The following is a 60,948-nucleotide window of genomic DNA, read 5'->3' as shown; positions in this document are numbered from 1 at the left end:
TTGCTAGAAAATGCCTGTAGGTTTAGAAGGCACTAACTGCAAAAAAAAAAAAAACAAAACAAAAAAAAACCCACCTAAAAAAATAAAATCCATTCTTCATTCAGAGTAATGATCTAATAAAATGATCTTTTCTCTCCTCACTCCTCTCTGGGAAGCAGGGTTCATGCTGAATAAATCTAACTCTCCCACTCAAGATTTTCTAATCAGCATTCCATTATAGCTGAATCCAGGCGTTAACACTTTTGTCTTTCACACTGAATTGAATGTCAGTCACTATGTTGTTCAGTATGAACAGTATGGAAAGGCAAAAAGATAGGACACTGAAAGATGAACTCCCAGGTCAGTAGGTGCCCAATATGCTACTAGAGATAGTGGAGAAATAACTCCAGAAAGAATGAAGAGATGAAGCCAAAGTACAAACAACACCCAGCTGTGGATGTGACTGGTCATGGAAGCAGAGTCCAAAGCTGTAAGGAGCATTATTGCATAGGAACCTGGAATGTTAGGTCCATGAATGAAGGCAAATTGGAAGCGGTCAAACAGGAGATGGCAAATAGTGAACGTCGACATTTTAGGAATCAGTGAACAAAAATGGACTGGAATGGGTGACTTTAACTCAGATGACCATTACATCTACTACTGTGGGCACGAATCCCTTAGAAGAAATAGAGTAGCCATCACAGTCAACAAAAGAGTCCTGAAATGCAGTACTTGGATGCAATCTCAAAAATGGCAGAATGATCTTTGTCATTTCCAAGGCAAACCATCCAATATCATGGTAATCCAAGTCTGTGCCATGACCAGTAATGCTGAAGAAACTGAAGGTGAATGGTTCTATGAAGACCTACAAGACCTTCTAGAACTAACACCCAAAAAAGATGTCCTTTTCATTACAGGGGACTGGAATGCAAAAGTAGCAAGTCAGGAAATACCTGGAGTAACAGGCAGATTTGGCCTTGGAATACAGAATGAAGCAGGCACAGAATGAAGCAGGCAAAGGCTAAGTTTTGCCAAGAGAATGCACTGGTCACAGCAAACACCCTCTTCACAAGAGAAGACTCTACACATAGACATCACCAGATGGTCAATACTGAATTCAGATTGATTATATTCTTTGTAGCCAAAGATAAGCTATATACAGTTAGAAAAACAAAAACAAAAAAAAAAAAAAACAAAAAACAAAACTGGGAGCTGACTGTGACTCAGATCATGAACTCCTTATTGCCAAATTCAGACTTAAATTGAAGAAAGTAGGGAAAACCACTAGACCATTCAGGAATGACCTAAATCATATACCTTATGATTATACAGTGGAAGTGACAAATAGATTTAAGGGACTAGATCTGATAGAGTGCCTGAAGACCTATGGACAGAGGTTTGTGACACTGTACAGGAGACAGGGGTCAAGACCATCCCCATGGAAAAGAAATGCAAAAAAACAAAATGGCTGTCTGCGGAGGCCTTACAAATAGCTGGGAAAAGAAGAGAAGTGAAAAGCAAAGGAGAAAAGGAAAGATATATCCATTTGAATGCAGAGTTCCAAAGAATAGCAAGGAGAGATAAGAAAGCCTTCCTCAGTGATCAGTGCAAAGAAATAGAGGAAAACAACAGAATGGGAAAGACTAGAGATCTCTTCAAGAAAATTAGAGATACCAAGGGAACATTTCATGCAAAGATGGGCTTGATAAAGGACAGAAATGGTATGGACCTAACAGAAGCAGAAGATATTAAGAAGAGGTGGCAAGAATACACAGAAGAACTGTACAAAAAAGATCTTCAAGACCAAGATAATCACGATGGTGTGATCACTCACCTAGAGCCAGACATCCTGGAATGTGAAGTCAACTGGACCTTAGGAAGCTTCACTACAAACAAAGCTAGTGGAGGTGATGGAATTCCAGTTGATCTATTTCAAACCCTAAAAGATGATGCTTTGAAAGTGCTGCAGTCAATATGCCAGCAAATTTGGAAAACTCAGCAGTGGCCATAGGACTGGAAAAGATCAGTTTCATTCCAATCCCAAAGAAAGGCAATGCCAAAGAATGGCAAACTACCACACAATTGCACTTATCTTACAAGCTAGCAAAGTAATGCTCAAATTTCTCCAAGCCAGGCTTCAACAGTACATGAACTGTAAACTTCCAGATTTTCAAGCTGGATTAGAAAAGACAGAGGAACCAGAGATCAAATCACCAACATCTGCTGGATCATCGAAAAAGTGAGAGAGTTCCAGAAAAACATCTATTTCTGCTTTACTGACTACGCCAAAGCCTTTGACTTTGGATCATAACAAACTGCAGGAAATTCTTTAAGAGATGGGAATACCAGACCACCTGACCTGCCTCCTGAGAAATCTGCATGCAGGTGAAGAACCAACAGTTAGAACTGTACATGGAACAACAGACTGGTTCCACATCGGGAAAGAAGCTCATCAAGATTGTATATTGTCATCCTGATTATTTAACTTATATGGAAAGTACATCAAGCGAAATGCTGGGCTGGATGAAACACAAGCCAGAATCAACACTGCCGGGAGAAATATCAATCACCTCAGATATGCAGATGACACTACCCTTATGGCAGAAAGTGAAGAAGAACTAAAGAGCCTCTTGATGAAAGTGAAAGAGGAGAGTGAAAAAGTTGGCTTAAAGCTCAACATTCAGAAAACGAAGATCATGGCATCCAGTCCCATCACTTCATGGCAAATAGTTGGGGAAACAGTGGAAACAGTGGCTGACTTTATTTTTTCTGGGCTCCAAAATCACTGCAGATGTGATTACAGCCATGAAATTAAAAGACGCTTACTGTTTGGAAGCAAAGTTATGACCAACCCAGATAGCATATTGAAAAGCAGAGACATTACTTTGTCAACAAAGGTCCATCTAGTCAAGGCTTTGGTTTTTCAAGTGGTCATGTATGGATGTGAGAGTTGGACTGTAAAGAAAGCTGAGTGCCAAAAAATTGATGCTTTTGAACTGTGGTGTTGGAGAAGGCTCTTGAGAGTCCTTTGGACTGCAAGGAGATCCAACCAGTCCATCCTAAAGGAGATCAGTCCTAGGTGTTCATTGGAAGGACTGATGTTGAAGCTGAAACTCCAATACTTTGGCCACCTGATGAGAAGAGCTGACTCATTTGAAAAGACCCTGTTGCTAGGAAAGATTGAGGGCAGGAGGAGAAGGGGATGATAGAGGATGAGATGGTAGGATGCTATCACCAACTCAATGGACATGGGTTTGGGTGGACTCCAGGAGCTGGTGATGGACAGGGAGGCCTGGTGTGCTGTGGTTCATGGGGTCACAAAGAGTTGGACACAACTGAGTGACTGAACTTAACTGATAGACAGATAACTGATATGTATTAATATTATATATATTTATGTAGGTAACTGAATCACTTTGCTCTGCACTTGAAACTAATGCATTTTAAATTACCTATACTGGAATAAAAATTGGTTAAAAACTTAAATAATAAAAAATAAAGCAAATCTGCTGCTGCTGCTAAGTCGCTTTAGTCGTGTCCGACTCTGTGAGACCCCATAGACGGAAGCCCACCAGGCTCCCCCGTCCCTGGGATTCTCCAGGCAAGAACACTGGAGTGGGTTGCCATTTCCTTCTCCAATGCAGGAAAGTGAAAAGTGAAAGTGAAGTTGCTCAGTCGTGTTCGACTCTTAGCGACCCCATGGACTACAGCCTACCAGGCTCCTCTGTCCATGGGATTTTCCAGGCAAGAGTACTGGAGTGGGGTGCCATTGCCTTCTCCAAAAGCAAATGTAAAAATAGTGAAATCAGAGTATATTTTCTAATCATAATAAAAATAATCAGTAATAATTAACTATCTAAGAAAACTCAAAATTGGAAAATTAAGCAACACAATAAGTCACAGAGCAAAAAGAAATCAAGAAAAAATCAGAAAATATTTTAAACTAAGTGATAATAAATATATACATGTATAAAATTGTGAAATGCAAGGAAAGTAGTGCTTAGGGAAGTATCAATAGATTTAAATCTTTACATTATGAGATTTCACTTTGAGGTGAGGTGAAGTCGCTCAGTCGTGTCAGACTCTTTGCGACCCCGTGGACTGTAACCTACTAGGCTTCTCTGTCCATGGGATTCTCCAGGCAAGAATACTGGAGTGGGTTGCCATTTCCTTCTCCAGGGGATCTTCCCGACCCAGGGATCGAACCCAGGTCTCCCGCATTGGAGGCAGATGCTTTAACCTCTGAGCCACCAGGGAAGCCCAAGATTTCATTTTAAGAAATTGCAAATAAAAGTGCAAATTATGAATGAAATTAGTATAAGAAAGAACATACTCAAGATAAGAGCAAAGATGAAAGAAATAAGAGATGACAGAAACAATTAGTAATGTTAGAGTCTCTTTTTTTGACAAGATCAACAAAATTAACAAACCCCAACCCAGAATGATCACAAATAAGAGAACATAAATCATTAGTCTCAAAAATGTAAAAATAGTTATTCCATTGGTACCCCAGACAGTAACATAATATCATGAATGAGCAACTCTAGGCCAATAAATGTGACAAAATAAAATAGATGAATTTCATGAAAAAATTAACTTGCCAAAATCAGTACAAGAAAGAATTCAAAATATAAAAATAACTGTATATGTTTAAGAAACTTAATTCATTTCAAAATCCTTCCCTAAAAGGAAATCTCAGATACAGGTGGTTTTGTTTGTGAATTTCATCAAATATTCAAGGAATAAGAAATAACAATTTTACCCAAATTTTTCAGCTACACAAAGAGCAATAATTCACATAATTTTATGAGTGGTATAAGCTTATTTTTTAAAAAATCCTGGAAAGTCACTGCTGCTGCTACTGCTGCTGCTGCTAAGTCGCTTCAGTTGTGTCCGACTCTGTGTGATCCCAGAGACAGCAGCCAACAGAAACTTATAGACACGTATACTTAATGAATATAGCAAAAAACAAAAAACACCTTAATAACTATTAACAAATTAAATCCTCCAACATAAAAATGGGTATTTACCTTTCAAAAATCAATCAATATGATTAACAATATTAAAAATGATTACAAGAGGAAAAGTATAGGACCATCTCAAAAGACAGAAAATTACTTCATGAAAATTCATCAAACATTCATAGTAACACTCTTATAAAGCTAGGAATAGTAAACACTATCTCAGTGTGATAACAGACATCTGAGAAGAACCTACAACTAACACCTTTATTGGACTGCATCCTGCACGCCTGCAAGTCCTGTACCTGCCCAGCTGCAAGACTGAAGAGCCCAGAGTCAGCAACGGAGACATCCATGGCTTAATGGATGAAGGGATGGGGAGCTTCAAGTCTGAAGCTAGATCCTGGAACAAAACCCCACCCCTTGGCTGCAGGACTTTGACTGGATAGCATCACTGACTCAATGGACATGAACTTGAGTAAGCTCCAGGAGTTGGTGATAGACCGGGAAGCCTGGCGTGCTGCAGTCCATGGGGTCACAAACAGTCAGACATGACTGGGTGACTGAACTGAAACACTGCTAGAGTTCAGATACCGTGGATCTATATCATGCGTTTATACCAAAGTTGACATTAGGACTTTGGAACTAAAAAGGAGAAAGATTTCAAAGGATTAATTATAATAAACACTGGTTAATAAAGCTCTACGCCTGCACTAGGCAAGCTGTGTTTTGTTTTAAATCAGGCAACATTAGATAGTTTTCAAAATGGTCATGTACTTCTAGCCCTAATGCAGGTCATAGTGCCTGGTGTCTAAATAGTAAGTTACTATACCTGATAAACAAAACGCTATTTGGAAGTTCTGGTCTCTCACCAAAGAAAAGAGGAGGTTTATTGGTCAGTTACAAACCACATAGCTTTTTACAGTCTAAAATACAATCATGCTATCAATACTTGATATCAAGTTATGGCTGACTCTATGCTTAAATGGGTTGGAACTTTCCTTAATTCATTTTTAATTGTAAAGCTGTCATGCTGTTCTTCTGCTTTGGTCTCTAAGTCATGCCCAACTCTTTGCAGACCCCATGGACTCTAGCCCACCAGGTTCGTCTGTCCATGGAATTCTAGAGGCAAGAATAGTGGAGTGGGTTGTCATTTTCTTCTCCAGGGGATCTTCCCAATGCAGGGACTGAACCTGTGTCTCCTGCTTGGCAGGCAGATTCTTTAGCACTGACCCACCTGGGAAGCCTCATATAAAATGTCTCAGTTAAAAGCTTTAAAATTGCATTTTAAATACCTTTTAAAAATACTGTAAAACTGATATGCTGATTTTAATATTTAATAGAATAAATAAAACACTGATGGTTTCTTTGTTGAGTTCAAATGTAGACTTGAAGGAGTCTTTTATCTTTATAAATATTAGAACTTCAGCTATGTTTAACATATATTTTGGCCAAGTGATGGAAATTTATATTAAAAGAATACCGGTTTATTTGTATAACCATGGAGATAGTGGAACAATACTGATAAAACAACTATTTTACATTCTATGTTAAGATGTGAAAGCGTCAGTCACTCAGTTGTGTCCAACTCTGACCCCATGGGCTGAGCCCACCAGGCTCCTCTATCCATGGGATTCTCCAGGCAAGAATACTGGAGTGGGTTGCCATTCCCTTCTCCCAGGGGATCTTCTCAACCCAGGGACTGAACCCAGGTCTCCTGCACTGCAGGTGAATCCTTTACCATCTGAGCCACCAGGGAAACCCTATGTTAAGACATGGTACTATGTTTAAAGTTTTAACAGAATTTAAATACATATGTGTGTGGTGGCGGGGGGTGGGGTGGGGTGGGGGTGGAGGGAGTGGCTGTATGTGTGTAACTTTGCTTTTCCGATATTTACCGCGCATACTCATGTTTATTTATCACTGAGACAGGTTCCGATTCCATTTTTACCTTTATAAGTTTTCCTAGCTCTTTAAAACATATCTTACAATGGAAAAATCTCTTCTTTAAGCTTTTGCAAACATTTGCAACAGTATTATGAAGAAGGCAATGGCACCCCAGTCCAGTACTCTTGCCTGGAAAATCCCATGGACAGAGGAGCCTGGTGGGCTGCAGTCCATGGGGTCGTGAAGAGTCGGACACAACTGAGCGGCTTCACTTTTAGTTTTCACTTTCCTGCATTGGAGAAGGAAATGGCAACCCACTCCAGTGTTCTTGCCTGGAGAATCCCAGTGACGGCAGAGCCTGGTGGGCTGCAGTCTATGGGGTCGCACAGAGTCAGACACTGAAGCGACTTAGCAGCAGCAGCAGCCACAGTATTAATCTCTCAAATGCCTCAACTTTACTAGACTTGGAAACTCATGGGAGAGTCTCCTTGTAATAAGCAGCACCATTATCAAAAGCACATGGTGAAACAACGCAGCTTTTCTTCATGACTTCACTGTGAGTTGGCATCATGACCTCTTTGTTCGAGAGCCTGTGTACTACCACAGGCTTCTCTCCCTCTGGAGCATGGCACCGAGATGAACTGTCAGAGATGGTGTGGTATACTGCATAACGGAAAAAATCAGAGTCCCCTGACATAGGTTTGAAGGCCATAAAATATGAATTTTGTGATTGCCTCTGCATTCAAACTCAGGGACTGATGGAGGGAATATTATTTCCAAATGCCAAGCTAACTAAAATTGTGCAGATTTGCAGAAGGTGCTCCTCTTATTAGTATTTGAAGCAATTACTGAGAGAATGGGTCAGTGCAGATTTCCTCTAGCACTGACAAAACCTTTCCTTGCTACTGCATTTTAGCTATTCAAATTCAAATCAGGCTTCTCATCACTAACGCTGTTCCTGAGAGACATTGCAAATAAGTAGCAATCCAATCAGGCTGCCTTTCCACTGAGAAGGTCACTGTACGTCAGTGCAAATAATATCATGTTAAATCAACAGGTAGAATCAACTTGCCTTCTGCTTTATGACAACTGTTTAACTTGCTGGCACCCTACATATGACAAAGATTCATTTTATTTCCCTCTGCTAATGATATAATCTCTTATTGCATTATGGAAAATCTGATATAAAATGAATATGAAAACTTTATATATGTTAACTCTGAATAAACAGATTTTCAATGAATTCAGAAACATCACATTAGAATTATTATGTTCAGCAAAATGAGGTAAAACACAGTAAAAGAACTTGAACTAAGAGGAGAGGAGTTTGATTGCTCCAAGTTACTGGCTTGATTGAAAATTCTTTTTTAAAAAATCTTGTTGTCATGATAGCCACCAAGTTTGGTCTATAAATACTACCGGGAAAAAAAGATAATGAGACTGTATAATTCAAAATTGAAGAAAAGTCAACAGTAACTTTCTAGTGAGAAAAATTATATGCTGACTCTTTTTGTAAGAATTGTTAAGATTAGAAGTCTCCATTGACAGAGGAAAAAGAAAAAAAAAATGTTCCAATGCACTGTATTCTTATGACACAGGCAGGGTACACACCAGGTCACCCACTTCTCTGTATCTGTCTAGATAAAATTCCTCAACTCAAAGTCCAGAAAAAAAAAAAGCATGTATGTGTACAGAAGGATAAGTGAGTAGACTGATAGATAGAAAAAGAGTTATGGATATCTGTAATAAATTGACATCAAATTCCAAAGAACAATTTTCCAAAAGAGAATAATTAAATATAAATCATTTCTTTTCTTTATGAGAAAAAAATTCACAGCTACTTACCTAACCTCTCAATGGAATAGTAGCGCTGTTTACTGTCCACACGTACTGTCTCAGCATAAGGGCTCCCAACACCATATCCAATGATGTAACCTCGCACCACAATGTTTGGGTTTAAAGGAGGGGTCCAACTCATGATGATGCAGTTGGTCTGGGGCCTCACATGAAGAGAGCTTGGCTGGTCAGGAACTTGAGACTCTAGAATTCAAAAGGAGGACTATCAGCATCTTTCATATTAGAACACAGAGCACAGTAAAACGTACCACTTAAACAAGGCTTAACATCATGTTCCAGTTCAGTTCAGTTCAGTCGCTCAGTCGTGTCTGACTCTTTGTGACCCCATGAATCGCAGCACGCCAGGCCTCCCTGTCCGTCACCAACTCCCAGAGTTCACTCAGACTCACATCCATTGAGTCAGTGATGCCATCCAGCCATCTCATCCTCTCCTCCTTCGTCCCCTTCTCCTCCTGCCCCCAATCCCTCCCAGCATCAGAGTCTTTTCCAATGAGTCAGCTCTTCGCATGAGGTGGCCAAAGTACTGGAGTTTCAGCGTTAGCATCATTCCTTCCAAAGAAATCCCAGGGCTGATCTCCTTCAGAATGGACTGGTTGGATCTCCTTGCAGTCCAAGGGACTCTCAAAAGTCTTCTCCAACACCACACTTCAAAAGCATCAATTCTTCGGTGTTCAGCCCTCTTCACAGTCCAACTCTCACATCCATACATGACCACAGGAAAAACCATAGCCTTGACTAGATGGACCTTAGTTGGCAAAGTAATGTCTCTGCTTTTGAATATACTATCTAGGTTGGTCATAACTTTTCTTCCAAGGAGTAAGCATCTTTTAATTTCATGGCTGCAGTCACCATCTGCAGTGATTTTGGAGCCCCCCAAAATAAAGTCTGACACTGTTTCCACTGTTTCCCCATCTATTTCCCATGAAGTGATGGGACCAGATGCCATGATCTTCCTTTTCTGAATGTTGAGCTTTAGGCCAACTTTTTCATTCTCCACTTTCACTTTCATCAAGAGGCTTTTTAGTTCCTCTTCATTTTCTGCCATAAGGGTGGTGGCATCTGCATATCTGAGGTGATTGATATTTCTCCCAGCAATCTTGATTCCAGCTTGTGTTTCTTCCAGTCCAGGGTTTCTCATGATGCACTCTGCATGTAAGTTAAATAAGCAGGGTGACAATATACAGCCTTGACGTACTCCTTTTCCTATTTGGAACCAGTCTGTTGTTCTATGTCCAGTTCTAATTGCTGCTTCCTGACCTGCATACAGATTTCTCAAGAGGCAGGTTAGGTAGTCTGGTATTCCCATCTCTTTCAGAATTTTCCACAGTTTATTGTGATCCACACAGTCAAAGGCTTTGGTGTAGTCAATAAAGCAGAAATAGATGTTTTTCTGGAACTTTCTTGCTTTTTCCATGATCCAGTGGATGTTGGCAGTTTGATCTCTGGTTCCTCTGCTTTTTTCTAAAACCAGCTTGAACATCAGGAAGTTCATGGCTCACGTATTGCTGAAGCCTGGCTTGGAGAATTTTGAGCATTACTTTACTAGCATGTGAGATGAGTGCAATTGTGCGGTAGTTTGAGCATTCTTTGGCATTGCATTTTTTGGGATTGGAATGAAAACTGACCTTTTCCAGTCCTGTGGCCACTGCTGAGTTTTCCAAATTTGCTGGCATATTGAATGCAGCACTTTCACATCATCATCTTTCAGGATTTGAAACAGCTCAACTGGAATTTCATTACCTCCACTAGCTTTGTTCATAGCGATGCTTTCCAAGGCCCACTTGACTTATCACTTATTGCCCAAGTTCCTTCTGGTATCAGCCTCTGATGTGATTTCCATGTTTGATTTGACTTTCACAGAATTTAAGCACAAGAGGATACTGAATTCCCTCCAGAGGCATTGCAGCATCACATTATCTTTATTCTAACAGTTTTTTTTTTCTGTTAAGCTTCTTTTTTTCTCATATATTTCTCCTAAGTCATGTCTGACTGTTTGCAACCCCACGGTCTGCAGCACAACAGGCTCCTCTGTCCTTTAGTATTTCCCAGAGTTAAATCAAACTCATGTCCATTGAGTCGGTGATGCTCTCTAACCATCTCAGCCTCTGCCTCCCCCTTCTTTCTCCTTCAGTCTTTCCCAGCATCGGGGTCTTTTCCAACATGTTGGCTCTTCGCATCAGGTAGCCAAAGTATAGGAGCTTCAGCTTCAGCATCAGTCCTTCCAATGAATATTCAGGGTTCATTTCCTTTAGAACTGACTAGTTTGATCTCCTTGCAGTCCAATGGTCTCATGAGTCTTCTCCAGCACCATAATTTACAAGCATCAAATCTTCACTGCTAAACCTTCTTTATGGGCCAACTCTCACATCTGCACATGACTACTGAAAAAAACCATAGCTTTGACTATGCAGATCTTTGTTGGTAAAGTGATGTCTCTGCTTTTGAATATGCTGCCTAGGTTTGTCATAGCTTCCCTTCCAGGGAACAAGCATCTTTTAGTTTCATGTCTAAAATTAATTTCACTGGAGGAGGAAATGGCTAACCACTGCAGTATTCTTGCTGTGAGAATCCATGAACAGGATGATAAGGCAAAATATTTCTCATTCAGTTCAGTTCAGTTCAGTCGCTCAGTCGTGTCCAACTCTTTGCTTAGGTATCATTAATAAGGGGTAAAATCAAGGCAGATGTAAGAATAATAGAAAGGGATATGAAATGTTAAAAACTGTCTTGCCCAAGGATTATTTACTCTGATTTAACTAGAGATGAAAATAAGTGTAACAGTCCTTTCCTGAGAAATTGTCAGGATAAACAATTTAGGGCCATGATTTGCTCAGCATGAATGGGATTGTACTTGACCCATGGTTTATTGCATCTGTGAAAAGTGTATTTATTATTAAAGAAATGAGACAGCGGTTTGGATTAAAGCCACACAGACTCTGCAGTGTGCACGTCTGGTTTAATACTAGGCTCTGCCATTTACTAGCTGTATGTTCTTCTCAAATTATCTTCTCTGAGTTTACCTACGAATTAAACTGGCATTACAAATACTGATTGAATCAAAGCTTGAGCTCTGGAAGTAATCAAGAGAAGCATTCAAATTTGTATTGGATACTCATGAGATATGAAATCTTAAAACCTGATTGATCCTCTCTAAGTCAAAGTTTCCTCATGTGCAGAATGAAGGTAAAGATAGTAAGGGTCTCATATGCCGGGGAAAAGATTTAATGAAATAAAGTACTGCAACACTCCAGTCTTGAATAGAACCAACTGATGTTAGCTACTAGAGAGAAAATGCACTTGCTATCCTGATGTAAAATTTTTTAAAGAGACTGAGGGTTGCAATTAAGAAACTGACATTCTAGTTTTTATGTCACCATGCTCCCTATGATCCTATCTCTAAAGAAATGAGGTATTTTCTGGACACTAATCATAATTCTAATAAATACTACTAAATTGCTTCCCAGGTTTGAGGTATAAAGGTTAGGTACTCATGACGATCAGATTACAGGAGAATAAATATGGCAGACATAAAACCTGTACTCTCGGCATTTATATTAATAGTTTAATGGGAAAGACAGACAAGAGAAAAGGCAGTTACAATATACCGTGATACATATTTTGATAGGTTTAATACAGGTACCTGTAGCCTAGTCTTTGAAAATCAAACATGAACTCTAGGAAGAAATTTAAGAAAGAACATTCTCCATCTAAACTTTAATAGTTCATTTAGTGCTTTGCACAGTTCTTGACAATTGGTAAGTACTCAAAAATCTTAGTGATTTCAACTGTATTCTGTCTGTTTATTACTTCTTTCATAAGTGAAAAGCTCTGAAGGTAACACGTTAAATATGTAAGAGAATTTGATGATTAATGATAATATTACAGTTTATCTTTTTCATTGGTATAAAGCAAAAGGTGATGCAATCAGTTCAGTCAGTCAGTCAGTTCAGTCTCTCAGTCGTGTCCGACTCTTTGCGACCCCATGAATCGCAGCACGCCAGGCCTCCCTGTCCATCACCAACTCCCAGAGTTCACTCAGACTCCTGTCCATCGAGTCAGTGATGCCATCCAGCCATCTCATCCTCGGTCGTCCCCTTCTCCTCCTGTCCCCAATCCTTCTCAGCACCAGAGTCTTTTCCAATGAGTCAACTCTTCACATGAGGTGGCCAAAGTACTGGAGTTTCTGCTTTAGCATCATTCCCTCCAGAGAAATCCCAGGGTTGATCTCCTTCAGAATGGACTGGTTGGATCTCCTTGCAGTCCAAGGGACTCTCAAGAGTCTTCTCCAACACCACACTTCAAAAGCATCAATTCTTTGGTGCTCAGCCCTCTTCACAGTCCGACTCTCACATCCATACATGACTACTGGAAAAACCATAGCCTTAACTAGCTGGACCTTAGTCGGCAAAGTAATGTCTCTGCTTTTGAATATACTATCTAGGTTGGTCATAACTTTTCTTCCAAGGAGTAAGCATCTTTTAATACCCACCACCAATTTTATCCATTTTCAATAAAATCTCCTACTGGATTAAATGATATATGGGAATATGTCTTTCATTGAAGCTTTTAAAGTAGATATCATACTAACAGCTTTTCAAAAAATGATACATTCTAAAGATGCTACATCAACTCTATCTTCTAAGGAAATGGGTATCTTCTCCTTTGATGATACTCATTTGTGAACAAAAAGGATAAGGTACTATTGGTCTGCCTGGAAGTTGCCAAAGATATAATATACAAAGGTGTAAAAAAATCATCTCAAATTGCATATATAAACCTAACAACAGAACACAATGTTTGAGAAGAACTTCTCCCCGTAAACTCTAACTGAAAGCAATAAAAGAGATGAAGGGGTTAATTAATACTTTTTGATCCAGTTGCCATGGAGACTTTCCAGTGTCCTTGCAGTGTAATGGATTCTCCAATGAATTCTGTTTGGCATATCTGATTGCAATAATTTTTGAAACAACAAGATAATCTGTCTAATCTCATTTGAGGTTCATTTACGACATTTTCAAAATGATAGAAAAGCCTAATGATTTGAGTGACAACATTCAACATCTTTGAGAATTAAAAAAAAGTATTTTCAGAATAAATATTGATCTGTTTTTCTGAAAGCCTTAGAGCATCTCTCCTGAAAGTTAGTTAAATTAATACCCACAGAATTACATCTGTCAAAGCTTTAAGGATACCCTGGAAATGAGCGCACAAACGGGCTCTTGAAGAAGAGGGGCTGACAGTACATGACTCACCTTTAATCGTCACTTCATAAGAGGAGTTTCAATCCTAGATCCAAACCTCTAAATACTTTCTGACATGATAAAAAAAAAAAAAGTGTGTTGATACATAAGAGTATATACTACCTCTCATCTAAACTTTTAATGGACTCTTGGCACACAGTTAACATCACTGGGCCAGAAGGAATGGTGTCTGTCAAGTATTAGACTTATGTCATTGAAAATGTATGACCTTATAAAAATAACTGTGTTAGGAGATTGTTTATAATCTGGAATAACCCATTTGTACCTACCTACTCACTTTTCAAAATAAAGACAGAAAAATTTCCTTTTATGTCACCAGCATGAATTTTGTCTTACACAGCTGAGCTTACAGATTATGAAAGTGGTTACTACTGGGATGAACTATAAAACATTGATTTATAAAATTTGCTATGAAAGGTAAGTGATGTGAGTACTCTTTATTTGAATACCAAAACTAAAATTTGCTGTCTGCAAGTTCATGAAAGATTTTATAAATACCTCTAGGATAAAGACTGCATATTTAAAGCACAGAGAAGCAGTAAGGTAATTACTGAAATAATTTGAAACCAAAGAACATCCAAATTAACAAGGCTGCAAATTTCTACCAGAGTCAAGATAACTAGTTTAACTGCCATTCCTGATTGACTATGGAATTATGAATTCTGCCTTGTTTTTATTAATTTATAAAGAATAATTATTATTCTCTGAGTGATGACACAGATTTTCACTAATGAGTAATGTTCACATATAGCAATAGCAACCCATTCCAGTACTCTTGCCTGGAAAATCCCATGGGGAGAGGAGACTGGTAGGCTGCAGTCCATGGCGTTGCTAAGAGTCAGACATGACTAAGTGACTTCACTTTTAGTTTTCACTTTCATGCATTGGAGAAGGAAATGGCAACCCACTCCAGTGTTCTTGCCTGGAGAATCCCAGGGACGAGGGAGCCTGGTGGGCTGCCGTCTATGGGGTCACATCGAGTCGGACATGACTGAAGTGACATAGCAGCAGCAGGGAAATTTACCAGGCTAATGCCAGTGACATTTCAACAATTAATGTGTATTTTCAATGGGTCAGTCATAGTTTTATGTACTGGGAATAGAGTTTTGGGGAACATAAGGCCAAAAAATTTAAGAATAAAAAAAGAGACTTTGAGGTCTTAGAAAGCTAGGATACAGGATAAAACTGAATTTTATATATGACACACCAAGGAAGGTATCCATGGAAGAATCTAAGGAGAATGATCTGAAAGAGTCAGTCAAGTAAACCTCAGTGTGGAAAGCTTTACAGACAGAAAGAATAACTGCTACAAAACCTCCAGAATAAGAGTGAGCTTAGTACCTGAAGAAACTGAAGGTCATTGTGCTTAACCATAGAAGTTATATGAAGAAGATGAAGAAGCAGCCACCCAGTGAGAATATCAATGGTGCAGCTGCTATGGAAAACAATACGGCAGTCCTTCAAGATGTTACAAGTAAAATTACCATATGATCTAGCAATTCTACTCCCGGGTATATTCTTGAAGGAATTCAAGCAGAGATTCAAAAAAGATAATTATACCCTATGTTCAAAATGACCCAGACTTGCCTGTGAGTGTCCAGGAGTCTCCAGCAGAGGCATGGGTCAGCGGTGGCCTGCTGCAGGGCTGGGGGCACTGAGTGTAGCAGTACATGCATGGGATCTTTTGAAGGTCACTATTATCTTCATTACCTCCACCACAGTTTGGCCCAAGGTAAATTGTAGGGAGGGAACACAGCCCCACCCATCAAGAGAAAATTTCATTAAAGAATTACTGAGCATGGCCCTGCCCATCAGAACAAGACCCAGTTTACCTCTCAGTCAGTCTCTCCCATCAGGAAGCTTCCATAAGCCTCTTATACTTCCCCATCAGAGGGCAGACAGACTGAAAACCACAATCACAGGAAACTAACCAATCTAATCACATGGACCACAGCTTTGTCTAACTCAATGAAACTATGAGCCACGCCATGTAGGGCCACCCAAGACGGATGGGTCTTGGTGGAGAGTTCTGACAAAATGTGGTCCACTGGAGAAGGGAATGGCAAACCACTTCAGTATTCTTGCCTTGAGAACTTAATGAATGGTATGAAAAGGCAAAAAGATAGGACACTGAAAGATGAACTCCCCAGGTGGGTACATACCGAATATGTACTAGAGGTCAGTAGGAAAAAATAACTCCAGAAAGAAAGAAGAGATGGAGCCAAAGCAAAAACAACACCCAGTTGTGGATGTGACTGGTGATGGAAGCAATCCAATGCTATAAATAGCAATATTGCACATGAATCTGGAATGTTAGTTCCATGAATCAAGGTAAATTGAAAGTGGTCAAACAGGAGATGGCAAGAGCGAACATTGACATTTTAGGATTAAGCAAACAAAAAAGGACTGGAATGGGTGAATTTAACTCATATGACCATTATATCTACTACTGTGGGCAAGAATCCCTTAGAAGAAATGGAGTAGCTATCATGGTCAACAAAAGAGTCTGAAATGCAGTACTTTGATGCAATCTCAAAAACGACAGAATGATCTCTGTTCATTTCCAAGGCAAACTGTTCAATATCATGGTAATCCAAGTCTATGCCATGACCAGTAATGCTAAAGAAGCTGAAGTTGAACGGTTCTATGAAGACCTACAAGACTTTCTAGAACTAACACCCCCAAAAGATGTCCTTTTCATTATAGGGGACTGGAATGTAAAAGTAGGAAGTCAAGAAATACCTGGAGTAACAGGCAAATTTGGCCTTGGAATATGGAATGAAGCAGGGCAAAGGCTAATAGAGTTTTGCCAAGAGAATGCACTGGTCATAGCTAACACCCTCTTCCAACAACACAAGGTAAGATTCTACACATGGACATCACCAGATGGTCAACACTGAAATCAGATTGATTATATTCTTTGCAGCCCAAGACAGAGAAGCTCTATATAGTCACAAAAACAAGACCAGGAGCTGACTGTGGCTCAGATCATGAACTCCTTATTGCCAAATTCAGACTTAAATTGAAGAAAGTAAGGAAAACAACTAGACCATTCAGGTATGACCTAAATCAAATCCCTTATGATTATACAGGGGAAGTGAGAAATAGATTTAAGGGACTAGATCTGATAGATAGAGTGCCTGATGAACTATGGATGGAGGTTCATGACACTGTACAGGAGACAGGGGTCAAGACCATCCCCAAGAAAAAGAAATGCAAAAAAGCAAAATGGCCATCTGGGGAGGCCTTACAAATAGCTGGGAAAAGAAGAGAAGTGAAAAGCAAAGGAAAAAGGAAAGATATATCCATTTGAATGCAGAGTTCCAAAGAAGAGCAAGGAGAGATAAGAAAGCCTTCCTCAGTGATCAGTGCAAAGAAATAGAGGAAAACAATAGAATGGGAAAGACTAGAGATCTCTACAAGAAAATTAGAGATACCAAGGGAACATTTCATGCAAAGATGGGCTCGATAAAGGACAGAAATGGTATGGACCTAACAGAAGCAGAAGATATTAAGAAGAGGTGGCAAGAATACACGGAAGAACTGTATAAAAAAGATCTTCATGAACCAGATAATTATGATGTGTGTGTGATCACTCACCTAGAGCAAGACATCCTGGAATGTGAAGTCAAGTGGACCTTAGGAAGCATCACTATAAACAAAGCTAGTGGAGGTGATGGAATTCCAGTTGAGCTATTTCAAACTCTAAAAGATGATGCTGTGAAAGTGCTGCACTCAATATGCCAGCAAATTTGGAAAACTCACCAGTGGCCACAGAACTGGAAAAGGTCAGTTTTCATTCCTATCCCAAAAAAATGCAATGCCAAAGAATGCTCAAACTACCGCACAATTGCACTCATCTAACACGCTAATAAAGTAATGCTCAAAATTCTCCAAGCCAGGCTTCAGAAATACGTGAACCGTGAATTTCCTGATGTTCAAGCTGGTCTTAGAAAAGGCAGAGGAACCAGAGATCAAATTGCCAACATCCGCTGGATCATGGAAAAAGCAAGAGAGTTCCAGAAAAACATCTATTTCTGCTTTATTGAGTATGCTAAAACCTTTGACTGTGTGGATCACAATAAACTGTGGAAAATTCTGAAAGAGATTGGAATACCAGACCACCTGACCTGCCTCTTGAGAAACCTATATGCAGGTCAGGAAGCAACAGTTAGAACGGGACATGGAACAACAGACTGGTTCCAAATAGGAAAAGGAGTACATCAAGGCTGTATATTTTCACCCTGTTTATTTACCTTATATGCAGAGTACATCATGAGATATGCTGGGCTGGAAGAAGTACAAGCTGAATCAAGATTGCCGGGAGAAATATCAATAACCTCAGATATGCAGATGAGATACTTAAAGTTGTCAAATTAGTAAAAAACAAAGTAGAATGGTGATTGCAAGGAGCTGGGGAAGAGGGAAGAGTAATGAAGCATTGTTTTTCAAGATTAAAAGTGGTTTGGAAAAGCATGATAGTGATGTTATACAACAGTGTGTCTATACGTAATGCCAGTGAACTGTACACTTAAAAATGGCGAATGATATTTAATGTGTATTTTAAAACCATTTTTTTCAATTAAAAAAAATTAGCAGACCCTAAAAGTATGTTTACACTTGTCACTTTTCAGGTGGTGCTAGAGGTAAAGAGCCCGCCTGCCAATGGAGGAGATGCAAGAGATGAGGTTTCAAAACCTGGGTTAGGAATATCCTCTGGAGAAGGGCATGGCAACCCGCTCCAGTATTCTTGGTTGAAGAACCCCATGGACAGAGAAGCCTAGTGGCCTATAGTCCATAGAGTCACAAAGAATTAGACCCGACTGAAGCGACTTAGCATGGATGACCATGGTGGAGATGAAGTGTAAGTATTTGGACATTTGAGAGGCAGAATCAACAGGGCTGTGTAAGGAAGAGGTTCCATGATAACTCCCAGATCTTTAGCTTGGGCCACTGGTGAAGGATATAATGAACTGAGGAAAAACAGACAAATTCTTTGGTCATGTTAAATGCAAGGTGCCTATTAGTCACGTGCATAGACACCAGCCAAATAGGGTATATAAGTCTGAGGTTTTGGACAAAGACTGTGGAGAAATTTATATCGAGAGATGAGAAGCCACCAGTATTTAAAATAAACCTGCACAAAGACAGTGTGAACATGTGTGTAAACAAATAAAATACAAATAAGATGATGTCAAACAAGTAAGATGATGTGACGCAAATATCATTAAGTCTTCCCGCACCACACTGGAAGACCAGGTTCTTTACAATGGCCTAAAGGGTCACATGTGACCCACCCCTTTGTGCCCTTAGTTCTCTGTCCTCGTCTCCTACCGCTTTCCCCCTTGCTCACCTCGCCCCAGCCATTTACTCTGCATGGGACCCTGACTTTTCCCCAGACGTGACAGACATACTCTGGGCGCAGGGCATTGCACTTGGTATACCTCTGGGAAGCTCTCCCTCAGATATGCCTTCCTCCCTGCCCCTCTTCAGGTTTTGCTATCTAATTTTCAACTTCAGACTTCTTTGGCTATCATATTTTAAAATTGCAATCTTTACCTAAACTCTTCATCTCCTAATAATCTCATTTTTTTCCCCCATAGGGTTTAAGGTCACTTGCTTCGCTACCTATTTCATTATTCTTTGTCTCATCTCTTTCCATAAATTCTCTATAATGCCAATAATTAGAATAGTTCCTGGCACAAAGTGCTCAAAAATATAGAAACAAAGTCTACGTTTCCTATGAGGTTCAATACAATTATCATTATGTACAACTCATTACATATAAAATCACCACAATTTTATATAACTATATGAAAACTTTTTAGAAAAACATTTTTAAATTTTTGATGTTGAAACAACACAAAAGTACAGTTATTAATGTCATTTTGTCTTGGTGACCAGCAAGATTTGTCTCCTCTGGCTCCTGAAAATGAAAATGATTGCTACTGTGTACCAGGTTCTATGGACATGGCGTTGCCAAGTTGTTGGGACTTTGACATATCTGTTCTCTATTTAGTATGCTGCATATTATGGATCATTTTGTTAGAGTTTAGCTCCAGTCCTTAACAGCCTATATATACATACATATATATATATAAATATATATATAATGATTTTTTTTTTAACAGAGAATTAGAGAAAGCCAATGACATACGCACACTCTCTCTTTCCAGTTCTGATACATACTAATGTTTCATTTCTATTGGCAGTGCTTGTTCTCAGCAATGGATATCTTCTTCCTTGTCACACTTCTACAAACTGTGAATGTTGCTTGTTTATTGCAGTGGACAATCACTTCCAATCATCATTTAACTCTACCATAGGGAATTAAATGATATGTATTAGGATGTTTAGAGCAATAGTCTGATAATCTTTGGATGGTAAGGCCTGTGTTGCTCTGTGGTGTATAGTTTCCACCTGCAATACTACATATTTACTGCTTCTATAACAAAAGTATATTCAAATGTTACAGTGGCTTTCTAAATTTGTCCATAAAGATCCATCAAGATTTGTTTAAACAGTATAAATGTATGTTATATAAAAGCCATATCTTTATAACTATTATGTATTTCTTTATAATTTACATATTTTTATAAGTTAATCTTTTTATCGAGGAGTAACTCTCTGTCCCAAAAGATATATTTGGCTTTTAGAAAACTACCAAAGATAAATCTATATTTATTTTCTGTTAGAATGATTAGCATTTTTACTCCATCCCTTTATTCTAATTCTTTCACAGCTTAATATTTTATATTTGCTGATTATAAATATCATATATCTTGATGTTTTAAAATCTCAGTTAATAATCTATCCTTTAACTGGTAAGCTTAATCCATTTATGTTTATTGTTATTACTATATGAGGATTTATGTCATTTTATTATACACTTTTAATTTCCTATTTATTTGTAACAAACAATTAGTTTTCTTCATAATTTTGTTTGAATAGGCTAAAGCACTCTCCTCCACCATTTTTTTTTCTCCTCTACCGAATAAGAAATTATACACTCTATATCCTTAAACTTGCCATTTTTCAATTTTGAAAGGATATGAAACTTGAAATGTAGAATTAATGATATCTTTACTTTTCATAAGAACATTAAAAAAAAAATCTCTAAACTGTTTAATCTCCATGATCTCCTATCCTTTACCACCTTATTTTTGTCAACTTTTTGTTAACTTTCCAAACTATTAAAATTTTTGTTTTATAAAGTCATAATTTGTTCAGATATGTCCATATATTACATTATTTTGCTAATACTTTCTCTAATCATACTTCTAATGATTTTCTTTTTATCTTTTTTTTTAAAGTATGGGCCTTTACAAAAAAGACAGTGGTGATAAACTCTTTCTTTATATGTGAAGGGTGTTTATGTTTCTCCTTTCCTTGTATAATTATTCAGTTGGCTATACAATTTGGGGATGATGGAAATTTTTTGTCAGCACTTTGCAGATATTTCATTGCTTCTTGGTTTAATTGTTACTATTGGGAATTCTTCATCAATATAATTATACTTCCTAGATAAGTAATCTCTCTTTGGGGCACTTTAAGCTCTTCTTTTTGTCTTTATCTCTGTACTGTTCAATATATCAAAGCTAAAGCATTATTCCTGAGTCTGATAATCCATGTATTTCATCAATTCTGGAAAATTCTCACTTCTTATCTTTTGAAAAATAACTTCTCCATTCTTTATTTTCTTTGGGGATTATGATTGATGCATGCTAAATTTTCTTATTTCATGTTTAATGTCTTTAGAATTTTCTCTCTTTTATCTATCACCATGTGTTAATTTTGTTTTCACCTATGTTTACTATATTATTTAACACATCCAGTAACATTTCATTTCAATGACTATATACTTGTCATGTTTAAAGCTTTTATTTTTTTCTAATCATTTAAATAAATTATTTCTCAAATCTGGATTGGCCTTTTGAATTTTTTGGAAAGAACCTTGTTTACATGCTTTGATTGCTTAAGTGTTGTATATTTGAGATTTGAAGTTTCATGCCTGGAATATTGGTAGTTATCAATATAAACTTATTTGCCCATTTCATATGTGTATGTATGAATATGTATATGTGTTGTCACGCCTCCTGTCATTCTGATCTTCCTGTTTCCTTCTTCTAAGAACTCTTTTGGAGAAGGAAATGGCAACCCACTTCAGTATTCTTGCCTGAAAAATCCCATGAACAGAGGAGCCTGGCGGGCTCCAGTCCATGGGGTTGCACAGTTGGACACGACTGAAGCGACTTAGCTTGCATGCATGCAAAAACACCCAACCACAGTGGGTCCACCTAGAGAATTCAGGGACATGGAGAGTTCTCAGCCGGGGCTGGGGTTGGGGGGTGCATTATGCAGCCTACCACAACTCTTCCATGTATTCTCCTCTTCTTTCTTCCTTGTTTCTTTTCTTTTTCTACTCTTGATTTAATTTCTTGAAATTAGTCAAAAACTTGTTTTTCTCATTTCTCATTCTTCTGCCTGGAGATGCTCCACCTTTCAGAGTCTATTTTTTGAATGCATATGATACTTCCTGGGTAATCCAATCATCTTAGAGTTTATGATTATTCTTAAAATAAACTTTAATGTGTTCTTCCTCAATGCCATGTGCCCAGGGAGTATCACCCCTATAATGCAGATTCCAAAAGATGGAAGTTCTATTGTGGCTCATTTTGCAAATGAAGTGAATTTGCAGTAATCCCACTTTACCATTACCTAAAAGACACTTGCTCCTTGGGAGTAAAGTTATGACCAACCTAGATAGCATATTAAAAAGCAGAGATATTACTTTGCCAACAAAGATCCGTCTAGTCAAGGCTATGGTTTTTCCAGAGGTCATGTATGGATGTGAGAGTTGGACTGTGAAGAAAGCTGAGCACCAAAGAATTGATGCTTTTGAACTGTGGTGTTAGAGAAGACTCTTGAGAGTCCCCTGGACTGCAAGGAGATCCAACCAGTCCATCCTAAAGGAGACCAGTTCTGGGTGTTCATTGGAAGGACTGATGCTGAGGCTGAAATTCCAATACTTTGGCCACCTCATGCAAAGAGTTGACTCATTGGAAAAGACCCTGATGCTGGGAGGGATTGGGGGCAGGAGGAGAAGGGGACAACAGAGGATTAGATGGCTGGATGGCATCACCGACTTGATGCACATGAGTTTGGGTGAACTCCAGGAGTTGGTGATGGACAGGGAGGCCTGGCGTTCTGCATTTCATGGGGTCGCAAAGAGTCGGACATGACTGAGCAACTGAACTGAACTGATCAGGCTAATAGGGCTAATTATCTATTTCCTGGGGGTGGGAAATTGGAGCCTGTTCTTAGATTCAGAATTTTTGCTTACATCACTGTTGCAATTTCAGGATTCTCTGCATTGGTAATTTTTGCTAGCCAAGCTCCTCCATTTTATGGTAAGGGTTTAATTTATATCATTATTGATTTATATAACAATTTCTACCTGTTCACTTTAATTTTATTTTTAAGCAGCACAAATGGATACCCATGCTGTTTCCTGGAGAATGCCTTGCTGAACTTAATCAAAAATTCCTTCATATCCTATGCAAGACATTTACATAAGAGCTTTGGGGAATTCTAATGATTTTGTTTTTTTAAGCTGAAATTTTGAGATGCAAAATAAATATTTTAAAACTTCCCAGCTGTTAGTAATAGCAAACATGCTTTCAGGGAACCCTGAACAAACAGTGAGGTTTGGCTCTATAATTACTTTAACAAAACATCTTAATTAAAAGGGTAATCCATAAGGAACTGGAGTATTTCTCCAAATTACTGCTTTTTTTTAAAAAATTTAAGCATTATTTTAATAGCCAGATTATATTGAATAATCATTACACAGTTTACACACATTCTTAATTGTATGATATCAAAGTCATTTCTAAATTTGAATATCATAAATAATGCCTCACTAAATATATTTTGCCCAGTGCTTCCCACCCCACCACCCTTCCATCACCCTCAGATAATTTCCTTATGTAAGAATCCAGGAAGCAGAATTTGCTTATGTCACTTAACATATTAATATTGATCTTCACACAGCTTAAGCCAAACAGAGAAGGCAAGAGAAACTACAGAAGTCATAGAAAGAGAGGGAATGGCTTTCATTGCTTTCAGCTGTCTATATGCATCACTGCTTCTGTTGAACTGACTTGCAAGGCTTAAAGTTATCACCCTAATGAATAAATCACACTTTGAGTTCACAAGGAGACTGGAAAGCAAGGAGAGGCAGCTATCCAATAACATGTACTTAGAAGGTCCAGCACCGGGCCTCCCTCCCAGTGCAGATTTCTCTTGTTACAGCAAAGAATGCCTCTTATTTCAAGTGGTCTTCTCAAAGATTGCTTGCTCCTTATCCAAAAGCTTAACAGAAATCAAAGCCATTCTATATGGAAATCTGACTTCAGAAAGCTTAGCCTTGAAAACTCTGATAAAAGTCATCTTAATCTGAATTTATAAATTAAACATTTACTTGAATAAGTTAAAATCTCAGATGAATATTTAAAGAAACCCCCCCTAGCTTAAATATATGTATATGTTTATTCTATAGATTCTATACAGATTCCATATTCTATGCTATTTCTATATTTTCAGATAGAGAGAAAGCCATCAAGCTGCATATTCTTTTGGGGCTACTAGCAACCACTTTCGGAGAAGGCAATGGCAACCACTCCAGTACTCTTGCCGGGAAAATCCCATGGATGGAGAAGCCTGGTAGGCTGCAGTCCATGGGGTCGCTGGGAGTCGGACACGACTGAGCGACTTCACTTTGACTTTTCACTTTTATGCATTGGAGAAGGAAATGGCAACCCATTCCAGTGTTCTTGCCTGGAGAATCCCAGGGACAGGGGAGCCTGATGAGCTGCCGTCTATAGGGTCGCACAGAGTCGGACATGACTGAAGCGACGTAGCAGCAGCAGTAGCAGCAGCGATCACTTTCGGAGAAGGCAGTGGCAACCACTTCAGTACTCTTGCCTGGAAAATCCCATGGATGGAGGAGCCTGGTAGGCTGCAGTCCATGGGGTCGCTAAGAGTCGGGCACAACTGAGCGACTTCACTTTGACTTTTCACTTTCATGCATTGGAGAAGGAAATGGCAACCCACTCCAGTGTTCTTGCCTGGAGAATCCCAGGGACAGGGGAGCCTGATGAGCTGCCGTCTATAGGGTCGCACAGAGTCGGACATGACTGAAGCGACTTAGCAGCAGCAGTAGCAGCAGCGACCACTTCTGAGCTTGTCCATTTATCCAAATTTAATTCTTACCCAAGAATTAATTACACTTTTTAATACTTGAATGATGCAGTCAAATGAAGAAAAACCAGAGGAAGGAAGAGCAATCAGATTGAGTTTCAGGGAGTATTTTAGTGAAAAGAGATTATGGGTCAAGAAGTTGAGAAAGCCTTAGGATCAAATGTTTGGTTTTTTCATGCAGCAAGTGAAAACAGTGCTTTACAAAGCAAGTGAAACTCATCTGCCCCAAACTTCTACAGTTAAATGCTCTGACTATTAGTTTCCACTCTGTTTTAAAGGCTAATGATCTCAAGGAGTAGAGAACAGGTGCATGCATACTCAGTCACTCCGTTGTGTCCAACTCTTTGCAACCTAATGGACTGTAGCTTACCAGACTCCTCTTCCATGGAATTGTCCAGGCAAGCATAATGGAATGGTTTGCTATTTCCTTATCCAGGGGATCTTCCCAGTCCAGGGACTGAACCCACATCTCCCCGATTGCAGGTGGATTCTTTACCACTGTTCCACCTGGGAAACCCTAATTATCTCAAATCATAAAGTATAACAGCATTATGTACAAGATGTATGGACTCCACTAGCTTTCTTCTATTAATTTGTATTTACATTTTATCAGATTGCTAATGCTCATGGCCAGTTCTTATGGTCCACGATAACTGTTTAAACAATTTTAATCCAAAAGTCTAAACAATTTTAACCCAGTGAAGATGTGAAAGAATGAGTGAAGAGGCAACAGATGAAATGTGTTGAAATGTGTTCAGATAATTGGTTGGTAAAGGAGTAGGAGTGAGGATGAATTCTGAACTAATAATGATAGACGTGCTTTTTCTTAAGCCATACTTTTTGAAGAATGTTTACTATTCTGTCCTACACACCCTTTCCTATAATCCTAGCTGTCAGTCCCCTTTCCCTGAAGTTTCTAGTTTAAGTACTACTTGTTCTTATGAAGCCTGCTCAATCACTGCAGCCATTGTAAATGCCTCAAGAGAGTTATTCCTGTTTTTCACATTTGTACCGCCCATTACTCGGCACATCATAGGTACTGAATCAGTACTCAAATAAGGAGAAACTTAGGGAGAAATGCTGCATGCAGAAGAGAGATAACTATTAAGCTAAAAATATGGTACAGTTCAAACATCCAAAGAAATAGCATTTATTAAGACTCTATGCATGAGCTCTGCATAGAGGTCCTTGATTAGCATAGATGTACAAAATCGGCTTCCCTCGTAGTGCAGTGGTTTAGAATTCACCCTGCAATGCAGGGGACATCAGTTTGATCCTTAGCCCAGGAATATCCCACATGCTGCAGGGCAACTAAGCCCAGGTGCCACAACTACTGAGCCCACGCGATGCAACTGCTGAAGCCTGTGTCCTCCAGAGCCTGTGCTGTTCAACAAGAGAGGCCACTGCAATGAGAAGCCTGCTCACCGCAGCTAGAGAAAGCCCTCACAGAGCAATGAAGACCCAGCACAGCCAAAAATGAAATTAAATAAATAAAAAAAAATTAAAAAAAATTTTTTAAAAGAGATGTATGAGATGGAGTCTACTTAGATCCAAGGGATATGAAAAGAATGTAGTTAAGTGGGAGTTTTGTGCCATCCCAGGAGCTGCGATTTTATGTTTGGTTCTTCTTACAATGTGAGTCATTCAGAGCAAGGAGTAGGAGCAAGTAAGTCAGAGGAGCATCCCATTCATCCCAGGTATTTTATGAGAACTTCAGCACCTCCACTTTGTTTATTTTCACTCCTTCCAGTAAGAGACATAGTCCCTTAAGTTTGGGTAAATGATAGGACCTCATTTCTTAGAATCTTTGGCCTTGAATCACTATTTTTATCATCACTGGGTCAGTTCTACAGGATTCATGGACACTTAGCTTTGATAAACTGGACAGGACATTGACTCACCCAACCTGGTCTTGAGTATCAGCTCCACAGCTGCCAGCAGAGTGAGATCCAGTGAGCTTAATTTTCTTAGCTTAACTTGCTCTTTAAATATTGGGAACTCATGTACACCCGTGGTGGATTCATGTCAATGTATGACAAAACCAATACAGTATGGTAAAGTAAAATTAAAAAAATAATTTAAAAAAAGCAAAAAAAATAAAAAATAAAGATAACAATGTATACTACAATGGAGAGAAGAGAGTAAAAACACAATATATTAAGGTTAAAAGTAATTTCTCAAGTGAACTAGAGAAATGAAGTATTCCTGTAACACATTCTAGCCATCCTTGTATTTTTCACATGAGACCAATCATGTACTCGTGACTTTGGGCCCAGCTCTCCTGACCTCCTTGTCATACTTCAGACACCAACGGGGCTCCAGTCTCTGGATGTCTACTCTTGCTGTTCCTTTTGCACCAGGGGCTCTTGTCTGAACTATTCGCATAGCTGTCTCCCTCACTTTCTCAAGATCTGTGCTCACATTTTGCCTAATCTGAGAGATCTTCTCAAATCCCTACATAAAAGAGTATTCCCTCATCATTTGCTATACCTTCTGCCATACTTCCTTTTTTTCCACATCATTTGTCACTACCATTTCTACCTTGATAAAATTTATACTCTCTGAGAGTAGTGGCTTTGTTTCTTGTTTTGCCCCTAGAACCTAAAATAATGCCTGGTATAGAAAAACTTTCAAGAAGAAATATATGTTGAATTAATGAACACATGATTTAAACTTCCCTAATCCATTACTGAAGGGTATACATTCTGCCAAGTGTGACTTGATGTAGCTCCATGACTCCTTGATTCATCTAAGACAAGTTAAATAATATTTATTTTCTAAGGCTCAAGGTACTTTATTGTAAGACAGTCCTGAATTGGCCCACGTATCAGTTCAGTTACTCAGCCGTGTCCGACTCTTTGCAACCCCATGAACTGCAGCAGGCCAGGCCTCCCTGTCCATCACCAACTCCTGGAGCTTGCTCAAACTCAAGTCTATCAAGTCGGTGATGCCATCCAACTATCTCATCCTCTGTCGTCCCCTTTTTCTCCCTCCTTCAATCTTTCCCAGCATCAGGGTTTACTTCTAATACAGGTTTTGGGTTTTAAACAGGGTATTCTCTTCAAAATGCAAACATAACTGTCAGTAGTTTTAAAAAAATTCTTTCATGGCTTGCTTAGGATACAGCAGGTTATAGCTTTAATGATACTCTTAGGATAAAGTTCAAATTCTTATTTTGGTCTTGCCAAACGTAGAATCTGCCTTTCTGGCAAAAGTAATTGTGTGCCATCTCTGTGTTTCAGCTTTGATGGTCTTTATTTCAGACCCTAATAGCAGTCTAGTCAAGGCTATGGTTTTTCCTGTGGTCATGTATGGATGTGAGAGTTGGACTGTGAAGAAGGCTGAGCACCGAAGAATTGATGCTTTTGAACTGTGGTGTTGGAGAAGACTCTTGAGAGTCCCTTGGACTGCAAGGAGATCCAACCAGTCCATTCTGAAGGAAATCAGCCCTGGGATTTCTCTGGAGGGAATGATGCTGAAGCTTAAACTCTAGTACTTTGGCCACCTCATGTGAAGAGTTGACTCATTGGAAAAGACTCTGATGCTGGGAGGGATTGGGGGCAGGAGGAGAAGGGGATGACAGAGGATGAGATGGCTGGATGGCATCACTGACTCGATGGACGTGAGTCTGAGTTAACTCTGGGAGTTGGTGATGGACAGGGAAGCCTGGCGTGCTGCGATTCATGGGGTCACAAAGAGTCAGACACGACTGAGTGACTGAACTGAACTGAACTGAATAGTAGTACTATGACCTATGTTGACTTCAAACTTGCATTTAGTTTGCCTTCTCCTCAGTTTTTAATGTATGCTTTGCAGTGATAATTCTTGTTGATGCTTCAGGTCTCAATTTTAAATACAAATCTTCTCTATATCCGTCTGTTTGTCCATCTATCATTCTATTTAGCCATCCATCCTAAGTTGAACTATAGGATACTGCCAATATTCAACCAGATTCGTACTATAACAATGATTATTCCCTATGACTTCATTCAGAATGTTTGTCTTTCTAAGCTATACAAGGAAAATAATCATATCTTTCTTATATTATATCCTCAGAGCTCAGTACAATGCCTGATGTTAGGAAAACTTTCTGTAAATGTTCTTTGAATTAATGTGCTATTACATAGCAGTGATTATCAATATTGTGGAAATAGTATTTGTTGGTTGTTTTACTGCCAGGATAATCATGTTATAAAACCAAGACTGTGACTATATTAAAACAACTGGATGGCAGTGAGTTATTTAGACAGGGAAGACAGGAAAGATCAAGGAGGAAGAAAATTCAAAGAAGGAGCCTAGGGAAGAGCAAGGGAGAACAGATTTGAGAAATGGTGATGGAGAGGAGAGAGGGAGAGAGAAAAATGAGAGAACAGAGAGAGACAGAGAATTGTCAGTTCCCAGTAACTTGAATATTTTCAGGTCTGTCACTGAAGAAGTACGTGGATTCCATTTCCAATTAGTTAGGTAGCCATCATATTTTCAGTACACATGTGTTTATTCTTTTAGCTACTTTTTTCTTGGTCCCAGTTTGGATCACCTAGTTTTAAGTCTACTGATTTTAACTTCCTTCTTTTTCAAGTATCTTTCATTTTTTATAAATTTCTACTTCATGTATCTGTACTTCTCCAGAGTATATTTCTACTTTATTATTTATATTTTTGTTTATTCTATTATTTATTTTTCCATTGCTTCCATTACCCCATTCTCTTGAATTTTATTCTCATATTTAGTCATGATGCTTTTTATTTTAAGAAGTACTTCTCATCTGATAATTTTGAAGATTTTGTTATATTGAATGCACTGATATGTGATTTTATATGAACCTCAATATTTCATCCACAAGTATTTCAGATAACTATCAATTAAGAAAATAGGGCAGACTATCCTTTATGTAAAAAAAGTGCCAAACATTAACGATCATATCATAAGCTAGTCAAAAATACATATTGCTATTTGCAGAAGTATCATAAAAGAGCCAGAGAAGCTATGTAAAATAATTACATTTTATGCTTATTATCAGAAATTGCAGGCATTCCTCTGAAGAACATGGTTAAGATCAATTACTTCAAATAAAACAAATAGAAAAAAGGTCATTTCAAATTTTTTGAAAAAAGGTGATCTGCTATGAAGACTATAATTAATTTATATTCATATGGCATGGCTGAAGACTATTCATTCAGGGTTTTTATATTTGTTTTGTTTTGCATCAAAAGATACAGGAAGAAGAAACATCCTTAATATGGAATTTCATCAATTTTTTAGAGGTATTCTTTGAAGCTGAAGTGAAAAAGAAGACAGATATCAGAGTGGCAGTGATGGGGAGAGGTCTTACCATCAAGATCGTTCTCTGGCGTCTCTGCTGTGAACCAGTTGGAAGGTGGCCCAGTGCCATTGACTGTCATGGCTGACACCTGGAAACTGTACTGACTTCCTTTCTCCAGTCCTGTGAAAGAATTTTCCACAGAAGGGAAAAAAAAGTTACTGAATAACAAGTATTTTTCATGGGTTTTAAAAGTTTTAGCAAAATTTCAACAATAATAAACATGCTTTATATTTTCTGTGATTGTTGTGGTAATTACTGTTATTTTGGCCCAAAGGGTTGGAAGATTCCAGCAAGAAATCAAATTATTTTTCATATATTCTCATTTATTTTTTCCAGTTTACAAAATTGTATCCTTGAAAATAGCCTCAGGGCAGATGCAGAATATAAAATATGAACGATGAAGAAATAATCAAAAATAGCAAGGATCATTTTTCCTCACAGTCCAGAAAAGGCTTGCCTATAAATCAAGAACAGTCAATCTAAAAATTTATGCTCCATCATTCATTCAAGGTCAGTGATTCCTTTGGGCAAAGAAAGAGAACGCCAAAGCCACTGTACTTCAGCTGAAAATACTAGGTTTTCATCTCTCGAAAACATCTCAAGGCATATTTGTTTTGCATTAGGTTCCATACTATCGCATGAAGAAAATCTATCTCTGTGATAACTTGGACACGGATTGCAGTACTCAGTGATGGCCTCTGAGCTGATTTTCCAGTACACAGAGCGTACAGGTAATAAGAGAAGCCCTGTGCATCATGACTGAGTGTGATATGTATAAATTTTTAATGTGAATAACTTTCCTTTCATCTGAGTTTCAACATAGCTCATCAACATGACACATTATTATAAAACAAATAATGCCTGTCATAAGACCATATGACTTTTCTGAGACACTGAGGACTCAGTGTAAACCAACAAGTTCTTAAACCTTAAGGAGTTGAACAGCACTGATAACAATTAAAATATCATCTCTCTTTTTTCCCCATTAATTTGAAATGGTACAAACATTTGGAGCTAAGGAAAAATCATAAATAAAATAGCCTCTTAGAGAAATAATGCTTCTATTAAGTACAAAATTATGTATTTGTATATTTTTGTACAGAAGGATAAATAATTCTTGGTACTGAGAAGAATTCTAACTTGCTACTACTAATAGATGGCTTTTAAGCCATGGTCAGAATGAATTTGTTACAGTTGAAGGCAGTCATCTTCAATAACTAGGACTTTTAGAGAAGACAGTGTGATAAAGTCACCCACATGTAATACTGGCCACTTAAGATACTTCTAATTTTATAAAACAAATTGGAAGGCGTGGGTTGAGAACAGTGTTGGTACTGTTGTTTCTCTTACTAGGAGTGCTTTAATTGTACATCCATCGAGTCACTACGATGCCTGACTCGTGGAAGGCACAAACAGAACACAACTGTTGAAAGATCCACTGAAGCAAGCCGACTCTTTGCGATCCTGTGGACTGTAGCCCACCAGGCTCCTCCGTCCATGGGATTCTCCAGGCAAGAATACTGGAGTGCATTGCCGTTTCCTTCTCCAGAGGAAAGCAAGCCTTAGCACTAAGGAAATACTAGGTTATAATACAATACCCAACACCATCAGCAAGGTGGTGAAAGGATGCTTTTAAACATAAAAGCTTCTTTAGGTAGGCTTGTGCTCACCCTGACCTGTCACTTAACTAGCATGGCATCAATCTGATATTTGTTAACATTTTGCACACTTTCGTGGGTACTGCTGTTGATTCCTGAGGCAGAAGGATTACAGAGCTCTCTGGGAAAGCAGAAAGCTGATAGGAAGAAAATTTTGGGAAGAAATGTTTACCTAATCATTGAAGCTCATGATTTTCATGGTTGTCTCACCTGAAACAGTTTAATTTCATCAAGAATATACTCTTTTGTATTGAGAAGAAATTTGACTTCATTTTTCTTTGAAATGGATGGACAATTATGTCAACACTATCTCCAATGACTGATGTGGAATACCATCTTTGATGGTCAGTTTTATATGTAAACTGGAGTAAGGCTAAAGTCCCCTCAATCAAACATTTATTGTTGCTGGAAAGGTATTTTTGTAGATATGACTAAAGTCCATAGTCCATTGATTTTATATAAGGGATATTATCTTAGATAATTTGGTCAGCCAGATTTAATCAGGTGAAGGATCTTAAGAACAGACTGCTGCTGCTGCTGCTAAGTCGCTTCAGTCGTGTCCAACTCTGTGCGACCCCATAGACAGCAGCCTGAGGATTCCCTAAAAAAAAAAAAAATTCACCTGTAGGGAGCAGCTTCAGCTTGAGAGTTCCAGCTGCCTCTCCTGATGGCCTGCTCTGTCAATTTTGGAATTGTCCAGCCAACCATCACGATCAATTAAGTCAATTCTTTGTAACAAATCTCTTAGTATATATCTCCACTGATTCTGTTTCTCTGGTCAACATAGCTTTACTAACACATCAACTTCTTACATGCAATATTTTGACACATAAATGGAAATCTTTCTGAATGCCCTATACTCTGTCCCATTCATTTGACTTGATAACAAGTGATGTGTAGCATGCAGACTTTACCAATTTTAATAGAACTTAACTAAAATATCTCACTATAAAGCAGATACACAAATTTCTCTTTATAATTTTGCCAAAATTCAAGTTACATATGTTGAGTTTAGGCCCTGTCAGTATCATTAACTCAGTTTTGAGTAAAATGAAAGCTGACTCATAGCCTGAATAATAATTTGAAGTAACTATTAAAAGGCAGTTAAGAGACCATCCACTGTTTCCCCAGTGGAGCCTCACCTGGCACCTCCCACCCCACCCAGCTACTTATCAGAATATATTTTCTAACCAAACACAGTAAAGTAGCTTTTCATATCTTTCTATGATATCAGTAGTGAAGTTTTTACCCTCTGTACAGAGTAGTACCCAGATGATCCTAAAAATCCTGCCAACTTTTCTTATAATACTATATTTTAGCTTAACTTTTAAAAATTTCGCATTTTCTCCTAGAATATTGCTGTGGAATCTCACTAATAACACCTAGAAATTCTAGTATAAGAAAACATTTAAAGATATATACAACATTCCATTATTAAAAGAGATTGTAATGCTTAGTGAAACAGCCTGTCTAAGGCTGTCCATCCAGCTAAGTGATCCTTTAAATAAAGCAGGTATATTTCTGGAATAAGAAATTCACCAAGGGAGGGAATCCACTCCAACAGTTTTACTGGTTAAATAAAATTATTCTTTAGATTACACTGAATCTGCTTTACTGTGGTATTACCCACAGATAAATTTGAGTTTTACACAGTGGGGTTAAAAAGTAGTTAAATTCCACTTTCAAGATATCTTTACCCAAGTCTTCTGATCCTAAATTCAGTGCCTTCAGTACCAGATCTTTATCAGCAGAATTAAACCTGTGACTCTCTTCTAGATTAGGCAAGTGAAGTACGCAGCGATAAGCAAAACCAGAAATGTTTGCTTTTCAGAGTCAGTCTGGACAGTCCCCTGAATTCTAGCCTGCAAATGTTCCTGCTTCTTTGTTTGAGGGGTACTTGGCCAGACAAGTTTTAGATGGGCTATATGTGTGCATGTTAGTTGCTCAGTTGTGTCTGACTCTTTGAGATCAGACTGTAGCTCGCCAGGCTCTTCTGTCCATGGAATTCTCCAGGCAAGAATACTGGAGTGGGTTTCCATTTCCTTCTGCAGGAGATCTTCCCAACACAGGGAATGAAACTGGGTCTCTTTTAATCTCACTTTCTCATATATAGTTATTAGGTAATAATACCTGCATTTCTATCTCAGAGTATTCTTTTGAGAATCAAATGGCAAAACTGCTTTCACAAATAATTTATAAAATTAGACACTTGATAGACATAAAGATACCTAATATTTGCAAATTATTTTCTCACTTGAAACACTCCATTGATGGATGGATAGATGGATTCATTCATTCATTCATTCACTGGAGATGGGATAGAAGGAAACCCATCTGTAAGAAAAAGCTATTTTCTATGTATATTTCTCAAAGTTGTTATCTGAGATGTGTTTTCAGAGTTGGACTAATGAAAGTATTAACTAGGATTTTAAACCTAAATATGTAGGGAAGTTTTGACTTAATCTCTTCTAAAGTTACTCAATTCCTTTAGCTGCCAAGATAATTTTCAATTTTTATTATTCAATATATATCTCTTTCCATCTCTGAGTTATTTCACTGTTCCTTTACATACTCACACACATGCATAGTCATTACCTATGGTCAACAATATATTACCGATAGTTTAAGAGTTAAGAATACAGGTGTTCAGTTTAGGCAGAATTAGATTCAAATTTTTGCTTTGCCACCTACTAACTGCATGACCTAAAAAACTTGCTAGCCATCTTTCTTTGCCTAAGATTTCTCATCAATAAAATGGAGTCTATGAATAAAATATTATTACAAAGGTTACATTTTAAAACAGACAAAGCTTTATTTTCTTATCATGGATATTTTTCAGCTATACTGAGGTATACTTAATATACCAATTGCTGTGCATAGTTAATGTATACATTTTAATGAATTTAGACTTAAGCATAAACTGTGATACCACCACTACAAACAAGGTAATAAGCCTATTTATCACTTCCAAAAGACCCCTTTTTTCCCTTTGCTCTTTTTTTAATGGTAAGAACATTTGGCATGAGACGCCTTCTAAACAAGTTTTTAAGTGCACAACACAGTATTGTTAACTATGGTGCTATGTTGTACAGATCTCTGAAACTCATTTGTATCGCGAAACCTTAATTTTATACCCGTTGAACGACTCTCCATTTTCCCCTCCCCCTCTCCCCAGGCAACCACCATTCTATTCTGTTTCCATGACTTTGACTATTTTAGATACCTCATATATGTGGAATCATGTGGTATTTACCCTTCTGGGACTGACATTTCACTTAGCGTCGCATCTCCAGTCCATCCATTTTGTTGCAAAAGGCAGGGTATTTTTTCTTTTCTGTGATAAAGCCTGAATAATATTCCATTGTCTGTACATACCACAGTTTCTTTGCTTATTTGTCAGTGGAAATTTGGGTTGTGTGAATACTGTTGCAATAAATATGGGAGGGCAGCTATGTCTTTGAGATCCTGACTTCAGTTCTTCTGGATATGGACTCAGAAGTGGGATTAGTGGTTCACTGCAGATTTGTTTTTAATTTTTTTGAGGAACCTTCATCTTATTTTCAGCAAAGGAGCAGTTGTCAAATTTGCTATTGCTGTTACGACTATTATAAATGTGAAAATTGTTTTTAATATCAATGATCATTTACAGATTCATACAACAGCCAGATTCACTCACAATAAAGTGAGCTAAAGATGATAACACTGGATAGCTGAAGGAGCACATAGCTAGGAATCAGAGCATCTGTGATCTAGCTGGAATCTATACCTTTAGCTAATGGTGGGTCTCAGCAGTGTCACTCTTCAAGCCTCCATTACCTCTTTGATGAAACAAGGCCTCTGGGCAAGATGAACTGTGTGTTCCCTGTCCTGTTTGTCAGGGACCTAGAGTTCAGTCTCAGTCTCTATAGATCTAGCCCATGTCTCTTGAGTCTCCTGCGCTGGCAGGCTGATTCTTCACCACTAGCACCACCTAGGAAGCCCCATCTAGGTCAGCAGGTCTTTTCCACGGAAGGACTGGGGCTATGTAGCAGTCTGCTCCGTGTGTAGTGCCCTGGGGGTGGTGGTCTGTTAAGAACTATATTTTCCAATTTTTATGGTCTCTTGGAATTCAAGCCCCATTACCTGTCAAGGCCAAGTGGTCAAGGCATGTGCGTACCTGTGTGGATTGTGCATACCCACTGACTTTAGCGAGGTAGCAGGGAAGTAAAAAACAAAACAAAACAAAATACAAACTTGCTTTCTTGTTTCAGGAAGGCATTAAGGAACATGACTTACTGCATGTGCCCATGGGCTTCTGCAGCGGAACATAGGAGTGCCTTGACCTGGGATGGGTGTGTGTGTGTGTGTGTGTGTGTGTGTGTGTGTGTGTGTGCGCGCGCGCATGCATGCACACGAGTGTACACAGCTTCCTAGCTGCTTCTAAGTATGTGTGCAGTGTTAAGCCGCTACAGTCTTTTCTGACTCTTTGAGACCCTATGGACTGTAGCCCGCCAGACTCCTCTGTCATGGGATTCTCCAGGCAAGAATACCAGGGTGGGTATTGCAATGGCCTCCTCCAGGGGATCTTCCCGACCCAGGGACTGGACCCAAGTCTCTTGCGTCTCCTGCTTTAGCAGGCAGGTTCTTTACTAGCGCCACCTGGGAAGCCCTGCCTCTAAGTATAACTTTATCCTAGAAGAATGATATAGGTAGCAAGGCTTTTCTCAGTTGTAAAAAAAGATATTGCTGAAAGTAGATTGTCTTCTGCTTGTTTCTATCTCCAATAATAAATGCCTTCAAACTCTTCATTCCTCAGTTCTGTTTCTACTTTCTTAGAATTTATGGTCAAGAGATGACATATTATTCAAAGAATATAATTTCTCTTTATTTCCCTAATGTTAACCTTGTTGCAAAATTGCTGTGCTATTGTTTCAATTTTTCAGTCCACAAAATACCAATGCATGTTTACCATGATGTTTATTCTTATATTGGACATGAAGCATGAGAAAACTATTATATTCAATTCCAAATAACCTTCTCTGAAGAGCACTCAAAAATGAAAACCAGGACTTTAAAATTTAGTTGACTTGGGTTCCCACAATAAAATTGATAGCAGTGATTTAAAATCCTTGTTATAACTCTGAATTACTTTGTTACTGCAGATGTCCCATTATCCTAGTAAAAGGCACACACAACAAAAACACCTGTCTAACAAACAGAACATGGTAAAAACCAATATTTGAGTCTCTACCCCTGAATATTTATATCACCCAAAGGAAGCACTTGGGCATTTTCAATTTTTTTAACAGCCAAATCAATCTATTCATGTATTTTAAAGGTACTGAAAACATGGGGCAAATTCTGTAAATTTTAAAGTGCTGAAGATTTATATAGAAAATCAATTACTTCCTCTTACTACACAGTGCATAAGTGACAAAATATATCCTGGGGACAAGTCAAAACCACAACCAGTCTACCAGTGTGGAGTACTTCCTGATTCCCTGATGCTGTGTAGCATTAAAGACATTCCCACAATTTCTAGAAATGCAACATAAGCCAGGTCTGAGGCCAGGACACAGAACAGAGGAGAGGAAGATGGAGGCTTTGCAAAACTTGTTTTTAACGCTTAAAGAATACAAGGCTAGCCTCTGGGTCTTTCTATTCTTCATCTCAAATTAAAAATGAAGACCATGTAACTTTTTTGCAATAAATATCAAGCACAGTTATAAAGATAACTGTTCAGATGATGTCTGCATCCTCAAATTCATTTTATAACAATTAAAATGAAGAAGGAACATTTTGAATAAAAGTTGCAAGTTTGGAGTCCAAATTCCTATCGATCTATAAAGATGGGAAGGGGCATTTTAATAACAAGCTAATGAATTCATCCTGTTGCTTTGCTTTTGACTGGGATGATATTAACCTAGAGTGAAGACGGGTTATCCTATGCTGATGAGAAGTGCTAATTGCCACATAGATTTTAGATGAGTAAAGATGTAGGACTGAAATATTTTTGGATAAATATTTACTAGAGGGTACAATTCAAAATGATTGTCCTTGAGAGGAAAAGTAATAACAAGAGTCTATAATGAGTAAAATACTGTATACTTGGAACATCCAAATATAGCTTTTCCTGGAAGCGTGGTCTTGACAGATTTATTAAAGCTCTTGAGACGGAATCATCCTGGATTACTACAGAGTCAATATCCAATGAAGATATCCTTATAAGAAGGGAGGATATACAGACACACACAGGGAGTGATGCAAAGACGGAGGCAGATTTCTGAGAGATGTATCTCCAAGCTGAGGAATGTCCAGGGCTGCCAGCACCCACCAGAGGTTAGGAGACAAACATGAGGCAGATGTTCCCACAGAGCTTCCAGAAGGAATGCCCTCTACAGAAACCTTGATTTTGGATTTCTGGTTTCTCCTGAACTGAAAAAGAAAATTATGTTGTTTCCAGCCACCACATTTGTGGTAATTTGTTATGACCCCCTAGGACGAATATAGCATCTTTGATAAGAAAAAGTCTAATTCTTGCTATTCTATACAGTGATCTTCTTAAATGATTTTACTTTTTGTTGAGAGAAAACTCTAAACGTTTGTATATTTAGAGATTCAGAAGCTTGGCTTGACAATACTGAGCTGAATGTGTTAAATCCCATTTGACAAAAAGAAAAAACCATAAACACTAAACAATTCATATCAGTAAGGTCTTTTGGACACATGGTTACTATTCTTCATTTATTTTCTTGACTAGCCCCTTTTAGCTGTTCAATGGGCAGAGTTAGTCAGTGGTATGAAATCTTCAACCTTAGTAACCAAGTGTTATGACATTAGAGTCTTGATATTTTATTTGTTTTTCATTTTACATACATGGTTAAAAATACATATTTCACTGTTACGCAATTAAGCAATAATCACTATTAATATTTTGGTATTTAGAATATTTTGTTATAAATATTTTCTTCAGAATTTTTTTGATTTATAAATATGGACTCATGTTTAATATTGATTTCAAACTGAGCTATTCACTTAATATGTTTTAAATATTTAACATTTAATATGTTTACATTTCAATATTTGCAACAGATATATATCATTTCATGATATGATTGTGTCTGAATTTTCTAGGTAACTGCCTATAGTTAGTTCCTTAGGGTCTTTTATCTTATGCAATGAACAGTTTAAAACTTTGCGAACAAAGTATGTCTGCAGAATTGGAATAAACTCCTAGAAGTTGGAAACCTGAATCATATATTTACAGATACATATACACATGTACACTTGTATTTAACACAAATCTCCACATTGCTTTCTGGAAAGATTCTAGAATCTTTCTGTCCCACAAGTAGTATATAAAAGTTCATCTTTCTCATATGCTTTCCAAAACAACATATCATCATTCATTTTTATCTTTATTACTTTAATCAGAGGAGAATGCTAACTCATTTTTCTTTTAATTTGCATTTCTTTACTAATAACATTAAATATTTTATTAGGCTTGTTGGCCATTTATAGTTCTGTAAATTGCATATCCATTTCTTAGTTTTTCTACTAGAATGTGCATATTTTAATGAATTATTTTATTAAAAAAAGAAGTTTATATTTTTAATGTTTTTCATTGGAGAAGGAAAATCAATGATTAAAAATGTTTCTGGGCTTCAAATTCCTATATCTATAGAAATTACACTAACATTTTTTCAGCAAGATTTTTTAATTTTGGTGATTTCTTTTAAAGTAAACTATGTACATGTTGTACCAAATATTCCAATGAGAACATATGCCTCATTTCAATTGTTTTTACCTTCTAATCATTTTATCAGGTAAAGAGACATAGCATCTTGGCTTTCTTTAAGCTTTTTGAATGACATGGTGTTTGTTTTCCTTTTAGAAATACTTTTTATTGGAGTAGAGTTGATTTACAAATGTTGTGTTAGTTTCTATGGAAAAGTAAATTGACTATACAGATACCCCCTTCCTTTTTGGACTTCCTTCCCATTCAGGCCACTGCAGAGCACTGAGGAGAGTTCCCTGTGCTTGCAGACAGTTCTCACTAGTTATCTATTTTACAGGCGGCACCAACAGTGTATGTGTGTCAATCCTAATCTTCCAATGGAGTGTCATAACTTCCATTTAGGAGATTTTGTCCAGATGTAAAACAAGTCATGTGATTTGGGGGGATCTATTTTGGAAGCACACTCACCATCACATTAAAAGAGGCACAAACTTACGGGGAAAAACTAAGTTTCTATCAAGTCTCATACTGTAGGCTGAGCAAGCAGCTTAAATTGTGTGTTTTATGATTTCAGATAGAAATTTACTGAGTACTCTATATCAAGAAAGGAATAAATAAGGAATTACTTCTCATCTGTGATGAATGCTTACGTGGTTTTCTTTAATTTGCCTGTTGTCATGAATCAAGTTTTTGTGCCATAACACACATGTTTAATTTGATCCACCGATTTCTGCCACTGCTATCTGCTTTGCTTCTCAAACCCTTTGTTCACATTCTCTTTGGGCTCCAAAATCACTGCAGATGGTGACTGCAGCCATGAAATTAAAAGACGCTTACTCCTTGGAAGAAAAGTTATGACCAACCTAGACAGTATATTCAAAAGCAGAGACATACTTTGCCGACTAAGGTCCATCTGGTCAAGGCTATGGTTTTTCCTGTGGTCATGTATGGATGTGAGAGTTGGACTGTGAAGAAGGCTGAGTGCCAAAGAATTGATGCTTTTGAAGTGTGGTGTTGGAGAAGACTCTTGAGAGTCCCTTGGACTGCAAGGAGATCCAACCAGTCCATTCTGAAGGAGATCAACCCTGGGATTTCTTTGGAAGGAATGATGCTAAAGCTGAAGCTCCAGTACTCTGGCCACCTCATGTGAAGAGTTGACTCATTGGAAAAGACTCTGATGCTGGGAGGGGCTGGGAGCAGGAGGAGAAGGGGACGACCCAGGATGAGATGGCTGGATGGAATCACGGACTCGATGGATGTGAGTCTGAGTGAACTCTGGGAGATGGTGATGGACAGGGAGACCTGGCATGCTGTGATTCATGGGGTTGCAAAGAGTCAGACATGACTGAGCGACTGAACTGAACTGAACTGAACTTGGTACTATAAAGCCTAGACCAAGGCATCCCCATATAAAGTGCTGATAGACAAGGAGAGAATTTCACACTGTTGCATTTACCGGAAGTGCTAGCTTCCCAGGGGACTGTCAGGAGGTACAGAATAGTTAACAACCTGTTGTGGGCTTACTTTGACCAATGATAGACAAGAGAGAAATGGCTCATACTTCCTATCCAGCTGTCGACACTGGGCCCCAGTAGTTCAATCGGCTTCTGAAACCTCTCTCCTACCCCGCCCCCCACCCCCAACAGCCCACAAGAACAAGCTGGCTCTAGGTTTGTTCTAACTGTGGCCACTTCAAAAAATCATCATCTGATTTATTTTCCTCCCTGGTTCACTTCTCTTGTTCCTTCATTCTTGCTTTCCTGGGCTTGTCCCCTAAATGCATTAACTTGAAGGCCTGACTTAGTCTCTGTTTTCCAGGAATTGGACTGACATGTATTAATGGTTCCAACAGTTAAAGGAAATATATGATTATTCATCTTATATGTATAAAAAATTATCTTAATACTGCACGGAAATTGGGTCCAGTTTTCAGGGAGAATGTTGGCCCACCATGTACTTTACCAATATTGCTACAGAAGTGAATTTACTTTTATACGTATGGAAAGTAGAATAATTGTTCTTTTCATTCCCCAAACCACTCCTCTCTCCATTTTCCAGCCACATTCTCACTCCTGGAGTTTGGGCAGAGAAGGCTCAAAATGACTTAAACTTGGAACCATGTGATTACATGATTTTAAAAGTTATTAAACAGTTAAATGTTATTTGATGACAGAAATTGTTGAGTCAGCAATGCTAATATGGATAAAAGTTCAATGATATACTTATTAAAATGGTGATATAGAAGCAAACATGTGAAAGCATTAAGGGAATCAAGTTAAAAATATAAAGTTATTCTTGTTCAGACCAGCACATGCCACCTACCAGGAGAAAAATGAATGTTCCTTTGAAGTGAGAGTATGTTTTATTGACGAGGCATTTGATTCACCAAAACCTTCTAAGACCACAGCACGTGAACACTGACCTGTGAACAGGTACCAGAGGTTATTTGGCTCCAGTGTTTCCATCTCACCCCTGCGGGTTGTCTTTCTGTGTCGAATTTTATAACCGGTAATAAATCCATTTTGTGTTCCTGATGGAGGAGGCAGCCAGCTTACTTTGATACTCTGTAAAATAACAGATGTAAATTACATCATTAGAGAAAGGAAGAACAACAAGATAGGGTCAAAGAACTGACCCAAACCTAAGTGCAAATAAGACAGAAATGCAACAAGTGTTAGAGATTATCCCTCAGAACCAAGTTAAATCCATTCTTATTGCTGCGTGTCTGATTTTGACAAATTTACACAATTCATTTGATTGATAATATACATCACCATCTCTCCACTGCAAATGCCATGAAAATGACAATAAATATTCTAAATGGTGTAAAGCCATAAGGAAATAGAGAATAGGACACTAATGGATGAGAGATGTTAACAAATTTTTAGAAGTTACAGAAGAAGAAAAGTGTGGCGACTGAGCCAAAGGAGAAAGATGACATCTACATACCTCCTTAAAGATATTAATGAAAACAAGGTGATCAGCATGACAAAATTCAGGGAAGACTGGAAATTATTGCTTCCTGAGTAGCTTAGAAAGCAGGACTAAAGCGTGGTTTTGAGATAGAAGATGGACTGAAAGTCCTATCACATTCAGCAGTCAGTCAGCTAACCCTCCCTGAACTTGGTGTAGCCAGGAGCTTCATTTTCTAGGGATATTGAAACAAAAGCTACAGATTTAGGAACACCAGACACAGAAGAGAACAGAGGTAAGGGTGGGAGTTAAGTCAATGAGATGAGTCTCTCAAGTCTTCTTCCTTCATCTGATACCTAGAGCAATGGCAACCAGGTGTACACTTCCCAGACAGACTATCAGATAATTGTTCTCTAGAGAAAACTGAAAAGAATAAGAGAAAACAACAACCAGGTCCCTGATTAATCTCCCAAAAGTGAGGATCCCACTCATGCACTAGAATTTGCACTTCATAATCACCTTAGAGTACTGCATTTTAATGTAAACTGATAATTCATGACTATCAGACATTAAAACAAACCTTTGGCATAACATGCCAGAAAGAAAGGCACATAAGAGCATGATGGCACTTGAAGGGAACAGCATTTGTGTTTAGAGCAGAAAAAGGATCAAAGAACTGTCATTAATACCCTAATAATCAAAGAGAAGATACTGACTCTATAAATAGCATAAAAGCACAAGAAAAATAAAAGATTTTTAAAAGCCTATGACATTCTTTATTTGGTTGCATAAATCAAATATGCAATAGATAAACTGGAAAATAAATTAGTAGAAACTTTCCAAAATTCAGTGGGGGAAATGACAATCAAGGGAAATAGGAGAGAAAAGATAACAAATAGGTGGCTTAGTTCATAATTTCAGCTAGTGAGATAAGAGGATGAAGGAGCAGGATAAAGAAAAGGCTAGAAATTAGCAACAACAAAACAAAGCAAAGCAAAAAAAAACACAAAATCTTCCTTTCAATAAAAACTTTGCAGAACTGGAAGATTGAGACCTCATTCTGAAAGGGTTTATGGAATATTTAATATAATAAATGAAAAGAATCACATTAATAAATTAAAAGAATCATATTATATGAAACATTAGAGAATCATGGGGAAGGGAGGATCTAACATCTTCCGGAATGGATGGAAAAAAAAAGAAAAAAGGGTATATAAATTACAATCAGGGGTAAGAATAGCATCAGATTTCTCAAAAACAAACAGACAAACAAAAAAACTTTTAAGATTGAAAAGAACTTTTACCCCTAGAATTTCATGTCTAGTCAAATAAACTCTGATGTGAGAGGAAAATATAACACACATGTATGTACACATATTAGTATACGTATAGGGATATTTCAGATATGAATGGCTCCCAAGGTATCCATCTGTGTGCCCTTTACCAGGAGGCTAATGAAGGTATGCTCCAGAAAAGTGAGAGGCAAACTAAGAAAGGAAAAGATCTGAAATCCCACAAATGGAGAATCCAAAACAGAAAGAGAAATATGGAATTTTCAGAAAGGTAGTGAGGAAAACAGCAAGACTGGGTTTTAAAGAACACTAGTCAAAAGAGTATACACTGTATAATTCCACTGATATGAAGTTCCAGACTAGACAAAACGAATCTACAGCAACGCATATCAGAGAAGCGGTTGCCTATGGTAATTGCGCTGGAAAAACTGGTTGGATATGGGGACAAGAAAACTTCTTGGGGTAACAAAACTGCACCATAGTTCAAGTTTGTTACATGGGTGAATACAACGGTCAAAACACATTGTTACGGGCTAAATTTTGAACTCCTAACCCACCCTCAAAAGACCCCAATTCATATGCTGATATCTTAATCCCCAATACCTCAGAAAGTTATTTAGAGATAGGGCTTTAAAATAGGTAATTAAGGTTAGATGAAGCCATTAATGTGGGCCCTAATCCAACATGCCTGGTATCATGACAAGAAAAGATTGGAACACAGATACACACTGAGAATGATCACGGATAACACTGGAAGAAGACACCCATCTACGAGTTAGGGAGAGAGGACTCAGAAGAAATGATGCTACAATAAATCTCGATCTTGGACTTCTAGTCTTCAGAACTGAGAGAGAATAAACACCTGTGATTTAAGCCACTTAGTCTGTGGAATCTGTTATGACAGCCCTAACAAATTAATACACTCATGGAAATGAACATTTAGGATTTCTGCACTTCACTTTTAATTGCACTTCGTCCAAGGAAGAAGGAATAGAAGGAAAACGAGGAAGAAGAGAAGGAAGGGAAAAGGGGGTGTACGTGTGCTGAATCCTGACATAACAATAACACACTCAATGATCTGTAACACTGGGGAATTGAAATTAGGGAATTAAGGGCCATTAAAGGCACATTAATGAGAAACATAAAGGAACATGCCAGAAGAAATAACAGCTAAAAGTGATGGATACGGGAGCCGGAAGGAATGAGAACAGACTGGAGACACATATAGAAGAATCTAGTGGTCTTTGTTATAAGCCTCATTGATATTATTTAACCTAAATAATATATATGTAATATTTTGATGAAATTTTAAATTAATTTAAAAAACACACACAAAAATTTGTTGAGACCAATCAAAAAATAAATGATCATCAGAGGCAAAAATCCTTGAGTTGGGAAGATCCCCTGGAGAAGGAAATGGCAACCCACTCCAGGATTCTTGCCTGAGAAATCCCATGGACATAGGAGCCGAGCAGACTACAGTCCATGGGGTTGCAAAGAATCAGACATGACTGAGCAACTAGCAACTAACTAAACTCAATGCTAAGGAATGGATTTCTAAACCCTGGGTCCACAACCCCAGGACCACTCTGACATTTCAGTTATGTGGGCCTAGAAGAGACACAGCAGTGTGCTCCAGTGATATGGGAGCTTGAGCCCCTCTTCCAGATCTGTTACAAATTAGCTGCTACTGCTAAGTAGTGTCAGTCATGTCCGACTCTGTGCGACCCCATAGACAGCAGCCCACCAGGCTCCTCTGTCCCTGGGATTCTCCAGGCAAGAACACTGGGGTGGGTTGCCATTTCCTTCTCCAATGCATGAAAGTGAAAAGTGAAAGTGAAGTCATTCAGTCGTGTCTGACTCTTCGCGACCCCATGGACTGTAGCCTACCAGGCTCCTCCATCCATGGCATTTTCCAGGCAAGAGTACTGGAGTGGGGTGCCATATTAGCTAGCTCTCTACAAATGATTCAGTTTCTGTAAAAGGATTTTTAAAAGTCACCTAAAGTCACAGCTATTTGAATAGCATTAAAAAAAAAATTCAAAGAACATGCTAACTAGAATCAGTTCTCATCATCTGCAGTAGTTATTTTCTGTAAAGGTACTGTAGACACTGAATTTGGGAATACTGTAATATTGTTCTTAGGTAAAATACAAGTTCAGGTTCTACTGAGACTTTGGTAAAAACATTTTTGTCAACTCACCAATACCTCGCCTAGTTTTATATGCACTCCTGTTTAATGGCACCTTATTTAATATCATCATTGATGCATTAACATTGAACTCACAATCAAGAGCACAACAGTGCACAGCTGAACAAAGCCTTCCAATACATGCATTTTCTCCTTAAGGCACACTGCAGCCTTTATGCACTTAGGGACACTAGACAAGGCTTCAGCATTATACTCGGGGACCATTTTCGCCAGCAAACTTTCCAAAAGAAGTCAATAAATAAATGCCAAAAAGTGCATTTATGTGACTACAAAAGAGACACTTGGTTACAATATGAGAACTGAAACAAGACGACAGAGCATCTCCTTGTTCAGCCTCAGCTGGGAAACCGTGTTCCTGGAGACACAAAGTTTTCACTGATCCCCATAGGCACAGTGTGCAAGTCTACAGATGACTGTGGAGACACTGTGGGTATTGATCTGGGGGTACAAATAAATTTTAGCATGTAGGTGAATTTGCAGATATAGTCTACAAATAATAAGGATCAAATACAATGATATAATTGCATTCCCATCTCTTTTTAGAGAGAGATGGGAATACCAGACCACGTGATCTGCCTCTTGAGAAATCTGTATGCAGGTCAGGAATGAGTGAGTGAATGAAGTCGCTCAGTCGTGTCCGACTCTTCGCGACCTCGTGGACTACCAGGCTCCTCCATCCATGGGATTCTCCAGGCAAGAATACTGCAGTGGGTTACCATTTCCTTCTCCAGGGGATCTTCCCAGCCCAGGGATCGAACCCAGGTCTCCCGCATTGGAGGCAGATGCTTTAACCTCTGAGCCACCAGGGCAGGTCAGGAAGCAACAGTTAAAACTGGACATGGAACAACAGACTGGTTCCAAATAGGAAAAGGAGTACATCAAGGCTATGTATTTTCATCCTGCTTATTTAACTTACATGCAGAGTACATCATGAGAAACACTGGGCTGGAAGAAGCACAAGCTGGAATCAAGATTGCTGGGAGAAATATCAATCACCTCAGATATGCAGATGACACCACCCTTATGGCAGAAAGTGAAGAGGAACTAAAAAGCCTCTTGATGAAAGTGAAAGAGGAGAGTGAAAAAGTTGGCTTAAAGCTCAACAATCAGAAAACAAAGATCATGGCATCTGGTCCCGTCACTTCATGACAAATAGATGGGGAAACAATGGAAACAGTGGCAGGCTTTATTTTTTGGGACTCCCAAATCACTGCAGATGGTGACTTCAGCCATGAAATTAAAAAACATGTGCTCCTTGGAAGAAAAGTTATGATCAATCTAGACAACATATTAAAAAGCAGAGACATTACTTTGCCAACAAAGGTCTGTCTAGTCAAGGCTATGGTTTTTCCAGTAGTCATGTACAGATGTGAGAGTTGGACTATAAAGAAAGCTGAGCACTGAAGAATTGATGCTTTTGAACTGTGGTGTTGGAGAAGACCCTTGGGAATCCCTTGGACTGCAAGGAGATCCAACCAGTCCATCCTAAAGGAAATGAGTCCTGGGTGTTCATTGGAAGGACTGATGCTGAAGCTGAAACTCCAATACTTTGGCAACCTGATGTGAAGAGCTGACTCATCTGAAAAGACTCTGATGCTGGGAAAGATCGAAGGTGGGAAGAGAAGGGGATGACAGAGGTTGAGATGGTTGGATGGCATCACCAGCTCAACAGGAATGAGTTTGAGTATAAACTCTGGGAGTTGCTGATGGAGAGGGAGGCCTGGTGTGCTCTGGTCCATGGGGTCACAAAGAATCAGACACAACTGAGTAACTGAACTGAACTAACAATGATATAATAAACATATTAATAATTACAAAAGAACTCAGCTATATAAAATTAATCTGAATATTTAAGTTGTCAGAATATATTTGAGAGAGTATGGCACTACTGAAAGCATTTACATCACCTCTGTTGCTGCTGCTAAGTCACTTCAGTTGTGTCTGACTCTGTGCGACCACATAGATGGCAGCCCACCAGGCTCCCCTGTCCCTGGGATTTTCCAGGCAAGAGTACTGGAGTGGGTTGCCATCGCCTTCTCCTTATATCATCTCTATTGCCTTTTAAATATAGGAAACTAAGCGCATTTTTGCATTCTTAATAATACATGTTAACACTTCTTTTTGCACATATTCTAGACCTGGAAGTGGTCCAGCATCACATGAGTTGTGCTTTTTATCCTCACAATGACCCAGTGAGTTAAGGTCTATCATTATGGCCTTTGTACAATCATGTCAACAGGGACATAGAATGGTTAAGTAGCTTGAAACCATGAGGCAGTAAGTGATGGAGGCAGGATATGAACTGAGATAATACCAGTTTGAAGCTGGCATTCTTTACTATTTAATGTTGCCTCTCAAGGGAGTTCCAAAGGCTGAGAGCCTAACTCATTCAGTTATTATTCATTCAAAATATATTAACTACATCTCTGCTGTGTTGCAAGCACTAGCTTTGGGCCTTTTATAAATCATGATAGTATATTCATTCTGGCTGAGGAAATAGAGATATAAACTCATAATGAAAACAAAGTGCTAAATGCTAGAATAGATAATCCCAGAAAATACAATGAAAGTATAATAAATGGAGAAGTTAATTCTGTGTCATGTGGTCAAGAAAGACTTGACAAGGAGCCCATCCTTTAAATGTGAGATTTATGGAGAGGACAGATAAGATATTTAAGATAGAGTGAATACCAAGAGCAAGTTCAAGGGGTCATGACAATATAGAGCCTCTTCAAGTGAAGGTCAAGTAACTACTTAGTGGCTAGAGCAAATGGGACATGTGGGACAATGTAATGGAAAGGCAGATGGAAAAAAGAACAGTATTTTAGGCCATGCTAAGGAAACACATGGTAGATCAATGTGCTAATTTAAGGCATTTGGTTAAGTCTGGGGGAAAGAAACTCATGAATAGAATAGCAATATATCCTCCTCTGCATCCAAAGAAACATAGCCTTACATATGTGTATGCACACACACAAACACACACCTCTCCTGCCTCCCTCCACACACACACATACATGCACATGCATGGGTGTGTTCTTTGCTCTCAAATGTTTTAGATAGTAGCAAAGAAAACCAGATTGGATGAAGAGTTATGCCTTATATTTATACTCCACTATACATCTATTTTTTTATTTTTAAATGCTTCAAGACAGTCATGGCTGATATTTTTACCACTTTGCAATTTCATAAAGGAGATAACTGTGTTAAATGAATAGGCAGAAGTCACACTGTATCATCACAGGACGATTATCAGACTATTGAGTCTAATGTCCTTTTTATTATTTCATACTAAAGTAAATAATCATAGAGCCTCTACTTGGAAATTCTGATCACCTCGATTATTCTAAAAATACTATTGAGAGGAATAAAAACTGAATTTAAATAATTAGTTTTTAATATACCCAATAGACTTCTGCATTAGTAGCTCTTCGCAAATCAAGAAGGGTCATTTTCTAAGGACTAAAAGTCTGTTTTTCAAAGGCAAACTTAAATTCAAATAGAAAATTTAAAAAAAATTAAGATCTTCAACCAAGAGGTAAAATCTTATGAGTTCAAGTTAAAGCTTTGCTATAACTTTGTTGAGTGACCTCTCTTAAGTCTTATAAATGACCAGATATTGAAAACAGGAGAATAAGTGTTTAGTATATCTAACAAGTAATTGCAAATCACTTGATAAGCTTGGAGATTTTAATTATACTAATGATTACATGAACAATACTTAGTGACAGACAATAATTTTTCTTTATAGTATTTGAAGAACTTACACTCTCACATAACCAATACCTTAATATCAATGTCAGGCAGCAATTAATTAATAGAATCCATTATATGCTCTAGACACCAGGAGGTAAACCTCTCAATGGTTATTATTCATCTTTTGAAATAATTTCAGCATTTTAATTCATTTTCATACGCTCAGTTTATTAGCATCATTTATGCTTTCTCATTGGTTTCAAGCAAGCAGCAGCAGATTGCAAAGATCAAACTGTTTCTGCATAGGTTCTTCTGCAGCTGTCATGACAGGATGTCCCAGATTATACTGTACTGGGAAGTTAAATGAAAGTGGATTTTAATGCCCATCCCCTCACCAAGCCACCTAAACCTGTCACAACCTTGTCTTCACGGGCAAGACTGGTAATGATTTTTATTAAAAGTACTTAAACACATGACCTTCAACTTTTGAAAAATCAATTCTAGGTCCTTTCATTACTTGAAGGGAAAAAGTAATCCTTTTCAGTGTTTCAGTGTTCCATCTTGAGTCAAGCATTAATTTCATTTTATTTTTCAGATTTGGAAAAAAAGAACCTTAAAACTGAACTTCTCCAAATCCCTATATCCCCTCTTTGATTATCCACCAAAATGAATCTGTTTACAAGTGAGAGTGGTGGGGAGCAGTTAGGCTTATTGATTTAAAAGAAAGGATTTTCTTGGTCATTATCTCCTAACTGTCTGAGATAACCCTGTCCAATTTGGTTATGTGGTTATTATCCTTCTCAGGGACTCCATTAATCCACTCCTTAATTATTTCTTCACCCTAGATGTGCATAAGTAATAACTAACAAAACAGAAAAAAAAATGGATAAGCTCATGACTCTACCCTCAATTTTTTTTCCAGAGGCTACATTCATAAATTTCTGTTTTCAATTCCATATATCACATCACACACCTACATCTGGCCTCACTCTCTCTGGAGTGAAGTACAGAAGACTAGCCCCTCTTCAAACATGTTCAGTAGTAGAGAGCCTTTTTTTTTTTTTTTTGGTCAATTGAGTATTTACTAAGGATTTGCTTAGTGGGCCAACAAAAAAAGACACATTGAAAAACAATGTTAATATAAGATTTCCATCATCAAATCTCTATTTCATGAAGGAAGGTGGGTATACAATGCTGGAGAAGACAAATTGGCAGCTCTTGAGGATCCCAGTCTGATGAAGCTTGGACAAGGAATCTGGCCTCAAGGTGGGTCTAGCTATGAGCAGAGATGGATCAAGAGCTCTGTTTCTTGGGAGTGGGTGTGAAACACCAGAGATGATAAAGAGGCTACAAAGCAAGAGTTTCTGCTGAGGCTTTGAAAAGTCTAAGTTACAAGTTTGGTATAAGACCTTAAACAGCAGGATACAAACTAGAATAGAGCTGATAATGACTAGGTTTTAGAGTTTTGAGCAGAGGAGTCATATTTACTGAGCACATACAATGCACAATGACTAAGAAGCAAGTAATGCATTATAACTTTGAGAACAAACTACCTTTACTCTTGTTTACAGAAGAGATTAAGAAGCTTGCCTAAGGTCATATATTTAAAGCTAGACAAAGCCAGGATCTGAACTCCATTCTCTCAATAAATTCAAACCCAGAGTTTTTGAGCATTATACTGCACTGTCTTCAGCAAAGTTGTGGTCTCAGAATCTCCTATGAGTCCACCATCTACTTTTTAAAATAGATTTAATGCCTGAGGAGAGCACCACCGCCCCCCCTCAACTTTTTTCTTTCTTAAGTTGTTTTATCTGGATAGCACTCTCATAGAAGAGAGCTGGAGGGTACCATTTGAATATCTTTGCAGCAAATAAGAACACCTCGACTGAAACACAGCAGAAACCTAAGGATCTTCAAACTTAATTCAAAGTTACTTTTAGACTCTGCCCATTGTATATCTTTTGTATTTATGGGAATGTGTTGAATCTCATGTGAATTTCCTTGAAGAATGGAATATGCTTTCAGTAGATTTTATTAAAGAGAGCCAATCAACACTTCCAAAAAGCCTATTTTCATTGTGTCCCTGACCTATCCCCTTATTTACATTCCCTCTGCCACTGTCTTAATTCAGAACATAATTTACAATGACCCAGAATACAGACATAGCTAAGTAACTGATCCCCATGCCTCAGGGTCACACTGCTCACAGCCATATCAGTCACCTTCCTTATCAGTCAAGGAACCACTTAAGCTCTCTGGGCGTAAGTTTTCTCACCTGCATTATGAACTAATAACAGTACCGACCTCAAAGGCTTATGGTATAGATTTAAAAAAAAGACAGTGGGAACACAGAACTTCCATCAGATTAGACTGCTGGTGCACACAATCATGCAGGAAATTGTAAATACTTTAAGGGAGGAAAGAGAAAAGAAAAAGAGCAAAAGAGAAAGAGGTCAAGAGATAAGGAAGCAACACATAAATATCAGTGGGGTAAGAGGGTGGGCGAGATGGATAGGGAGACTGGGATTGACATATTTATACTATGCTCATGAGAAGTTTACTCAATGTTTTGCTGCTAAGTCGCTTCAGTCGTGTCCGACTCTGTGCGACCTCATAGACGGCAGCCCACCAGGCTCCCCCGTCCCTGGGATCCTCCAGGCAAGAACACTGGAGTGGGTTGCCGTTTCCCTCTCCAATGCATGAAAGTGAAAAGGGAAAGTGAAGTCGCTCAGTCGTGTCCGACTCTCAGCGACCCCATGGACTGCAGCCCACTAGGCTCCTCCATCCATGGGATTTTGCAGGCAAGAGTACTGGAGTGGGGTGCCATTGCCTTCTCCAACTCAATGTTCTGCGATAACCTAAATGTGAAGTAAATCCAAAAAAGAGGGGGTATATGCATACATTTAGCTGCTTCACTTTGATGTACAGCAGAAACTGACACACTATTGTAAAGCAACTTTACTCCAATAAAAATAAATTAACAAATAACATTTTTTTAAAGATAAGGAGATGGAGAATAAAGAAAGGCAGGGGAGGATTGGTTCATGATGGCAGAGTAGAAGGACATGCGCTCATCTATTCCTGCAAGAAGAGCAAAATTGCAACTAACTACTGAACAACCAATGGCAGAAGGGCACTGGAACACAACAAAAAAAACATACCCCATGTCCAAGGACAAAGGAGAAATTGCAATGAGATGACAGGAGGAGTGCAATCATGATAAAAATCAAATCCCATAGTTGCTGGGTGGGCAACCCACAAACTGGAGAACAATAATACCAAAGAAGTTCTTGCGCTGTTGTGAAGGTTCTAGGCCCCACACCAGGCTTTCCAGCTTGGGAATCCAGCAAAGGGCCTGCGAATCCCCAGGGAATTTGACTTTGAAGGCCAGCAGAACTTGATTACAGGACTTACACAGGACTGGGGCAAACAGAGACTCCACTCTTGGAGGGCACAAACAAAACCTTGTGTGCACCAATACTCAGGGGAAAGGATAAGTGACCCTACAGGAGGCTGAGCCAGACCTGTCTGTGCACCTCCTGTGGACGTATGGGTTGGCAGTGGCCCGCCACGGGGCCCGGGACGCTGGCAGCAGCAGTCCTGGGAGGTGCGTGCTGCCGTAAGCCCCCTTGGCGGTGGCCATTGGCCCTACCATAGCGCCTGTAGACTCCAGGACTGGGTCGCCTCACAATGTCACTGCACAGCCCCACACATCAGCAGACGACGGGGTTAATGATTTACTGGGCAAGGAAGGTGCTGCCCTCCAGAGGAAGACCCAGTTTTCCCCACAGCCAGTCCCTCTCATCAGGAAGCTTGCACAAGTCTTATTCTCATCCACCAGAAGGCAGACAGAAGCAAGCACAGCAATCCCATGGCCTCCTGCATGAACACCACACTCACAGAAATTAAACCAAAATGAAAAGAAATGGGATTATGTCCCAGATATTGGAACAAGATAGATCCCCAGAAAAACAAGTAAATGAATTGGAGATAGGGAAAATGGCAACCCACTCCAGTATTCTTGCCTGGAGAATCCCAGGGACTAGGGACAAGGGAGAATCCCAGGGACAATCCCATGCCATCTATGGGGTCACACAGAGTCGGACACGACTGAAGAGACTTAGCAGCAGCAGCAGCAACCTTCCAGAAAAAGAATTCAAAATAATGATAGTGAAGATGATCCAGGATCTTGGAAAAAGCATGGAGGCAAAAACTGAGAAGAGGCAAAAACTGAGAAGATGCAAAGGATGTTTGCCAAAGACCAAAAATGTTTACAAACAGATGAAAAAGGCACTAGAAGGAATATACAGCAAAATAACTAATGGAGAAGAATGGATAAGTGATCTGGAGGATGGAACGGTGGAAATCACTGCTGCACAACGGAATATAGGAAAAATAATGAAAAAATAAAAAATAAAACAGCCTAAGAGACCTCTGGGACAACATTAAACACATCAACATTCTCATTACAGAGTCCCAGGAGGAGAAGACAGAAAGGACCCCCTAAAAACATTTGAAGAGATAATAGCTGAAACCTTCCCTAACATGGGGAAGGAATTAGTCAACCAAACCCAGGAAGCTGGGGGACCTTCTGAACCCAGGGATCAAACTCAGGTCTCCTGCATTGCAGGCAGATTCTTTACCAGCTGAGTTACCAGGGAAGCCACATAGAGTCCCAGGGAGGATAAGCCCAAGCATTAACACAATGAGACACATAGCAATCAAAATGGTGAAAATTAAAGACAAAGATAAAATATTAAAAACAACAAGGGAGTTCCCATAACGTTATAAGCTGATTTGTCAACAGTAATTCTGCAAGCTAGGAGGGGATGGCACAATATATCCCAAGTGACGAAAGGGAAGATCCTGTAACCAAGAATACTCTACCCATCAAGACTCTTGATCGGATTTGATGGAGATAGCACAAGTTTTATAGACAAGAAAGAATTAAGAGAATTTAGCGCAACAACAGACTGGTTCCAAATAGGAAAAGGAGTATGTCAAGGCTATATATTGTCACCCTGCTTATTTAACTTATATGCATAGTACATCATGAGAAACGCTGGACTGGAAGAAACACAAGCTGGAATCAAGATTGCCAGGAGAAATATCAATAACCTCAGATATGCAAATGACACCACCCTTGTGGCAGAAAGTGAAGAGGAACTAAAAAGCCTCTTGATCAAAGTGAAAGAGGAGAGTGAAAAAGTTGGCTTAAAGCTCAACATTCAGAAAATGAAGATCATGGCATCCGGTCTCATCATTTAATGGGAAATGGACGGAAACAGTGGAAACAGTGTTCAGACTTTATTTTGGGGGGCTCCAAAATCACTGTAATGGTGACTACACCCATGAAATTAAAAGACACTTACTCCTGGGATTTCTTTGGAAGGAATGATGCTATAGCTGAAACTCCAGTACTTTGGCCACCTCATGTGAAGAGCTGACTCATTGGAAAAGACTCTCATGCTGGGAGGGATTGGGGGCAGGAGGAGAAGGGGACAACTGAGGATGAGATGGCTGGATGGCATCACGGACTCGATGGACGTGAGTCTGAGTGAACTCCGAGAGCTGGTGATGGACAGGGAGGCCTGGCATGCTGCGGTTCATGGGGTCGCAAAGAGTTGGACACGACTGAGTGACTGAACTGAACCGAACTGAACTTAAAGCAAGTTTACAACAAATGCAAAGGAACTTTTCTAGGCAGAAAGCATAGTAATATTTCATAACCCCACTTGAGTTCATATTCCAAGATGCCCAGCTTTAGGCAGTGGGATTTTAGAATCATGCCTAAAGACAGCACTTGTTCTGTAGCTTCATCTATTAATGTCAACTATTCCTCGTCCATTTAATGCTTTACATTAAATATAAGTAAGCAATCAAATGTGTCATAGCACTGTCAGTAATGTACTCAAGTATACATTATATAAAGTAACAAAGTTTTATCATACAAATATTTTCCAACCATCTCCTTAAAATGATTTTGTTATATTTGTGCTTTCCCTATTAACCTAAGCCCTTCTTCAGGATGTAAATCTTTAACGCCAATCGGAATCATTAGAAATGTTTTCCTTTCATCCACAAACATTTTTATTTACTCTTTGTCCTCCTGTTGATAGCTGCTCCCCAAAGCTTCATATCAGAGTCATCAATTTCTTCTCCCTTTTGCCTTGTCTATGCCTTTCCAAGTAAACACTATAAAGGTATAGGCAAAAGAATGTAAAACAGAAGTTTGCTTAGGATAGATTACTTTGATATTTGTGGGGGAAAAAAGTGCCATCCTTGTTTTATCACACAATCAGTCCCATATGCTGCTCCTGACTTTTTTGGTCTGCATTAATACATTGATTAATGATCATAAAATCCGTGAGAAGAGAAAACTTTTTTATCCTTTGTCTCTCTACATTGTTAATATCATGGCAAATACAAGGAAGGCAGATTTATTTTGCATCATGGATATGAACATCTCTTGAATTCATCCTTTGTCGGGAAACCAACAAATTAAAGAAAGGCAAAAGGAAGCGGGGTAGGAAGGATAAACAAAAGCATGTCTAGTAACAGTGCTCCAAACGTGGACCTTATTTATGCATCGACACAACAATTTTTCTTCCAGAAATCAAAAGGGGCCCCGAGAAAGGTAAATCACCTAGCAACACTTTTTAAACGTCTTTCCTTCCATGAATATTTGTTGAGCAATTTATTCTGTAGAATATCAGCCATGCTTCCTATTGTAGCCAATTGAATTTTTAGGCAAGGGCCATAAAGAAGAGACCTTGGACAAGGGTGGAGGAGGGCAGGAAAGTGAAGAGATGCAATATCTATTTTTGGAGGCAGACTTGACAGCACTTGATGATTGATCGACTGTCAAGGGCAAAGGAGGAAAAGTCATCAAAAACGACTCCTAGGTTTCCGGCATAAGCAACATGGTAGATGATAATGCATTTACAGTGATAAGGTTGTCTGAAAAATAATCCACTTTCAAAAAAGTTCACCGATCTGCTGGTAACATCAATAAATGACAATTCACAGAGGATGCAGAAAAAAAGGCTACCTACCCATATTGATAGTATTCCAGTTAATATTGGAAAGGGCATTTTCCTGATTTTTATCATTTAGAATAATATCTTAATAATATCAAAATTGCATAATAACAGCATTTAATATTCCACCTTTGATATATACCTAAATACTTGGTGAGTATCTTTATCGATGATGAAAATGTCTAGTTGAAATTCAAACTGGAACAGAATAGAAATTAATTAGCTAACAAATAGTATTTTAAGCTCTATTATGTATATAAGGAACTAAACAGTCTTTTGATGAAAAGTGAAAGAGGAGAGTGAAAAAGTTGGCTTAAAACTTGACATTCAAAAATTATGATAATGGCATCCAGTCCCATCACTTCATGGAAAATAGATGGGGAAACAATGGAAACAGTGACAGACTTTATTTTCTTGGGCTCCAAAATCACTTCAGATGATGGCTGCAGCCATGAAATTAAAAGACGCTTTCCCCTTGGAAGAAAATCTATGACAAAACTAGACAGTATATTAAAAAGCAGAGATATTACTTTACTGACAAATGTTCATATAGTCAAAGCTACGGTTTTTCCTATAGGCATGTTTGGATGTGAGAGTTGGACCATAAAGAAAGCTGACTACCGAAGAATTGATGCTTTTCAACTGTGGTGTTGGAAAAGACTCTTGAGACTGCAAGAAGATCCAACCAGTGCATCCTAAAGGAAATCAGTCCTGAATATTCCCTGGAAGGACTGATGCTGAAGCTGAAGCTCCAATACTTTGGCCACCTTATGTGAAGAGCTGACTCATTGGAAAAGACCCTGATGCTGGGAAAGTTTGAAGGCAGGAGGAGAAGGGGACAACAGAGGATGAGATGGTTGGATGGCATCAGTGGCTCAATGGGCATGAGTTTGAGCAAGCTCTGGGAGTTGGTGATGGACAGGGAGGCCTGGCGTGCTACAGTCCATGGTGTTGCAAAGAGTCGGACATGACTGAGCGACTGAACTGAACTGATGATGTATACAATTGTGTGGACAATTTCTAAAAATGCTTTTGCTACTTTATAAACCTACATACTGATGGCACTAACCAAGTATGGATTTGACAAAACATCAAGAAGGTGTTATGAAAGTATATATATAAAACACATTTTTTGAACTGCAGTGTTATACTATTCTTACAGATTTGACATGCTTTTACTTCAATATTATAAATATGAATTCTCTTGTGATAAGCAAAGTTAAAAATTGGGTAGCATACTATAACTGACATTCTTGAGTTCATGTAGGCATCTGTTATCCAAAATGACCTAAAGCCATGTAAAAAAATATACTGCGTGACACATTTCTAGTGTGAAAACTGCTAGTACCACCTAAGGTTCAGGCTAAGTATCTGAGCAATAATAAAAGTATAGCTATATGCAAATTGAACGATACTTGATTTTAAATAAAAATCTATGAACATGTCTTAAAATTCAGGCAAAAGGATTGCTCTGTTTTACTGACAAAAATGAAAACTAACTGATGTGATCTTATATAATGGCTTTGAAATAATACAGTTTTTCATCGATAGGTTTGTTTAGTTGTAAAACAGTCTATCCTTCATCTCTGTCCTGGTGACTCCTACCCTTTGCAGCTAGTGCCGGTGGGACTCCTATCTAGAAATTAAGCCCTACTTGACCTACTTTGGAAAAATCCTGTCCCTGATTACATACTATGCTGAGCCACACTGGGATAATTTCTCAGGTTGCTCAACTTCATATAATACTGCAAATTCACCTTGATGTAGGTCCCAGTTTTAGTAACTGGGCCTTCCCTGGTGGATCAGATGGTGAAGAATCTGCTGGCAAGGCAGGAGACCAGGTTTGATCCCTGGGTCAGCGAGATCCCCTGAAGGCACTGGCTACCCAGACCAGTATTCTTGCCTGGAGAATTCCATGGACAGAGGAGCCTGGTGGGCTATAGTCCATGGGGTCTCAGAGAGTCAGACACAACTGAGCGACTCACTCGTTCATTGTCACAATGATAAGGATATCCTCATTGTGAATACTTGGCAAATTATCTTGTGCAAAGTACATTAGAATTTAATACATATCCTGGTTTAGGGCCCCAACACTGCTGACACTGCCCTTGATATAATGGGCACAAGTCAGATTTAAAAATTCATAAACAGAAGGGTCATCTGGGAAATGTTCTTTTAAGTTCCACTTTTATATTTCTTAGCTGAGGTAAGTCTTAGTTGCTCAGTTGTGTCCAACTCTTTGCAACCCCAAGGACTGGGCCCGCCAGGCTTCTCTGGCAGGTAGCCATTCCCTTCTCCAGGGAATCTTAGCTAAGGTAAACTGGGCTGTATTTAAACTGATGCTGGGAAACTGACATGCCACCATTCCTGTCTTCTCCTTTCATCAGATTCCAAGAGCTCAACCTTCACAAGTCTGATGGGAAAAGGGAAGCTGATAACTTACTTAGCCTACTTCATTTTAGAAGCACAGGGGTCTTGAACCAGTAAATTAAGATCAAGTATGTTTCCAAACTTTAACTGTGAGGATCCCAATCCACTTACTGTCTAAGAAGACAAAGGGTAGCCTGCGTATACTGGACCGTGTAGCAGGCTGGTAGGCTAGTATTTTGCATACTTTCTAAGAAACATTTTTCAAATATTTCTTGAGTTACTTAAAGATGAGGCTCAGAGTTCTATTAGAAGAGTGGACAGTAGCTTAGGGTGGCCTGTAGAGTCTCTTTGAGAGGTGTGGCTAGTTCAACACTGCTTCCAAACTTGCATGCCCATTCTGGACAATAAACACTGGTCATTTCTTTAAGACTTGACTCCAAATGTTAAATACAGGACAGATACCAGGAATGGATGCATACTGAGATTTCCTAAATTATTGTAGCAAATGCTTAGAAAATCTTATGAGATGTTCTCTCAAGCATGCAGTTTTGAATTACTGTTTAGAAAAAGAGAGGATAGTGTTCTGCAGATACATTAAAAGATACTTATGGAGTGTAACAAGACAGGTGACAAGCAGCATCCTGATCCACTCTCAGCCTTTCACTAATTTGCTAAGTGGCATTAGGAAGCTCTTGCCTAGTAGCATCAACTGATATCAGAGGATCTTCCCTATCTATCACCTCGTTATTGAGAGGTGATCAATGAGAAAGGGCTTAGAAACTCAAAAACATTGCAAAATTCCAAGTTTTATTCTCTTAATTAAGTTTATAATTACAACCATTCTGATTACTACTACTACTAGTAGTGGTAGAATGTACACGTGTTTTGAATTCTACAAAAGGGCGCAGAAAACTGAAATTTTTCAAAGAGCTGAGTATTAGGTCATTCATTGGCTTCCCAAGATTAGGTATTAAAGACACAAAAAGCGAAGAAACGAACGAGTGGTCCTCAGTGAGTCTGAATTATCTCCAAAAGTACTTTGTCTGAGTGCAACAACGAGACTGCATTCCCCTGGAAAACATCTTTGACACTCAGAAACCATTCTGTGGTGAAAAGGTGATTGCTTTACGGTAGATTTTACCGTATTCTGATGAGTGGCCCATAGAAACAGTGTTTTCTCTACCAACTACCAAAGGTTTGTTGGACCTGATTCTCAGATATGTAACTATGTATGGTCTCAATTACTGAAAGAAAAAATAAATTAAAATCAATCATTCCTGCTACCTAGACTTTTTTGTACAACTAAATAAAATTAACCAAATAATCCTCAACAGACCGAGAAAATCACCCCCGGATGCAGAATACAGTCCAGCTTAAAGAAAAAAAGAGAGAAGAGAGGTAGCATTGCTGTGTACCTAGCATCTTCTTTTTGCAAACTCCTGAATTGAAAATAGCATTTTTTCATGTGATAATTTGCTCTCTATAACTTAGTAGCCAGGACTGTTTCTTTTTGGTCCTAG

At 38.6% G+C, this 60,948-nt stretch overlaps 1 protein-coding gene across 1 annotated transcript; it reads right to left on the bottom strand.

Moving 5' to 3' along the window:
- On the bottom strand, window positions 7,300–46,526 carry LOC108633779 (netrin receptor DCC-like). The gene is made up of 5 exons (XM_018039361.1): window positions 46,398–46,526; window positions 42,328–42,469; window positions 30,540–30,650; window positions 8,673–8,867; window positions 7,300–7,490 (listed from the first exon to the last, which is right to left on the bottom strand). Exons 1-5 carry the CDS (start codon window positions 46,524–46,526, stop codon window positions 7,300–7,302), a joined length of 768 nt encoding a protein of 255 aa, XP_017894850.1.

Source organism: Capra hircus, chromosome 24, assembly GCF_001704415.2.
Source record: "Capra hircus breed San Clemente chromosome 24, ASM170441v1, whole genome shotgun sequence".
Classification (NCBI taxonomy): domain Eukaryota; kingdom Metazoa; phylum Chordata; class Mammalia; order Artiodactyla; family Bovidae; genus Capra; species Capra hircus.
This window is presented reverse-complemented; position numbering and strand designations above follow the sequence as displayed.

What these genes read in the sequence shown, in the direction of transcription:
- LOC108633779 (XM_018039361.1), bottom strand. Translation starts at nt 46,526, where the DNA reads ATGGTCCCCGAGTATAATGCTGAAGCCTTGTCTAGTGTCCCTAAGTGC. An exon ending in GCACTGTTGTGCTCTTGATT is followed by an intron (nt 42,470 to 46,397) that starts GTGAGTTCAATG and finishes GTTATTTTACAG; the next exon opens with AGTATCAAAGTAAGCTGGCT. An exon ending in CCTCTGGTACCTGTTCACAG is followed by an intron (nt 30,651 to 42,327) that starts GTCAGTGTTCAC and finishes ATTCTTTCACAG; the next exon opens with GACTGGAGAAAGGAAGTCAG.